General features: G+C 48.0%; 1 long non-coding RNA gene across 1 annotated transcript; it reads right to left on the reverse strand.

Annotated features, from left to right (window-relative positions):
• Positions 1–8,410: 8,410 nt before the first annotated feature.
• LOC132658488 (uncharacterized) lies at positions 8,411–47,136 on the reverse strand. The gene is made up of 4 exons (XR_009598181.1): positions 47,061–47,136; positions 46,339–46,413; positions 22,794–37,920; positions 8,411–22,560 (listed from the first exon to the last, which is right to left on the reverse strand). It is a non-coding gene; the product is annotated as an uncharacterized LOC132658488 (long non-coding RNA).
• Between the last annotated feature and the right edge of the window lie 24,800 nt (positions 47,137–71,936).

A 71,936-nucleotide genomic window follows, 5' to 3' on the forward strand; every position in this document is an offset into this window, starting at 1 on the left:
TTCTAAAAATGGATTTACACAGAATTCTGGAAGTAGAAAGTTCTGTCTACACCAATCCTGGTGCCCCAGTTCTGAGTTTGAGTTGGTTACTACACGTTTTCTTCTCTTTGCCTCTCATCCAAGTGAATAAGCAGCCCCCGCCACTGATACTTGGTTACTTTTATCTTCCAAAAATGAGAACGCTGAACAACCTTCCAAAAGAAAACAGAAGCCCCTCATCTGCCCTTGCTATGAAAGGTCTATTTAAGCATGTAAGAACATTCCAACAGCGTTCTGTTTCTCTCCTCCTTGTTTCCTCAGTGTCAGGCACTCTCCACACCGCTTCACTGCCAGGAGCAACGCTGACATCAAGTGTTAGAAAGGCTTCCAGACGCTAGTTAAGAATTCTACTTAAATGTGGCAGACAGAAAACATGTATCTCTGTCTCCTCCTGAAACACCATCAATATATAAGCAAAGATATTACAAGAAGAATGAAGTCAGAAGGACACGAAGAGCAGGAGCAGGGAGGAAAGCCAACGGTAGACGCCGCTAAGTTTGGGAGGATTAGAAACGAGCCGAGGGAGGAAATCCATTTAGCCAAACGGAGGGAGCATAAATCCACCTGCCCCAAGTGAAGGCAGTGATGAGAAACGAGACAGTTTGCTTTGCAAAACTCAGGAAAGATCCGGGCTTGGGTGCACAGGGAGCCTCAGACAGCTGTGTGTAGCTGAAGCCACTGAGGTTTATTCCAGGTTTACACATGTGTTCATCGCAAGTAAGCCAAGGGCTCACGTCTCCTCACTCAGGAGGCAGGCTGGTGGAAGAGCCACGACCTTCACCACTGCTAGGTAGAAAGGAAGACAGCTCTGATGTGCCTCACAGTAGCAGCCCATAAGACACTCTTCCCCAGGAGCAGGAGAGGCTGAAGTCCCCCTCCATGGAACCACATGGCTAGGGAAATCCAGTTTCTCCCTTAACATGCATGTGGGAGATACTTCACAGCAACGTTTTAAAAATTGTGTGTGTAAACAATGGCAGTTGGAAGTGACGTTTTTTGTTTGTAACTAGTGAAATCAGACACTTATTTGACATTCACTGTTCTAAGGAACATGCCCACCACTATAGAGGAAAAGGATAAATAACTACCATTAAGATGAGCACGTGTTGCTCTATAAAAGATCAGCTGGAATTTCAAAAACCCCCCGTAAGAGAACAAAGTGATTAAAATATCAGGAGGTAGTTTTATGCATTTGAATTCAAAAGCATGTTTTCCTGTTTCTGTCCCAGGGTGACATTTTTTGCCAGGAACTCCCTGGAATCAAGTCCTAATTTGCATCTGTGCCCAAAACCACCGAGCACAGCAAGCTTAGTAAAGCTGGAAAAAGACAGTACGGCCTGTCTTAAACGGACTCAACTTTTGTAGTTAGTCATGTCTCTGGATTAACTTTTTAAAAGTAGAGCGTAAAGCCAACCCCGCTGAAGCCCATCTCAAGTGGCCCGCTGTTCCCCCTCCTCTCCCTCCTAACGCACTCGGTTTGAGTTCAGCTGGTGAAACTTACACTGCTGCTGCTAAGTCGCTTCAGTCGTGTCCGACTCTGTGCGACCCCATAGACGGCAGCCCACCAGGCTCCCCCGTCCCTGGGATTCTCCAGGCAAGAATGCTGGAGTGGGTTGCCATTTCCTTCTCCAATGCATGAAAGTGAAAGGTGAAAGTGAAGTCGCTCAGTCGTGTCCGACCCTTAGCGCCCCCATGGACTGCGGCCCACCAGGCTCCTCTGTCCATGGGATTTTCCAGGCGAGAGCACTGGAGTGGGGTGCCATTGCCTTCTCCTTACACTTACACTGAAGGTGTGAAAACAGGAATGCTGCTCCTGGGAGAAACAAAGGAAAGAAATAAAAGTAACATTGAAGGGATATAGAAGAAAATTACTTCCTGCTTCAAATTAGAAAAAAAAAGAAAGTGTGTTCAGACATGAAATAGTGTTTCCATTTCCAGCCCAGGTGGTTTAACTTGGGTTGATTAATGTACTGGGAGTGATATCTTTGGTTTATCGTCCATGGAGAGGTAATTTTAAAAATCTTTGACCTTGTCAGTTTGGGGGTCACTTCAAGTTGGAAGTGTTGCTTCTGCTATGTCACCTCCAATGTTCAGGAATCTTTCTTGCCCTGCCCGGTATATTGGCCTTGCAGATTTTCAGTATTTACTGCAGGTCGTTTTCTTCCAACTACAATTCCGCCATCCATTTGAATCTTTCACCCATTTCCCCACTTGTAAATACATCCTCTTTTTCACTAAAGGGACTCTACCTTTTAGATAATAGCGTAAAGCGCATGGGAAGAGAACCAACATCAATTACATTTAATGTGCTCTCAACAACACCCTAGGCGCTTAATGCAGGAGCTCGCTTAACACTTATCACAATCAAACATGCAGTACAAACCAGCCAGGTTACCATAAAGATACACAGGACATCACGCACTAATGCATATATATGGGATCTAGAAAAGTGAAATTGACGCACCTGTTTGTAGGGAAAATTGGAGACGGAGACGAGGGTGGGACGAATTGAGGAACTAGCGTCGCCACATACGCACTCCCACGTGGGAAACAGACAACCAGGGGGAAGCTGCCACACCGCCGCGGAGCCCCGCCCTGTGCTCCGTGACGTCCTAGAGGGGCGGGAGGCTCAGGGCGGAGGGGTATGCATACGTATACGTAGCTATGGCTGATTTCCGGTGCCTTATGCCAGAAACCAAGACATTGTAAAGCAATTATCTTACGATTGAAAAAGAAAAAGATACATAGAGCAGTGACTTAAGCCCAGGTTCAACTTCAAAGACTTTCATTAGAAAAAACTTTTTTAAAAACACCTATATACCACACTTGTCCTATGAATATTCCTAACCCTAACATCCTTGAGAAAACATAGAGCTGTGCTGAAAATATTTCGCATTCACAACAAGGTATCTTCCCTTCATAGATTATTTTTCCAGCAGCATTTGTTGAAAAGCTACCCTTCTCCCACGGATCTGCCTTTTCATCTTTGTCAAAAATCCGTTGATTACATGTATGTGTATTCCTGGGTTATCTATTTTATCCATTGATCTAAATGCTTCGTCCCTTACCAATACCACACTCTTGATGTCTGCAGCTATATAATAAGTCTTGAAACTGACAAAGTGATTCCTCTAAATTTATCCTTCTCTTTCGACATTGTTTTCCATACATATTTTAAAATAATCTTGTCTGCATATCTACAAAAAAATCTTGCTGGATTTTTGACAAGAAAAGTATTAAAACTGTATGTCAACTTGGGAAGAACTGACATCTTTCTTATATTATACCTTCCGATCCATAAACACAAGAATATCTCTTTCTTTGGTGTTTTGTAGTTTTCAGCAGACAAGTCCACAGGACCTCTACATATTTTGTTAGATATAAACCTAAATATTTCACTTATTCTTGCTTCTTTAATAATAAATTATTGTTAGTATAACTTTATCATCGTTAATTTAGCTGTGGTTTACTTAGTTACTCCTTAAGCAAAAATCATAAATTGGCCTCCCTCTGGGAAAAATTCAGCCCATAGAAAATTTTAATGAGGAGAGATTTTCCATTTTAAAAGGCCATATTTCTATCTTCTCTTGAGAAATGTGGAAATTTGTTAACACTGGGCCTCGTTTTCCTGCTCAGCAACAATTAGCTGGAGCTGTGTCATGTCCCAACTGGTGCAGTGGTAAAGAAGCTGCCTGCCAGTGCGGGAGACGTAAGAGGTGAGGGTTTGATCCCTGGGTCAGGAAGATCCCCTGGAGGAGGGCAAGGCGACCCTCTCCAGTATTCTTGCCTGGAGGAGGGCGTGGCGACCCTCTCCGGTATTTTTGCCTGGAGGAGGGCGTGGCGACCCTCTCCGGTATTCTTGCCTGGAGGAGGGAGTGGCAACCCTCTCCGGTGTTCTTGCCTGGAGGAGGGCATGGCGACCCTCTCCGGTATTCTTGCAGGAGCCTGTGGGGACAGAAGAACCTGTGGCCCATGGGGTCACAACGCGTCAGATGCTACTGAAGTGACTGAGCAGGGGGCCCATCCCTACGAGAGGCAGGCTTTCCAGTTAACCACAATCTCCACCAAGGCCAAGGAATGTGTGTGCACTTACGCTTGGCCTGCTCTCCTTGTTACTGCTCCGGCTCTGGTAGCCTCCTGAGATTCCACTTCTGCATTAAATTGAGTGGTGATACATATTGGCATCAACAATACCTTTGGTTTATTAATTGGCTTTCATAGGTTACTTACAGGGCACAGAATGTGTTAATCATCCATACTCTTACATATTTACTAAGCTACTGTGTCTATATTTATTCTCCTCACCCCCAAATCTCCTTATTTCATGACACTTCATCATCATCAACTATTTCTCCCAACGGGGAAAGCAGAGTCAGTGTGGTTTCAGAACAGATAAAAGACTAGAGTGGAGGGACTTTCCTGGTGGCCCAGTGGTTAAGAATCTGCTTTGCAACACAAAGGACGCGGGGTCAGTCCCTGGCCGGTGGACTAAGAGCCCGCATGTCCAGGGGCCACTGAACCTGAGAGCGGCAGCTGCTGAGCCTGCGCACTCCAGAACCCGAGTGCGCAGGGAGGGCCAGCACAAGAAAAAAAGACTAGGCGGAGACGGAGGAACCCGGCCTAGGAGTCTGCCCTGTGAGAGCGCTTCTCCTTGGGCTGATGTTTTGTGAGAGAGACTTGCCTGGCAGAGGTGAGCCCTGGTAAACGAAGGCCATTTTTCTCAGAGTGCTTTTTCAGCTCTGAACTCCTACTTGTGAATGTACTTGTGAATTTCCCAAGAATTTATCTTGAGATAATGGGGTTACCCTTCAAAGTTCCATTAACAAGATTCTCAATTGTTCTCCCAGAAGTGAGAAAAGTATGTTCCCTCCACTCACCTAGACTGTTCATTCGAGCAAGTGACAGGGCTAACCTAGTCCCCATTTAACCTCTCAGCACCATCGTCGCACAGCCAGGGAGGGGAGTTCAGCTTTAATATCCCACTTTTCCTAATCCGTTATCCATGATAATCCATTGCGTCCCCTGGGTACTTAATCATCAAAGCACCGTAAACCTCTTTTTGAAGATCAAATGGTTGTTTAATCCATTTACTTACAGTACCCTCAGTTATAGAAAATTAATCCGAAGGGTAAGTGGGCCACTATTCCAAGTTTCTTATGGCGCCTGTTAACAAGGCAACAGCTCGGTAATGGCCTTTGTGCCAGGCGAGGCAGAATGAGGCGCAAATCAGCTTGGCGGTCGCTTGTCCCCGCGCTCTTCAGGCTGACTTAGCTCTTGCTGCCTCCTTGGCCTTGCCTGCCGTCCCAGAATCCCATCGATGAATTAACGAGACTCAGCCCGCCGGAGAGCTAATTGGACTTTCAACCTTTCAGTGAGGGTGCCGTTAATTCTCATCTTCCCTTCTGCATCAGGTTAGCGGAAACCGTTTAGAGATATCACTCTAGGTCTTTGAACTCTTAAAGAAGTAAGAGAGCAGTAATTTTCATTAAGCAAAAGCACCGCGTTCCAGGCTAATTTCCTCATGTCCTCTTCCCTCGGTACCGAGGAACTGCATCAGACGACCCCCAAATGGCCCCAGACACCCACTACTGGGAAGCCTCTCACCCTCAAGAACACCCCAAGGTCATTACTGTTGCTCCCTCTACATGTTTTTAGTTGCTCGGTTTAAGAGAAAAAATAATCATTTTTGAGCCACTCAATAATAGAAATTGAGATTTCATATTAACCAGAAATTCAATGTTCATATCATCCTTTATAAGGCATTTTCTTTGCCAGAGGAGCTGGTTTAACCTGAACATTAAAAAAAAAAAAAAAAAAACAAACAACTCCTGACTCTGATCACGGGAAGAGGCCTTTTAATTATTCATTATGCAGTAACTAAGTGTTCTTTAGTTATGAAAAAATGCCTTCTAAATAAAAACCCATTCACAGGATGGATAAAACCACCACATTTCCCCTGCCCCTTCGGAGTGTCTACTCAGCACAAGGCGTCTTCGTGTGAATTACATACATAAGCACATTTACAGGCTCCCCGGGCGGCACTAGTGGTAAAGAGCCCGCCTGCCAATGCAGAGATGAAAAGACGTGGGCTCCATCCCTGGGCCAGGAAGATCCCCTGGAGAAGGAAATGGCAACCCACTCCAGTATGCCTGTCTGGGAAATCCCACGGGCAGAGGAACCAGCAGGCTAGAGTCCATGGGGTTGCAAAGAGTTGGACATGACTGAAGCGACTGAGCACGCAAGCACATCTGCATGTATATATTATAAATTCATATATACATACATATGTATAAGACACTCATACTCACATAATACATATGTATAAGTGCATGTGTATAAATGGGAGAAAGACAAAGCATGATAAACTCAGGGTCCCAAGAAGAAGGGATATGTGTGAGAGTAAGGCAGCCCATGGGCAAAGTGCTGTGGATCGAGCGATGAGTCTGGTGGGTGATGGGAGTGGGCAGGGGGCGGGGTGCTTATCAAGATGGACTGACTTCTGTGGACTGAAACGCAGGCAGTTAATCTTTCAGCAACTGTGTTTCCTGCCAGAGATGGGCTCAGTCTAGCTCAAGATGCAAGCAGGACACAGAGAAAGGAGAAATGATGCTTTTTCAGTGAGAAAGACAGTTGTCAACTCTCCTTGGAGCTAAGAGGAGAATCAGGAGAAACCAGATGCAAACACAAAGACGTACGAGCTGAGTGTTTGTGTCCTTTGGACATCCACGCGTTGAAATCCTTTCCCTCAGCGTGATGGTATTTGGAGACGGGGACTTCGGGAGGCCACTGGGATTCGATGGGGTCACGAGGATGAAGGCTCCAAGATGGAATTAGTGCCCTTATAATAAGAGACATCAGAGCGCTTGCTCCTTCTCTGCCGCGAGAAGAGAAAGTGAGAAATCCACCGTCTTCAAGCCAGGAAGAAGGACCTCACCAGGAACTGAACCCTGCCAGAACCTTGATCGTGAACTCTGACCTCCAGAATTGCAAGAAACTTAGTTCCCACTGGTTAGGTCCCTCGTCTAGGGCGTCCTGTTACGGCCGCCAGCGGGGACAGAGACAATGGCTTATTTCTGAGGAGGGGTCATGACATAGGAGGCACCTGTGGGCAGAGCCAAGGAAGCCGCCTGGGATACAGGGCTGATGAACGCACATTCTGGCCAAGATGCAAACCTCTGTCTGGGACCTGCTCTTCTCAAGTTTAAACTCCACTCCGGGGAGCCAGACTCAGTGAGAACTTCTGTAAGGGAAGTATCAGAGAGATGATGGAGGAGGAGCGCAAGCCCACGTATATTTCCTGGTGGGCCCACTGCCCTCTGTCTCTGCATGACCTTTGTTTCTGCGCTGCTGATGCCAGTGTGAAATCAGCAGTCACGTTGGTAGCCTTCACACAAGTCCCTCTTCACTCTTGCACGGGGATTCTAACCACTTCTTGCCTTTTTTTTTCTTTTTTTGACAGAGTGTTTCTCTGTTACTCTGTGACTTACAAGGATCTGGTTCAGATCATACTTTCACAGTTTACTAGCAATATAACATTGGATGATGCGTAATGACATCAGTTTAGGAAATGAGTCATGACACCTTCCTCTTTTGATCTGTGCTTTCGAACTGCGGTGCTGGAGAAGACTCTTGAGAATCCCTTGGACAGCAAGATCCAACCAGTCCATCCTAAAGGAAATCAGTCCTGAATATTCATTGGAAGGGCTGATGCTGAAGCTCCAATACTTTGACCACCTGATGTGAAGAACTGACTCACTGGAAAAGACCCTGATGCTGGGAAAGATTGAGGGCAGGAGGAGGAGGGAACGACAGAGGATGAGATGGTTTGATAGCATCACTGACTCAATGGACTTGAGTTTGAGCAAACTCCAGGAGATGGTGATGGACAGGGAGGCCTGCTGCAGTCCATGAGGTCACAACAGCAACAATCTTCCACTTAGGCTTGCAGTGAGAATTCAATGAAATGATGTGCAGAAAAGATCTGGGCAAAATGCTTATGTGATGTCCCCCCAAAAGGCAAGGGAATAGGAGTGCTGGGTGTGCCTGGGGGGTTCAGCCTTCCCAGGGTGGAGCAGAAGCCCTGGAGGTCGGTTAGAAGAGCTGCATGGTGCCTCCCCTTTTATGAGAGAGATTCTGGCGCAGTCATCATGGCTGTTTTTTGCGGACCCCAATAGCATCTCCAGCTGCTTAGAGCACATCGGCTTCTACTCTTGAAGAAACAGTCAAGAGAGGATATTCACAACAAGCATCTTCTAGTTTTTACCTAAAAGCAACAGTTTTTTATTATTGCTCCTTCCCTTCCAATCGCTCGTGCTGTTAATGGAATTGCAGCAGTGATGCTGTCCCCGGGAGATGAGCCACTATGACTGAATAATATTCTATTCCTTTTATTAAAAAACAAGTGGGACACAGACTCATCTCATGAATGTTAATGTGATCAAGATCGTTGCCCACTGGAAAACTGTGTTCTAATTGAGTCGTGTGGAAGCGTGCCTTGCTACATCAACCAAAAGGAAATCAATAGTCTTCAAAGGATTAGAGTTCTCAGAGGCTGAGGGGACAAGAGAAGTCACACAATTTTGACAAAACAGTGTTTTTGAAAAAAGGTTGTTGGTTTTTGTTTGTTTTTTTTTGTTTGTTTTCGTTTTTTTTTTTTTTTTTTTTTTCCCAAAAATCTCTCCTTCCATTTACAGGATGATGCAGTTAAGCATTTTATTTTTCTTATCAGTGAAGTGTCAAAGCGATTTGACCAAATGCTGAGTAACAGTTCGGTTTCAGTCTCATTACGCACACTCTGCAAGCTTGCTTTTTTCCCTTTTAAAAATATTTATTTATTTGGCTTCACTGGGTCTTAGTTGCGGCAAGTGGGATTTATCTTCCTGACCAGGAATGGAACCTGCGCCTCCTGCACTGGGGGCATGGCGTCTTAGTCACTGGACCACCAGGGAAGGTCTTCTGGAAGCCTGCTGAATTGTCAAGCTAGGTATTTTGCTCAAAGACTTGGCATCTTCTCGGGTGGAGACTCAGGGCATTTCTTTCATCTTTGCAGGACGAGCTCTCACCCCCGACCGCGCACGCCCTCTTTCTCCCTCCGTCACCACCGCTTTGGCAGGCTTGGGTGCCCTTGCCCCGTGTCCTGGGCCCACCCAAAGGGAAAATCACGTCCCTGCCTCTGTTCTCTGCCCTTCCACCTGAGCCTCAAGAGGAGATCCCTACAATCTACCTGGATTGTGCAAAATGGGAACAGCTCTGGTCAAAGCAAGTCAGCCAGCAGTCCCCATGTTAAGACAGACAGTTCAGGGGCACACACAACAAGGCAAGCGCTTTACCAGGATCCAAAGGGAGGTATTTACACTGGATGTATCGACAACACAGTCCTTCCAGTGGAAACAAAACAGCAGCATTGCAGCCTGAGGGGTCCTCCCGTCACATGCAAGTGACTGCGTTTAGCCCTGGCCTGTGACCCCCGGAGAGAAGCGAGTCAGAGGGGAGGGGACTGTGCCCTCGCCCAGTCACGCGCTCACTGAACGCTGCCCTGTGCCAGCTGGTCGCCGCTGGGCTTTCCGTTAATGTTTGCGTTTCAGCATAAGAATAAAGCCAAGCCATGTCTTCCATTCTAGAGGACAGGCTCTTGTGGGCAAGACCGTGTTCAAGTTCATTCCTCTTGACCTCTAGGCAGTAAGGCAAGAAGTACAAACTGTGGCATCGCTCAAATGATTACACCTGGGTTTAGAGGTAGGGAGTTTTCTGCGGCCTTTGAGATGGATGTGACCAGATACGAGGTCTTTTTTTTTAATTTCACACGTTTCCGTTGATTATTAGCATCAAATTACCCAGTTCCCTGATACTCTGTAAAAACATTTCCAACTGGTTTCCTGCATATAGACAAAGGAAATAGTTTAAAAATCCAGCCAGAGATATGCAAACAAGCGTGACAAGGAGCTCGTGGAATTCCAGAAATTACTAGGGCAGGTTCTGTGGATTGGAAATTCAAAAATCTTTCACAGCTCTTTGTCCCTTGCTTCTCCTACTCTAGAGGCTGGAAAGAGGAAATGTTTCTTTCCTAGGCTTATGTGTGGCTAGGTCACAGAGTTCAAGCCAGTGAATAAAGAAAAGCTGTTGGACCGCGTTCAGGAAAGTTTCTGTTTGTTTGTTTTGTTTTGGGCTGCACCGCGTAGCTTGCGGGATCTTAGTTTCCTGGGCAGAGACTGGGCCCGGGCCGCGGCAGGGAAGCACTGAGGCCTAGCCGCGGCCCCAGCAGGGAGCTCCCTCAGGAGGGTTTCTGGAGAGGCCAGGCTCTGCTAGCGCTGTCCTCAGCTCCCTGTCCTTCAGCCTGGCTTCTTCCCGCCTTTCCCCCTGAAACAGTGTGAGAGCTGCGGGTGGAGCCGCCCGCTGGAGGCTGTGAAAATGAGCACTACTTGCTGAGAAGGATGGAGAGGAGGAGGATACACAGGATGGGTCGCTGATGACACCTGGAACTGCGCTCCTTGTCCAGGGTCATCTACCCCCCGACCTTCTGTTGCGTGTGGCAAGCGTGGTAAACAAACCCCTTGCTTGTCTAAGTCTTGTCACTTTGACGTTCTGTTACCTGCAGCTCAATGCAGTCCTGATGGATCTGCTCAGAGCATGCAAGGCGTGCTAGCTCAGCTCTGTCCTTCTGCCATCTATGCTGGTGACGCTGCTTGCATCTGTCTTGGCTGACACCACCTAAACCAGCGCTACTACTGTCGTAATAGGAAAAAGAATCTGCGTTGTGCCAAACTTCTTGAAAACAGTGAATTGCAATGGTTATTCCAATTGATTTAAAGTCTTAGTTCAGTTCTCTAAATTCTGAAATCTTCATCTCTGTCATTCCTTAATTTAGTTAGATTTGTGGGGGTGGTATTTGAAACCCCTTTCTTTCCTAATACTCCGCATTACTTTTGGAAAATGAAGTTCTTACAGTTTCCCCCTGAAGACTGCCTCAGGGGCCAATTCCATCTGCTCTTTCAGTCATAAAGCTGAAACATCTTTAAAGACTGTCTTCTGCACAGAACCTTTTCAGAGGTGACAGTTTTCATCCAGAACTCTTCCAATGGACTCCAGAAGGCAGCTGAAAGACAGCAGTCCCTGTTAAAGGCCCATAAATATTTGATGGCCCCATCTTCATGGTTTCCAAAGATGAACTACTTTATACAGTATCAAATTGTCCCTAAAGACTCTTTGGTCTGAATAGTTGGCTCCAGACACTACTTGTCATTTGTGGCATCCCACTTTCCCCTTGGGAACCCAACACAAATCAATAGGAAGCAATTTGTCAAATGTAGAACATGCTGCTTATTTGTAATTGTCTTAAAGCCGCCTGCGCACGTGCTGTGCATGTGGGAACGACTGCGAAGCACCACTGTGCTCTCGGAGAGAAGGATAAACCTTGCGCAGCCCCGACCTCTAGAAATAGCATCACCGAAGGGGGGGAGCAAAGAGAGCTAACAGTTCCGTGGCCCTGTTACAAGCCAGGCAGTTCTGAACACTTTAAATATGGTAACCCATCTTACTCTCACAACAAATCTGTAAGCTAGGTACTATTATTATCCTGGCTATGCAAACGTAGAAACGGAGGCCCTGAGAAGCTCCAGTGCTAAATGGTGGCTTCTTAGTCACTCATTTGTGTCTGACTCTCTGCAGCTTCATGGACTGTAGCCCGCCAGGCTCCTCTGTCCTTGGGATTTCCCAGGTAAGAATACTGGAGAGGTTTGCCGTTTCCTCCTCCAGGGGATCTTCCTGACCCAGGGATCGAACACATATTCCTTGCATCTCCTGCATTGGCAGGCGGGTTCTTTACAGCTAGGGCTACCTGGGAAGCCCACTAAATGGGGGAGCATTTAGTAAGCAGAAAGGTGGAGATCTGAAAGCAGGCAGGCAGCTCTACAATTCAAGTCCAGACCCCTCTCTTTCACTGCCTGTGATGACAGATTCTGAGCTGGCCCCATGACCCATGCACCCCCCCACGCGCAGGTGCGTGTACAATCCCCTCCTCTTGAGCATTAGCTGCACTAGGACTCGCTTCTTCAAGGACCGCCTGGTTGATCTGGCTGCGCCTGGTTCCTTGTTGCGGCACAAGGGCTCTTTCGCAGCTGCAGCGTGCGAACTCTGTAGTCATGGCGTGTGGGAGCTAGTTCCCTGACCAGGGATCAAATAAGGGACCGAGGCGCTGGCAGCCTGGAATCTTAGCTGCTGGCCCACCAGGGCAGCCCCTTGCTTTAACCCACAGAATACAGCAAAGGTGAAAGGATGCTGCTTCCGCGACTGCGCCATGCAAGGAACCGAGAAGTGAGCCCTGCCAACATCACAGGAGCTTGGAGGTGGATCCTTTCCCAGGCAAGTTTCCAGAGGAGACTGAAGCCCTGGTCCACATACCGTGTGAGTGTTCCTGAAGCAGAGGACCCAGCTAATCCAGGCCTGGACTCCTGACCCACATAAGCTGTGGGACAATGAATATGTGCTGTGTGTTGCTATAGTAAGTTTGTGATAATTTGTTACACAGCAATGCGTGTGCACGCATAGTCACGTCTGACTGTGTGACCCCACGGACTGTAGCCTTCCAGGCTCCTCTGTCCATGGGATTCTACAGGTTGCCATGCCCTTCTCCAAGGGCTCTTTCTGACCCAGAGATTAAACTCATGTCTTTTGCTTTCTCCTGCACTACCGGCAGATTCTGAACCATTTAGAAGCCCTACACAGCAATAGATAACTTATAGACTACTCCCTAGGTAACTCATACTTTGGAAAATCGATCTGACCCGTTAGGAGTTGTTGCTAAATGAGAAATGATTACTGCTGTTTGGTAAAAGCCTGGGGACAGGACTTTCCTGGTGGTCCAGTGGTTAAGAATCTGCCTTTCAGTGCAGGGGACACGGGTTGGATCCCTGGTTGGGGGGGTAAGACGCCACACGCCATGTAGCAACCGTGCCTGCCCCAGTCACTGAGCCTGTGCACGCTGGAGCCTACATGCCTCAGCAGAAAAAAACCCATGTGAGTGGGGAAAAAAACAGACTCTGTATGATTTCAATAACTTAAGACCATGAAATTCTTGCACACTGCTTTATATCCCTGGATGTGTCCCAGCGACTCCTAGTCTATCGTCTATGGAGCTTGAGTAGCATGTGGTCCCGCTGCTGTGCGGGAACTGCGTAAGCCCTAACTGTGCTGAGCTGGCTCATGGTGTTCTTCAGGGCTGCTATATCCTCCTACTTTCCTGAATATTCATTCTATTAACTCTTGAGACTTTGATACTGAAACTCCAACTAAAAATCTAAATTTACCCACTTACAAAAATAATTGTGACATCAGTTCAGTTCAGTTTAGTCTCTCAGTCGCGTCTGACTCTTTGCAACCCCATGAATCGCTGCACGCCAGGCCTCCCTGTCCATCACCAACTCCCAGAGTTCACCCAAACTCATGGGCATCAAGTCGGTGATGCCATCCAGCCATCTAATCCTCAGTCGTCCCCTTCTGCTCCTGCCCCCAATCCCTCCCAGCATTAGGGTCTTTTCTAAAGAGTCAACTCTTCGCATGAGGTGGCCAAAGTATTGGAGTTTCAGCCTCAGCATCAGTCTTTCCAATGAACACCCAGGACTGATCTTCTTTAGGATAGACTGGTTGGATCTCCTTGCAGTCCAAGGGACTCTCAAGAGTCTTCTCCAGCACCACAGTTCAAAAGCATCAATTCTTCAGTGCTCAGCTTTCTTCACAGTCCAACTCTCACATCCATACATGACCACTGGAAAAACCACAGCCTTGACTAGACAGACCTTTGTTGGCAAAGTAATATCTCTGCTTTTTGATATGCTATCTAGGTTGGTCATAACTTTCCTTCCAAGCAGTAAGCATCTTTTAATTTCATGGCTGCAGTCACCACCTGCAGTGATTTTGGAGCCCCCCAGAATAAAGTCTGACATACAGTGGAACTGAAGCTGAAGTTGAATAGTTCTATGAAGACCTACAAGACCTTCTAGAACTAACACCAAAAAAAGATGTTCTTTTCATTATAGGGGACTGGAATGCAAAAGTAGGAAGTCAAGAGATACCTGGAGTAACAGGCAAATTTGGCCTTGGAGTACAGAATGAAACAGGGCAAAGGCTAACAGAGTTTTGCCAAGAGAACGCACTGGTCAGAGCAAACACCCTTTTCCAACAACTCAAGAGAAGACTCTACACATGGACATCACCAGATGGTCAAGACTGAAATCAGATTGATTACATTTTTTGCAGCCAAAGATGGAGAAACTCGATACAGTCAGCAAAAACAAGACTGGGAGCTGGCTGTGGCTCAGATCATGAACTCCTTATTGCCAAATTCAGACTGAAATTGAAGAAAGTAGGGAAAACCACTAGACCATTCAGGTATGACCTAAATCAAATCCCTTACAATTATACAATGGAAGTGAGAAATAGATTCAAGGCATTAGATCTGAAAGACAGAGTGCCTGAAGAACTATGGATGGAGATTCATGACATTGTACAGGAGGCGGTGATCAATACCATCCCCAAGAAAAAGAATTGCAAGAAGGCAAAACGGCTGTCTGAAGAGGACTTACAAGTTGTTGAGAAAAGAAAAGACGTGAAAGGCAAAGGAGAAAAGGAAAGATACACCCATTTGAATGCAGAGTTCCAAAGAATAGCAAGAAGAGATAAGAAAGCCTTCCTCGGTGATCAGTGCAAAGAAATAGAGGAAAACAATAGATTGGAAAAGACTAGAGATCTCTTCGGGAAAATTAGAGATACCAAGGGAACATTTCATGCAAAGATGGGCTTGATAAAAGACAGAAATGGTACGGACCTAACAGAAGCAGAAAATATTAAGAAGAAGTGGCAAGAATACACAGAAGAACTGTAAAAAAAAAGATCTTCATGACCCAGATAATCATGATGATGTGATCACTCACCTAGAGCCAGACATCCTGGAAGGTGAAGTCAAGTGGGCCTTAGGCAGCATCACTACAGAGCTAGTGGAGGTGATGGAATTCCAGTTGAGCTATTTCAAATCCTGAAAGATGATTCTGTGAAAGTGCTGCACTCAATATGCCAACAAATTTGGAAAACTCAGCAGTGGCTACAGGACTGGAAAAGGTTAGTTTTCATTCCAATCCCAAAGAAAGACAATACCAAAGAATGTTCAAACTACCACACAATCGCACTCATCTCACTCGCTAGCAAAGTATGGCTCAAAATTCTCCAAGCCAGGCTTCAATAGTAGGTGAACCGAGAATTTCCAGATGTTCAAGCTGGATTTAGAAAAGGCAGAGGAACCAGAGATCAAATTGCCAACATCCGCTGGATCATCAAAAAAACATTTGAGTTCCAGAAAAGCATCTACTTCTGATTTATTGACTATGCCAAAGCCTTTAACTGTGTGGTCACAACAAACTGTGGAAAACTCTTCAAGACATGGGCATACCAGACCACCTGACCTGCCTCCTGAGAAATCTGCATGCAGGTCAGGAAGCTACAGTTAGAACTGGACATGGAACAACAGACTGGTTCCAAATTGGGAAAGGAGTACATCAAGGCTGTATATTGTCACTGTGCTTATTCAACTTCTATGCAGAGTGCATCGTGCCAAATGCTAGGCAGGATGAAGCACAAGCTGGAATCAAGATTGCTTGGAGAAATATCAATAACCTCAGATATGCAGATGACACCACCCTTATGGCAGAAAGCAAAGGAAAACTAAACAGCCTCTTGATGAAAGTGAAAGAAGAGAGTGAAAAAGTTGGCTTAAAACTCAACATTCAGAAATCCAAGATCATGGCATCCAGTCCCATCACTTCATGGCAAATAGATGAGGAAACAATGGAAACAGTGAGAGACTTTATTTTTTTGGTCTCCAAAATCACTGCAGCCATGAAATTAAAAGACATATGCTCCTTGGAAGAAAAGCTATGACCAACCTAGACAGCATATTAAAAAGCAGAGACATTACTTTGCCAACAAAGGTCTGTCTAGTCAAAGCTATGGTTTTTCCAGTGGTCATGTATGGAGGTGAGAGTTGGACTGCAAATAAAGTTGAGCACCGAAGAATTGATGCTTTTGAACTGTGGTATTGGAAGACTCTTGAGAGTCCCTTGGATTGCAAGGCAATCAAACCAGTCAATCCTAAAGAAAATTAGTCCTGAATATTCATTGGAAGGACTGATGCTAAGCTGAAACTCCAATACTTTGGCCACCTAATTTGAAGAAATGAGTCATTAGAAAAGACCCTGATGCTGGGCAAGATGGAGGGTGGGAGAAGGGGATGACAGAGGATGAGACGATTGGATGGCATCACCTACTCGATGGACGAGTTTGAGCAGGCTGTGGGAGTTGGTGATGGACAGGGAGGCCTGGCACGCTGCAGTCGGTGGTTCACAAAGAGTCAGACACGACTGAGTGACTGAACTGAACGGAATAGTGGAACTATATATAACTTAGTTCTGGACTTTCCAAGTCTTCTGCAAACGTGTTATCATACTTTCATAATTTTTTAAAAAAGAGAGAAAAAACAGATCCCGTGTGCCACAACTAAGACCCAATGCAGCCAAATTATTTAATTGACTGAGAAAAAAAAAAGGTATAGAGGGAAAACCAGCAGAGAGAGGGCGCCCAGGAGGAGGTGCTGGGACGCTTGTGAGAAGAGGGTTGGCTGCTCTCGACCACAGCACCGCCTCCGACCTTGTTAATGCCTGACCTTGCTTCTGCGGAGAGAACCGCAGGAAGGGAGCAGAGGCGTGAAGAGCAGCGCCTTGTGTGCTTCCCAGACATCTGCAACGCCCCAGGTTCTGAAGCCATTACTTTCAGGAATCCACGATTTTCGCGGCTAGGTTGTATTACGTACAGTGAGTGAGCATTTGGGATCTAAGAACTAAGGAAAGGCTGAGTCCCAGGCTGAGGGAGAAACGCGGGGGTCAGGCACCCAGACTCCGCGGCTGTCACGTGGGCGGAGGTGAGCGGCTGAAAGCAGGACCCCGCGCAGACACGTGGGACGCGGGCTGGCTCCGGAGGGTCAGGAGGTAGCAAAGGCTGGACTAAGTCCTCGGTTTGGAATCCAGGAGGAAAGTCTACGAGTGAGGACCGGAAGACAAAGGAAACGATAAAGCAAGGAGCTGGCCGGAGCGCTGAATAGTAAGTCCAGAGCACCGCAAGCAGAGGCCTCAGCCTTGGTGACTGAACGAACTCCTCGTCCTCGGGCCAGGCAAGGGTATGCAGTTCAGGCCACATCCAGGAGTGCTCCAGAAGGCTGGCTGGAAGGACTCCCTGCCGGTCCAGTGGTGAAGACGCTACGCTTCCGTCCACGGCAAGGGGCACAGGTTCGATCCCTGGTCAGAGAACTGAGATCCCTCAAGCCACAAGGCACGGACGAAAATAAGAAGAAGAATAAAGGCTGGCTGAGAGTCCAAGGAGGAAGCAGCGATTCTAGCTGGGGAAGAGGCGACGGACGGTGGTATTTTGCCCACTGGCCGTGCCCTGGCATTGACTTTCGCAGCCAGCCCTCTGGACAGTTCTTGAGGACCAGGTCACAGAGGAAAGGCATGGGAGGACCAGTCGCAACTCGCTGTGCTGGAATGCATCGCAGGGGTCATCCCAGCCCGTCAGCCCGTTGGACAGACTAAGAGGAAACTGCAGCTGGAGAGCTTAGGAGCGGGTCCGGCTCACTAAGCCGGCGGGCGGCGGCCAGAACAGGGCTCCGGCGGGCGCTTTCGCCATCCTCCCTGCTCGTCCGGGGATCTGAGCGCCCGCCCCGACTCAAGCTGAGGCTCTGTGCGAGGCCAGGGGACTCGGAAGGCGCCCTGCTTTCCCGAGCCTCGCAGCCAGGAAGGGCGAAGGTCAGACCGAGTGCGGAGTGAGACGTGATGACGCAGGGTCGGATTTACAAACGCCTTAGAAGCCTCATAAGAGGCTTGATTTGACTTCCTAAAAATGTCGAGCAGCAGGATTTGGGGGCAGCATATGGATTACATACTGGAAGCCATGTTTAAGAAAGAGAGCTTGGGACTTCCCTGGTGGGCCAGTGGTTAAGACTCCAAGTTCCCGATGCAGGGGGCCCAAGTTCAATTCCTGGTCAGGGAACTAGATCCCACATGCCGCCATAACTAAGACTCCGTGCAGCCAAACAAATACATATAAATAAAATTCTTTTTAAGAAAGTGAATTTGATCATGGAAACCTAGAGGTGAGGCATCAGCCAGGAGCCAATGACGTAATTCTCGATATGCCTTGGAAAGTACAGATTCTTGTGTCTTGTCCTGCTATCATTATTTTGTAGTATTGCTTTTCACTTTCAGAGTGTCCTGTTTGGGTGATCGATGACCAGTTTACCCAGCTAGAAGGCTGAGAATGTGAGCTTGTTGCGGGTAGGGCCTATGGTCTCTTTGTCTTTGGACTTCAAACACCCAGTGGCTGACACATAGCAAACATTTCACTGTCTGACAAAAAATTGAATGATTCTAACACTGGGATCAGAAAGCGCAGTTATGAAAGTAGCGAGAGACTGAAGCTAATGAAGTATTTATGAAACCAGAACTTCAGGTTGGAGGCCGTGTGGAACGAAATCTAGCTTTCCAGGGAAAGCTAGGAGAGGACAAGGAAGGAAACGAACGTGGGCTTCTTGCCCACGGGACTAGTCCCAGGTTCCAAAAAGTACAGGAGCAGCCTGAAGCATCTCGGGCCAGAAAGCAGGAGCGTGCTGAGGGACTAAGCGGGCCTGGGTCAAAGGACGCACACGGGCGCTGGCTCAGCGGGGCTCCCACTGGCCACAGTTGTGTCGATCTGAGCATCAACAAGAATAGTGGCAGCCATGGGTTATGCAACAGAAGAAAAGGAAGGAAACCTTCGGTCTGTAATGGCCCTGAACAAAGAGGAGTGGGGGAGGCTCTCTCAGCTAAGCGACCAGCCAGGGACAGGAGAAGGAGCCAGCCAAGTGCCCAGCCAGTGCAGCTGTTGATGAAGGCAGGGGTAACCCTGAATGTGAAAACTGCTGAGGGGAAGGTTGCTGGAAACCTGATAGTCACCAGGTCTCAAAATTTGTAATTTGCTAATTACAAATGGGAAGAAGCACTGTTACAATGGACAAACTTTGGCAGACAGCACGGTCACCAAGCAAACGATGGGACAAAACGACACACACCTCCTGAGGTGACGCATCTGAAAGTGCACAACGTCGTTTAGGGGTCTTCTTGCCAAAACACAGAACAGAACCATGCTTCATCTGGAGCTGAACCTGAGGAAACAATCAGACAAGCCCAGGAGGAGGGACCGTCCGCAAGACAACTGGCCTGAACTCTTCAAAAATGTCAACTGTTGTCGAATTTCACAAAAGAGTGTGGGACTTTCTAAAATCTAGATTAAGGGAGCTTGAAGAAACAAAACAAAGAAAGATGCAGGAAATTTATTTGGGTCCTAGATTTAAAGACAATAACACTTCAAAAGACATTAACAATGTTAAATCCCTTGCAAATAATGGCAGATTACTAGAGAAGGAAATGGCAATCCACTCCAGTATTCTTGACTGGGAAATCCCACGACAAAGGAGCCTGGTGGGCTGAAGTCCATGGGGTCACAAAAGAGTCAGACATGACCTAGCCTCGAAGCAACAACAATAGTGTATTGTAATGACTTAGAAAAAAATTAGGCAGTATATGCTTAAGTATTCAGGCTGAAATATTTGGATGAAATGTCCTGATAAACACAACAGAAGAGCCAGCATGGCAAAATGTTAGCAATTTGGTGAAGCAAAATGAAGCATATGTGGGTATTCATTGTGTTATTCTTTAAACTTCTATACGGGTTGGAAATTTCAAAAAAAAAGGGAAATAGGAAAGTTAAAAAAAAAAAAAGAAAGGGAGGGAGGAAGAAAGCCTAGAGGAAAAGTCCTGGGAGACTTTTCAATGAAGAGGGCATCTACCAAGCTCCAATGGGGCAGTGATTTGGAGTGGGCGAGAGAAATTGATTGCCGCTGGTCAAGAAGGTGACAGAGAGCAAAGACCCAAAGTAAAGACTGTCGGTAAGAATGAGGGTGGAGAAGCAGGACAGTAGCGAAAGGAGGAAACAGGATCAGAGGAGCGTCTTTTCAGTTTTGTTTTCCGGTTTTGGGCTATTTTCTTTTTAAACGGGAGAGTTGAGTAACAGCTTGAAAGTAGAGGCACCAAGTGGCAGTGACGTGGCTGCTGACAACGACAAGCGATGAGCCACCCTGGGGAAACCTTATCTCGGTGCCTCCACCAGGACTGCTTTGCAGGGCTGTCCTCCTCCCCAGCCCCGCTCCTCAAAACCCACACTGGCGTTTCCTCCACGGATGTGGAGGGGCCACTTCTTACCCCTCTGCAGCCACCCTCCCCTCCATCTTCTGAAGACTTCTACAGGAATGGATGAGAGAGACCTCTATAGACTTTCACCTGATGTTCAGTTCAGTTCAGTTCAGTCGCTCAGTCGTATCCACCTCTTTGCGACCCCATGGACCGCAGCACACCAGGCCTCCCTGTCCATCACCAATGCCCGGAGTTTACTCACACTCATGTCCATGGAGTTGGTGATGCCATCCAACCATCTCATCCTCTGTCGTCCCTTTCTCCTCCCGCCTTCAATCTTTCCCAGAATCAGGGTCTTTTCCTATGAGTCAGCTCTTCACATCAGGTGGCCAAAGTATTGGAGTTTCAGCTTCAACATCAGTCCTTCCAGTGAACACCCAGGACTGATCTTCTTTAGAATGGACTGGTTGGATATCCTTGCAGTCCAAGGGACTCTCAAGAGTCTTCTCCAACACCACAGTTCAAAAGCATCAATTCTTCAGTGCTCAGCTTTCTTTATACTCCAACTCTCACATCCATACATGACTATTGGAAAAACCATAGCCTCGACTAGATGGACCTTTGTTGGGAAAGTAATGTCTCTGCTTTTTAATATGCTGTCTAGTTTGGTCATAACTTTCCTTCCAAGGAGTAAATACCATCAATCCTTACTTTTAATTTTATGGCTGCAGTCACCATCTGCAGTGATTTTGGAGCCCCCCAAAATAAAGTCTGCCACTATTTCCACAGTTTCCCCATCTATTTCCCATGAAGTGATGGGGCTGGATGCCATGATCTTCATTTTCTGAATGTTGAGCTTTTAGCCAACATTTTCACTCTCCTCTTTCACTTTCATCAAGAGGCTCACCTGATGATCATTTCATAATAATTCCCTAAAGAGGTCACTTACACCAGAGATTCACAGAGGGGTCCTAGACACTGTTCCCCTGGACCCTATTTTAGCTCACCTGTTCTTTATCTTTCCAAGGTAGCCGTCACCCTCAGCAGGGTGGCCCCAATGCTAAACCCTAAAATCCATTCTTTCGGTTCTGCAGCTGTGAGGCGTGATGGAAAGCCGGAAACACTGGGCATGAGGGCAGGTTGCAAAGGAGGCAGCCCGTCTCTGGAAATGAGCGGCCCATTGTCATCTCCAGCAAGACTGTCAGAGGCCTCGGATGCCGTGATTGATCAAATGAGATTTAACTTGAGTAAAGGCTTAAGGTAGCAGTAGCAGGATATTTTTATTCTTATCTTTAAATTTTTTATTCATGTATTATTTTTGGCTGCACCTGGTCCTCATTCTTTGCATGGGCTTTCTCTAGCAGCAGGGGCTGCGCCCTTGTGCAGAGCGCCGGCTCTAGGCGCGGGCTCAGTTGCTGTAGCCTGAGGGCTTAGCTGCTCCTCAGTATGGGGAATCTTCCCCGACCAGGGACTGAACCCGTGTCCTCTGCTTGGGCAGGCAGATCCTTAACCACTGGACCTCCAGGGAAGTTCAGGAGCAGGATATTTTTAAATTAAATGTTTACCCCTTACCCAACGTAATGTATGTAATGATACATGGACATTGTGAAGGTCACATTATCACCCACAGTGCTGGTCAGCACACCTTGAGTGACACCATAAACCTGGGTAGACGGCAATATTAGACAGTAAACTTCAACAGTATGGAATTATCGGCCATATTCTTGGCAACAATGGACAATTTTCAATGTTTCTAATTGCTATGGAAACAGAACCAGAATATCAGTAATTGTCAATAATTTCTCACCCTGAAACCCAAACCCAGCTCTGATTTCCGTAATAACAGAGAACTGTTTTCAACAAATGCTCAATATCCAAGGATTTTGTTACACCAAAGGCAAAGTCAAACCTGAATGCCTCTGGTGCCTGCCTGCCTGCGGTGCCTCGGCTTGGTCTTAGGACTCCCACCCAGGAGAGGAAAAAGCGCTCATTGTGCGGCAAACAGTGCTGGGCAAAGAGGAAGTGTTGCATCACGCGTCAGAGCCGAGGGGCGCCTTCCCCTCCCAGACAGACCTGGTGATGAGCAAGACTGGTTCTTAAATGAAGCGGGTGGAAAGCCATCTTTCAGAATAAGGGTCCTGTGCTGCTTAGCCCTGTGCTCCTTCACTTAAGGCTAAAGACAGAAGGAAAACATGCCCTCAGGACTCCGTTCCTCCAGATCCACCAGGTTTGCCTCTGGAGTTAGCGTCTCCCTGGATTCCTGTAACAGAGAATTCCGTATTGTTCTCTGTCAGACACTAACTGCACATCCAGGCTCGAAACACTGCTGTGGTCTCGAAACACTGCTCGCCCTGTTTCTCTCGCTGACTTGTTGAGGCTTCCATATGGCTCTCTGCCCTCTACGGTCACGCGTCCTCGGGTTTTTGCCCCCAGTAGTGACAACCACCCTCCTGCGACCCCCACGGCATCCTTTCTAAGTTCTCATCCTCTCACCTTCTCGTCTGCACGATCAAGCATCTGGAAGCCGTGGTCAGCGCTTCCTGCCCGCCTCCTCGCGCCCACGCACTCCTGGACCACAGGATCGTCCCTCCTCATCGCTGCCCTAAAATCCCTGAGATCACACGACCACTTAGTCATCAGAGACCGGGCCGAGGGCTTTCCCCTCGTCTTCTGCTTCCCCGTTGTGTAGTGACACGGATGCCCTGTTCCCTCAGCCTTCGTTGCCAGGTAGCTTTCACACTCCATGCCTCCTTCTGCCTCTTGCCCTTCTTTCTGCTTTGCCTGCAGACTCTTCCCTTCCACTTGCCTCCCACACAGGCTCGCGTCTTCTGGTTTATATTGCCACCACAATTTTAATTGCAAAATGCACATTGCTTTATATCACTACAGGCTCTAAACCACTCAGGGACTCGCCTCTGCATTCAGTACAGAGTTCGAAGACAATCAAGTCCTTCATGACTTGACCCTTACTACAGATCTGATCTCGTATCTCAACCCAGGGCACGCCTGCGCCCTAACCAAAGAGCAGCTGCCCACAGCTTCGTGTTTTCCCATGGCTTCTGCCTAGAATTCCCATGACCAGTTCGTCCTGGCTGATGACTACCATCCTGCAAGACAGCCTAAGTGTCTCCTCCTCCTAGAAGCCTTCCCTTTGACCTACTCCCAGGATGAGGTGGTAGCCTTTTTTTCTTTTTTCTTCCCCAGCTTTATGGAGATATAATTGACATATAACATTATGTGCTCTTAAGATTTACAACATGTTGATATGATTCACTTAGCCATTGCAAAATGCTTACCACCATAGAGTTGGCTAAAACCCAGTCACATTGCCATCTGTGTGTGTGTGTGTGGTCAGAGAACATTTAAGGTCTACTCTCTTAGCAACTTTCAGGAATATTCGTTATTAGCTACAGTCACCACCCTGTGCACTAGATCCGCGGGTATATGCTCATCTTGTAACTGGAAGTTGAGCTCTTTGACCAACATCTGCCCATTTCTCCCACCTCCCAGCCCCTGGTAAGCACCATCCTAATCTCTGTTTCTCAGAACTTGACTTTCTTATATTTCACATATAAGTGAGATCATATAGCAGTTGTCTTTCTGCACCTGACTTGTTTCATCAGCAGCAGCCTTGTGAGCCATCAGGCATCCTGACCCACCTCCGTGGAATATTCACCCTAAGCTGCATTCACCGTTTGTCCTGACTTTCCTCTCCCACTAGATTAAGCAGCTGGAGCGCAGGTTTGCCCATCTGTCCACTACTGCCTAGCCCAGTGCTTGACACAGAGAGGTGCTGAATAGATCTTTATTGAATACATGAGCAGAATAAAAAAGTAAATATGGAGAGTGTCAAAAGGCCATGGTTCCAAAGACTGTAAGAAAAACAAGTAGAAGTTCCCACAGAAGGCTGTGTTTAGGCAGGAGTTTAAAGTTCAAGCTGCTAGACCCAGTGGTTACGTAAAGTCCATTACGTAAACAGACTTATAAGATTGCGGTAACTAGGTTCATTGGCTTTCATCCTACACATATTTAAACCTCAGCATAAAAATTAGGCAGTCCCTGGGCTAGCAGAGTAAACAGAACAGAGGATTCTGCCCCTCCCCAGCCCTCACACCTTGTACACGCAACTTACGGTTGCTTATTTCAGCACCGCCTCCCTATATTCCAGGGACTAGCCTTAGTGCTTTATAGGCATTTGCATTTAATCCGCATAAAAGCCTTGTAAAGCTGATGTTATTCCCATTGTACAGAGAAAACCCAGTCTCAAGGAGGTTAGGTAAATTGCTAAAGGTCACACAGGAACTGGCAGAGCACAGATTTAATCCCAAGTATATCTGATTAGTTTTCCTGCACGCAATCACACTGACAACACCACAAATTTAACTTGAAAACCATTCATCCTCTATTCAGATATTTGGTTATTGGAGTTTCCACATAATTCTTAAAATACTGTAGAAAGTTTATTTCAACGTTCTTAGTACAGATATACGATTAGTGTGGGGAGAAAGATTTGTTATAGAAGTTGATCCAAGCAGATATAGTTTTGCGAGTGAGCTTTTATGTTCCAAAACCATGAAACTACGCCTATTAGTGTGATTTCTCACCCTTGGAGCCTGGAGACTGGGGCAGAAGAGGAGAGAATGACTTGAAGGTGTACGAATTTGGGATTTCCCTGGCAGTGCGGTGGCTAAGATTTCACGTTCCAGTGCAGGGGCTGCTGGTTTGACCCCTGGTTGAAGAGCTAAGGTCCCACACGACTGGTGGCCAAAAAACCAAAACACGAAACAGAAGCAGACTCAACTCAGATTTTTTAAAAAGCCCACATCAAAAATATACAGCCTTTAAAATCGGCCCGCATCAAAAATATCTGAGACAACTCCACTCCCCAAATGCAACTATTCCTATGAATTAACAGAAAAAAATACTTACAAGCTGTTTCCCTTAACTCTCTGTTTTCAAAATAGGTTGCGTACTTTTACACATCTGGAAAGGCCAGACGCCTCACACATGGACTTCAGCTCACCCTCCAGGCGCGCGTGCGGTGGCCCTGACTGCACCGTTCACCACACACAGAGGCTGGTCTCACACACACACACGGGGCCCGAGGGACGCGCCGCACAGTGAACCGCCTGTGACTGTGCAGCTTTTTGCTTCTTGTTCGCTTTCCCATCATGCACACGTCAGGCTTCCCTGGTGGCTCAGGGGATAAAGCGTCCGCCTGCAGCGCAGGAGACGCGGGTTCGATCCCTGGGTTGGGAAGATCCCCTGGAGGAGGGAATGGCACCCCACTTCAGTACTCTTGCTGGAAAATCTCATGGACGGAGGAGCCTGGTGGGCTACAGTCCATGGTGTCTTGAAGAGTCCGACCCGACTGAGCGACTTCACTTTCACTTTTCACTTTCGTGCATTGGATTAGGAAATGGCACCCACTCCAGTGTTCTTGCCTGGAGAGTCCCAGGGACGGAGCCTGGCGGGCTGCCTTCCACGGGGTCACACAGAGCTGGACACGACTGAGCGACTAACACACTCCACACACATGTTAGCTTTTAAGAGATGTATATTATTTTTAAAACCTTTAAAAAAATTCTTAAAAAGAAAAAAAAAGGTAAGAACTTGACCTTGAGCACATGCTGTGCATTGAGCGGGCTCTTCCCTCTTCATTCTCACAAAGGCGATGCCATTCGGAAGCAGCAGCGTGAAGACAATTATATGAGTGGGACCCAGAGGCCACCTGATCCTCAGGGCAGCAAAGTTATCCAAGGCGTTCAGAAAAGTAAATCTCTGTTCCACCGAAGTGTTCTTTAGCAGTGAGTTCTGCAGGGGAAAAGGCATCTGACTGCAGCAGAGACAGAGGCTGAGGAGAGACAGAGAGGCAGCCACGAAAATCCACAACTGAAAGGCAGCTGCCTCTCCCTATGGTTCCAGGAGGCCTTTCCAGAAAGCCGGGGAAGGAAAAGTGTGCGTTTCAACAGCAAACTAGGTATTGTCTCTAGCATACCCTTCCTCCGAGATCTGAAAGCTGAACCTGTGGGAAATACTCGACAGCTGTGACATGTGTGGGTAACCGAAGCAGCTCTCACATGCAAAGGAATTCTGCCTAATGGGCGAGTGACCCTCCTCCTTGTGGAAAAGCCAATTTGCCTCTCTTAGCACCTGCATGTCAACATTCTTTAGCTTTGAAGTTTTTTTCTTTATCTTATTCCTTACCACTTATAGCCGGTGAGCTGCCTGGTTTTCCTATTATAAGAAAAAGAAAATCTTTAATTTAGTTCAGGCTTATACCCTTCTGAGGATATATCCTTTATATATCCTTTGGAATTTATCTTTATGACCAAGAATTCACCAGGGAGGCCCTGCCTCCAATGCCCTTTTCTCCTTGACCCAGCTCAGTGCTTACTTCCAAGATGTGGGAGTTTCCGAGCACCAAGCCTCAGCTTGTAATTCTTGTGCTTGGGAGCAGACAGTGTCCACCCTCTGCCAGGCTGAGGGTCCCCAGAGGATGACAAGTATCTCCCCTTTGATGTCCTATCCAAAAGTTGTCAAGTCTCTTTGTTCAGAAAGCTACATTTTAATCAGCTTTATTAAAGCATGATTTATACACAATAAAATTCGTCATTTAATCGTGCTGTTTCTTGAGTGTTCACAGCTGATCACAGTTGCCTACTGTTACAATCAGGACATGGAGCATTTCCACCCCCCGAGTCCCCTCGCATCCCTGACAGTCAATCCCCTTCCCCTCCTGAAGGCCCTGGCATTCAGCGATCTGTTCTCTTACCATCCGGTTTGTCTTTTCTAGAATTTCATACAAAGAGGGTCACGCAAGGCCTTCCCTGGTGGCTCAGCTGCAAAGGATCTGCCTGCAGTACAAGAGACACGGGTTGGATCCCTGGGTCGGGAAGATTCCCTGGAGAGGGAAATGGCAACCCACTCCAGTATTCTTGCCTGGCATAGCCCATGGACAGAAGAGCCTGGCGGGTCACAAAGAGTCGGACACAACAGAGCAACCAAACAATGACAACAACAACAGGATCTCACAACATGTAGACTTTCGTGTCTGGCTTCTTTCACTTGGCATAACGCTCGTGAGACGCATCCACACTATCCTGTGTGTGACTTGTTCATGCTTTGTCATTGCTGAGTGATGGTCCAATGTATGTATTTGCCACAAAGCAGTTAACCATTCACCAGCTGATGGACATCTGGATTGGTTCCCATTTGGAGTTGTTACGAATAACAATAAAAAGTGGGATTACTGGGTCATATAGTGAGTATATGTTTAACTTTAGCAGAAACTTTCAAACTTTCCCAAAGCGGCTACCACTCTCCATCCCCAGCGATGGTATGTGGGGTTCCGCTGGCCCCTCACCGACACATTGCCACCCTTTCTAGCTCTGGCTCTTCTGGTGGGTGTGAAGTGTTGGTTCAGTGTAGTTTTAATTGGCATTTCCTTAATAATCAACGGCACTGAACATCTTTGTGTGCATTTATTTGCCACCTGTACTTCTTCTATGGTGAAGTTTTTATTCAGATGTTCTGCCCGCTTTTTAATCAAGTTGTTCATCTTCTAATAAGGGAGTTTTTAAAATGCTTTATATATTCTGAATACAAGTCCTCTGTGAGACATGCATTTTGCAGTTATTCTGTCTCAGTCTGTGTCATGAGGAAGCCATTACATTTTGACAAATAAGGATTTTCTCATTCTGAATCCCTGGAAATGCAAACCAGCATGCCATGTCTATTGATGTCTGCAGGGCAGTGGCCAGCCTGTGGGGGGGGGAGGGGAAAAAAAGCATATAGCTCCAGAATTCGCCCTTAAAGGAAGCTGCTCTCTGCTTTCAGCCCCATCTCTTGATTTTCTTGCATTTTACTGATTTCAATTATTTTCTCTCCTATGTTACTTGCTTTCTGTAGCTGCTGCAATTTTAGGCAAAAATGTACTTGGAAGATTCATCTGTTTCTTTCCTGCTGCAAATGAACACCGCAGCTTCCACATTTCATGAGCCCCAAGTAGCAAGAAATGCGACGAAGCTGCTCAATGAAGCTTTTCAATTAGGAAAGTGTTCCTAATTGCCTCCAGTTCCATCTCTGGATGCTACACCGCTCTCTCTAACTTCTAGGGACCAGCTTCTCCGACTTCCTCAGTCTTTGGGGAGGAGATGAGAAGGAGGAGATTCCCACCGGAGGGAATCTGCGTGTCCATAACCCTGACCCCATAGAAAAGAATTCTTGCTGGGTAGAAAGGCAAGGCCCAATGCTTAACAGTGCAAGAAGGACACGCTGACCTCCCCTGTGTCCCCTGAAGAAGCTCGTGAGACCCTCATGGGAGAGATGCCCTCCGTATACCCAGAGGAAGAGAGCACCCGCATTTCTGAGGCTGAAGGAGGAAGCGCAGAGCTGCACCAGAGCTCCCACTGCTCCCCACGCCCTGAGGCACAGCCTCTCACCCTGCTTTCCCACGACACTCTGCTCTTCAGCAGGATTCCTCCTGGCCTCCCCGCGCCCCGGGCATCGCGATGGGGACCAGGTCCACTCTGCTCGGCCCAGCTCCCCGTGGACATGGCTCAGGGAAGCCTCATCCTCAGCCTTGTCCCCTCAGCTCCTGCTTCCAGCCCTGGGGCTCCCCCGATGGGGCTGCTCGACGCTCACCAGGCACCCAGAGCGGGCTGGGGGGAGTGAGGCCCCGTGGGCAGTGGCAGCTGGACTCTGGGAGAAGTCCGTCCCTCCTGGCCGCTTGGGCAGCCAGTTCTAAGAGGGTCACAGGAGGCTTCTCAGAAGGTTCCAGCAGGAGGGAGCACCAGATGCTTGAAGCCTGGCTGGCGGGGCCACATGTCTCTGTTCTGACGTTCCCCGCGCTGTCTCCTTGCCCTGTCTCACATTTGCTCCGTGGTGTTGGGGACGCTCCCAAGTAATGACTAGCAGGCAAGCAAGCCCCTTTTAGGCTCTTCTTTCAAGAAATTCAAGCTAAGACAGATGTTAAATAGCTAAGCAAGCAAACAGACACATATGTGTGCATGTGTTTATGTAGGATTTTTTCCTACCCTTCCAGTTCTGGGTTCAGTCACTGATACATTCAATCCCAGTCAACCACCCAGAAGCTGAACACTGTAACATCCTAGCTTATGCAATTGCCCCACCCAGACAGGTTTGCACAACTCAGATTTTGCGGAAGTCAAAACAACTGCTAAACGAGCATCCTGGATGTTAAAGGCACAGAACCTGTACCACAAAAATGTATGGGAATAATAGACTCCCAAATAGCTTTTACTGTGGAAGTCACCAAAATGGTTCCACGTGGGACGGAAGAAGGATGCTCGCCCTCCTACAGGCTCTTGTTTTATTTTTCGCTCTAGATCAGTCGTCTTAGGCTTACAGCCCTCCACTCTCGTTCTCGCCTGGTGGCTTTGGGGGCAGAGTTGGAAGGAGAGGAGAGTAAAGACACAGACAACCCTGGGAATAAGCCCACAGGAGCCCCATAAGCCTGAAAACAAAAGGCCTTTCTCCTGGGAGCTGTCGGCTCCCCCGCGGCCTTGCTGCCTGGCATTAGCTGCTTAGCTGTGTTTTCGTGCATAATAGGACCTCTAACACAATCTCGGCCAGGTCGCTAATGCTGCTATCAGCACCCCGGGACAATCTGTACGGGTCAGATCTGCGTTAGTCACGGCTTGGGGCACCTGGGGAGCAGCTGGGCCTGATCAGGAAGGGAGCCTAGGAGCCTTGCTCTGCGTCTCTGCTCAGCCTCTCTCCGTGATACCAGAAACGACTGTAATGTTTTACTCCTCAGACTTTTTCCGAGATTTATCAGCGGACTTATGAAAAGTACCTGTTCTCCTGTTTATTTTTAGCTATCATATTAAACATTCCAGCCGAAAATTACAAGATCAGAACTCCCAAAGGTCAGATGCCTGCTTCCTAGCTCGCTTTTGAGAACTGCTTAGAAGCTGCGAGCCGCCAAGTCCCACGGCATGAATATCCTGGGAAAGCGCTGGAGGCCGCCGTCCCTGGGGGAGCCTCCCCCGGGTTTGGAGGCGCTGTGCGCTCTGTCAGGCGAGAGGAAACGCGCATTAGCCAAATCCAGGCAGGCCGCTCAGATGCTGTAAAAGATTCCCGGTAGACCTGCTTAACGCTTTTCTGACTGATCTTCGGCTTCAAGGTTATTATACCCAAGCCGACTGCACATTACTAAAGTACATTACTAAATTACTTAGTAAAGCTGGTATATTCCAACAACGCTGGCTGCACACCAGAATCAAACCAGTCTGGACCTTGGACAGATCTGACCACCTGGCCGAGAGACGAAGCCTGCGGCTGGAGCTCAAAGTGTCTAAACTCAGCCCAGGTACTCCTGGGACTCCTGGCTGGGTCAGAGGCTCGGGATGGGAGGGGAGACGTACCTGGGACTCATTTCTCCGGTGCTGACTGTCAGACTGCCATTCCTGCTATTTTCTGAACTCTGCAAGCTGCAGCTTAAGTAAACATCAGCGTTAAACCAGAAGGATGAGATTCTGTTCACATGCCTGGCAAGGTCATTGCCAAAGCAGATGCAACGAGCTGACACTGACTCATTTCTGTGTCCGTGGCTCCTGATACCTTATACATATTCTCGCCTCTTAAATCCCTGAAAATTCAGTGGGGTCTGGGCTCACAGATTTGCTGGATTTACTGAGAAAGAGGACCTGGGAACAGGCTTTCAGGTGGCCTAAGGAAAGTCCCCCCATCCCTTCCACACCAGATTAAGATGGAGTTGTTGTTATTGTTATTTAGTAGCTAAATCATGTCCGACTCTTTGTGACCTGGTGAACTGCAGCCCGCCAGGCTCCTCTGTCCATGGGCTTGTCCAGGCAAGAATATTGGAGTGGGTTGCCATGCCCTCCTCCAGGGGACCTTCCCAACCCAGGGATTGAACCCGGGTCTCCTGCATCGCAGGGATTCTTGACCACTGGGCCACAGGGGAAGCGCTTGAGACGGAGAGGTGTCAGCAGTTCCTGAAAACCCCGCCCTGAAGGGCTGCAGCTCGGAACAGAAGAAGTAAGAGGACTTTGGGCAGCTGCTACTAGGGAAGTCTGGGAAATGACCAGGTCAGGTATTTGCTGAGCTATTTAATGAGGCTGCATAAGCAATAAGAAGAGGTTGATAGGGTTTTAGTGTCACCGAGGTTTCCAGGCGAATTAAAGAAAGCAGTGAAGTAAGAGGAGAGTGGATTTAAAAATTAACCCATGTGTGAATGTACTATGTTCGGAACAGGAATTAAAAAGCAAACAAGGATTAATTGACCCCCCTCCTTCCCCAGAGCAGGGCCAGGCATTTCAGGAGCAAAATTGATTGGTTGAGAATATGCTTGGCTAGGTAATTAAACCAGGAAGCCGATCAATTACACAGTAGCTAGGATTTAGATACCCATTGACAAGCTATAGAAGAATCCAGAAGGGAAGGAGAGAATGGCTGAGTTAGACACAACTGGATCTCAAAGGTTTCTGAGTTGAAAAAAAAAAAAAAAAAGCAGTGCGTTGCTCTCCCCTCTTGCTTTAAACACCCCTTTGGTTCAGTATTAACCCCAAATAAGGATCCTCAGTCAGAGCAGTCCTCCTGGTGAGGACGGCAGATGGAAAGGGCCCAATTACACGGTTCGCTTATGCAACTGCAGTTAAGCTGCCTGTGAAGTTCACAGAGCTAAACAAAAACTACAACCAAGCTATTTATTAGCTACCTTGAACCTGCCTCCCTGAGAGATGGCAGGCTGGTCAGAGAGCCAGTTTCCGAGCCAGCTGGGGTGGTCTGCCTTGCTGTCTGTTGTGGTTTTTAGAGCAAGTAGGTCCTGAGCATGCGGTGTGTGGCTGAACGCCTGGAGCCGCCCAGCGATATCTTAAGACTGATCGGATTAGCAGACCCACCAGTCACCTGCCAGCGCTGTTACTGTTGAGTCGCCAAGTCACGTTCAACTCTTTTGCAGCCCCATGGACTGCAGCCCACCAGGTTCCCCTGTCCACGGGACTCTCCAAGCAAGAGTACTGGAATGCGTTGCCCTGCCCTCCTCCAGGGGATCCTCCAGACCCAGCGACCTAACCTGGGTCTCCCGTGGCTTCTGCGCTGCAGGCGGATTCTTTACCTCTGAGACACCAGGGGAGCGCAGGAGGAAGGTGGCCCTGCAGTAAAAGGGCTCTTGGAGACACAAATGGTCAAAACACAGGAAAACCCACCAGAGCAGGCAACTCGTTTTATCCAAGGAGAGAGAGACACTCTTAGGGTATAAGCTTGTGAGCTGTATCCTAGAGGATCCATATTATAAAATCCTGGCATCATTCATAGACACAGAAAGAACAGTGGTTACCAGGGGCTGGAGGGGCGATGGGCAGTCAGTGTTCAACGGACACAAAGTTTCAGCTCGGGAAGATGAAAAAGCTCTGGAGATGGATGCTGGTGATGCTTACACAGCAAGGTGAACTGATTTAACAGCCCTGAACTGTGCACTTAAAAATGGCTCAGTGGCAGATGCTATGTTGGGTCTGTTTTACCCTAATAACAACACACTTGCATTTCCTATTTAATTCTGTTCATAAACATATAGTCTACGGCTAAGTCTTTTCCACGTTTTTTGATTAAAAAAAAAAAATCATTGCTAAATCAGGGGGACGGACACATCAGGAGTTTTGTATTAGCAGAGTGTATTAGCTAGTGACTTTATAAGGTAGACGGGCCACAAGGTCCTACTGTACAGCACAGGGAGCTATACGCAATACATTGGCATCAGTTATAATGGAAAATAAACAACAAAAACATCACTGACGGGGACTTCTCTGACAGTCCAGTGGGTAAGATTTCAGTTTCCAGTGCACGGGATACGGTTCGATCCCTGGTCGGGGAACTAAGATCCCTCATGCCTCACGGCCAAGGAACCAAGACACAGAGTAGGAAGAATAGTGAAACAAATTCAATAAAGACTAAAAATGGTCCTCATTAAAAAAAAAAATCTTTAAAGAAAAACACTACTGGGGGACACGAGAAAGATAAGGACTTCAAGGTGTTGGAGACGTTTCTGTATCCATTCAAGTTCAGGGCTTTCGTGTGAAATGTTTCCAAAGAACGCGTGAGCCCGGGTCCCTGCGCCCTTAGCCTGCTGTGAGTGCGCCTGCCTGTACAGCCCGCACCCTCCCCGTATCAGGCAGGGCTGCCAATGAGCCAGAGTTGGTCTTCGGGGCCCCTCGTCCCCCTCGCCCTTCCTGCTTTTCATGTCCAACCATCATTCTCTTTTCTTTCCTGATTCCAGGAAAGGACCCAATGCTAATACATTCATTCACACTGAGGTTTAAGGGCCTAAGAAGATGTATACAGACGCACCCACGAACGGCCACGTTTCACCTAGGCCAAGCTTTGAGCAGGCAGAGTTAAAGTACAGGGACAGGAACAGAGCTGGCAACCTCCCCGACTCTTCCCCGTTCAACCTCTCCAACCTTCTCCAGCAGGCTGCCAGCTCCGTTCCCCTTCCTGTATTTTAACTCTGCCTGTGTTTTTATGCCTCAAAATCAGATTCTGCCTGCGTGTCTCTGAAAACCTTAGAAATGTCTTCTCCGAAGTCTCCTCCCCCGGTCAGTCTCTCTGTCACACGCTGCATCCGGAAGCCTAGACCGTGCTCTCCCCATCAGCCCTCTTGGCCAGAGCCCTGTGCCAAGTCAAGTTGCTCACTGGGCACAGAAATGTCTCCAAGGCACCTTCTAAACCTGCCAAGGCCGATTCAGAAACAGAAGGCTGAAGCCAAATGGAGAAGCTGGGGGAGCGCTCGTGGAGAACAGAGCTGGCCCGGGCCCGAAGGCAGTTTATTACTAATGCAGTGAGAAGCTGCCACCAAACAAGACCACATGGACACTGGCACAGAACACACGGAAAGTTCCACCTTCACTCAGCCTGTAGCCTGTCCTAGAACAAAGGAGCAAAGGTTCCTTAAACAAAAACACAGCTGGCTCTCTGGTGGGAAAGACAGTCTCTCTTTCATAGCTGCAAAACCAGAGCCTGGGAGGGGGGCTGGGCCCAGGAATCTGCATTTTTACAAGGCTCCCTGGGAGAGCTGATGGTCTCAATTAAAGTGATGGCAAATAAAAAGCCAAAATACAGTGGTTTGTGTTCTCTTTCGTTTGATGATGTTGTGGATATCAACAATAAAGAATGTGATGTTCATCTTTATTTGTTGACTTATTTCTTAAAACAGCAGGAAGATGCTGAGATAGGAGGTTCTGCTCAACCAGGGAGCTTCAAAGGATCACAAAGGACCTGTTGTTTCACAGTCGAGGAGTCCCCAAGTGTCAACGGTGACATGCCCAACAAAAATATGTTCTACGGCTGTGCTTTCCCTTTACATCCCCTGATGCATAGAAAACCCTTTTTCCAAAGCCATGTTATAGGGCAGAAGATATATTTGTTTCTAAATTGGGATGTTGGGGATGGGTTTCTGGGTAAAACAGAAGGCTGCAAATAGAAGGTAAGCTCCCAGGAAACGTATGACCTGGAGAGTAAGCTATGGGGACACCTTGGACCTCTACACAAACTCGCCCTCAGATTTAGGGGAGTCTGCCTCTAGGACAAAGAAGCCAAGCCTCTTCTGTGTGCAAGGTCAGCATCAGCGCCCGTCTCCATCTCCTGGTGCTGCTCATATAACAATGTCACAAACCAGGCGACTTTCTGTAAAACACAGAAATGTGTTTCACGTGGCTCTGGAGGCTGGCGATCTGAGATCACGGTGCCAGCATGGTTGGGTGACAGCCCTCTTGTAGGTCACAAACTTCATGTACCCCACAGGGTAGAAAGGGAGAAAAAGCTCTCTGGGGTCTCTTGTATAAGGGCACTGGGACTTCCCTGATGGTCCTGTGGCTAAGACTCCACACTCCCAATGCAGGGGACCCAGGTTCGATCCCCAGTCAGGGAACTGGAGCTCACACGCCAAACCTAAGGGTCAAACGCCGAAACTAAATATCCTGCGTGCCTCAACAAAGGTCGGAGATGCCACGTGCAGCAACAGCCCCACCACAGCCAGATAATAGATATTTCAGAAAAGATTCGCCTTGTTCAAGGGCATGGATCCTGTTCTTGGGGGCTCCACCATGCAATCAGCTCCCAAAGGCCTCAGCGCCTAAGGCCATCACCTTCTTGGGTTAGGATTGCAATATGAATTCGGGGGGAAGATAAACATCCAGACTGTAGTACCCATCGAACCACAGCCACCAGGTCCTGCTGGTTCTGCTCTCTTCTGGGTCCCGCCCACACTTTTTCCTCCTTTTCCATTTTCATTGCTGCCACCGCCTCCTAGCCTGCTTGTCCACGACGACCTGAACCAGTGGCTGCTCACCATCAGAGTATCACCTTTATCACTCCGCAGGCTTCAGTGGTGGGGGGCAGCGAGGGCCATGAGTGTCCTCCCCTCTGCCTCTGAGCCTGTCACAGAAAATGCAAGTCTCGAGCTGGATTCTGACACCCGGAGATGCTCATCAGCCAGCAGGAACAGGCATCAGACCGCCTGGTTTGTAAGCTCTCAAAGCCCCGGTTCTCTGTCCTTTCACTCGAGAAAGCAGATGTGACAAGACGCTAGCGGCAAGATTCAGTTAATTGGTCAGATGACAGACTTCTCTTTAAGCGATAGACTCGGGACCTAGTGGAATTCTAAGACCTGGAGGCCGTTCCAAAGGACACGAATTGCTTATGCTCTCCTCATGTGAAGGCAAGGATTCTGAACAACTTGTCTACCAATCCAACAAGCACGACTCACTCCACCAACAAAAAAATAAAATCTGATACCCAGTACACTAATACACCTTCTGATGTTCGCTGGAAATAAATATAACCAATGTATCAATGTCAACCTCTGGAATATAATAGTGTGTTTGTGTGCTAAGTCAATTCACTTGTGTTCAACTCTTTGCAACCATATGGACTGTAGCCCATCAGGTTCCTCTGTCCATGGGATTCTCCAGGCAAGAATACTGGAGTGGGTTGCCATGCCCTCCTCCAGGGGATCTTCCCCACCCAGGGATTGAACCTGAGTCTCTTTTGTAGCCTGTACTGGCAGGCAGATTCTCTACCACTAGAGCCCAGCCAGGAACCCCTGGAATATGATAGAACTACCCTTAAACAATCCAAGAATGCTAGAAAACTTCAAATGTTAAATAACTATGCTGAGGGCAGCAATTAAACTCAAAAACACATGATCATCACCCGGTTTAAACAGAGTTCTTTAAAAAAATATAGATAATGTATCAAAACCTTCACTTCTTTTTATCAAATTGTCCTTCCTTCTTTGAACACAGTCCACAAGTATTAGTCCCTTTTGCCTCTTCCTCAGGCCTGAGATAAGCCCTGGCTATCTGTAACGATCGTTTATCCCTTAAACTATGCGACATTGCCTTTCGTTTAACCAGCAAATGCTTAAACCCCTAACATGACCCAAAGCCATGCAAGCTGGGAGGGGAAGGGTTAAGTAACACAGCGCCCTGACTTCAGGGAGCTCTCATTCTGGCCAAGAGACAGGTACCGGAGCTGACCATGAAAATAAAGGCAGTGAATCCAAGGACGAAGTGTTCACAGGTTACAACGAAAGCACAAAGAGACGTTTATGAGTGGGAAATGTCCGTGGAAGCTTCCTCCCAGGGGAATGTCATACTGGTGAGCCTTAGAGAAAGAGTGGAGGGTTATGTTGTGTTCTAGGCAGAGAAGACAAAAAAAAAAAGTCCTATAGTAATGTTAAAACTCTATTAAACTTCTGCTGTGTTCCTGGTACCCTTCTAGATGCACCACCTCCACTGTTTCATTCACTCCTCATACTCAGAGATGGATACTATGTTATCTCCATTGCATAGATGAAAACTCAGGCTTAGACTAAATCGCTTACCTGACTCAGGTCATACAGCAGGTTGTGGCAAGGCTGGGATTGGAACCCGGGGCTTTCTGACTCCTAAGACATGAGCTTATTCTCCATTCAGGAAACGCATGCGTGCTCAATCACATCTGACTCTTTGTGACCCGCCATGGACTGTAGCCAGCCAGGCTCCTCTGCGGAATTTTCCAAGCAAGTATAGTGGAGTGGGCTGCCATTTCCTCCTTCAAAGGATCTTCTCAACTCAGGAATCAAACCTGCATCTCCTGAACTGGCAGGCAGATTCTTTACCACTGAGCCACCTGGCCTTTCCTCCACTCAGGAAATATGTGAAGGCAATGACTGGGCTCGAAACTGAAGCTGCAGACAGCGCGGCACAGTGAGGCTGGTCAGGAAAGTCAGCCGCAAGTTGGTTCCTTTTCTCATCTCGAGTTAAGAACCTGAGTCCCTCCCATCTTTCTGTTTCCACCAGAGTTACACACACATTAGGAGCTCAAAGAAGTGACTGGGTTTGGAAGGAAAGAATTTCTGGAATAGCTTGCTGCACCAAACCCTGCCTGGGTAGCGATTCGCCTCTTCTTTATAAAATGAGCTGGCTTCCCTTTAAAAATAGAGCTTCCAACATGCCCAGCATCAACGGATATTTGTGTGTCTTCCAGGAGGCATGCTCTGTTACGAGCAGGAGGATTCTGCAGGGAATACAGCAAACAGGACCCCTTCTGTCCGGGAGCTTGAAACAACCGTCTCCTAATTGGACTTCTCTGGTTCCTGAAAAATGCCCAAGAAATACCAACCAGCAGTCAGACGCGGGCACAGCCGGGGCGGGCGGCGAGGTTCCAGCACCAGGAGCCGCTGCTCAGGCCGCCCGAGCTCCCAGGCCCGCAGCCTCCGTCATTGCAGCTGGGCCCCCACCCCACGGGGCCCAGACCCTGTGTGGCCACCAGGGCTTGTCCGGGGCACATCCTCTGACTCTCTCAGGTGGCCCCTGTGATTCCACACCGTCATCCAGATGCTTTGGCCTAAGAGCCTGGCCTTGGGTGATGCAGTGGGATTTGTTCCCTGAGAAGAATGCGCCTTTATTCAGACTCCACTCTGCAGGAATGCCTGCAGCACCAAAACCCAAACAAACAAACAAGATTCAAAACAGAACGCACGGATGTGAAGTCTAGTTGTCAGATTACATTGTCTTTCTTTTTTAAAAAAACAACTATTTATCTGGCTGCATTGGGTCCTAGTCGCAGCAAGCGAGACCGTCACTGTGTCTGGGAGGTTTCTCGTTGCGGAACGTGCGGCATGCAGGACCTTAGTTCCCTGACCAGGAATCGAACCCGTGTCTCTGGATTTACAAGGGGATTCTTAACCAGTGGACCACCAGGGAGGTCCCTCTATTGTCTTTCTTACTCCAAACCCCAGATGTGCCGCCGTTGGAGATGGGAAACCTCCCCCAGGTTGTGTGTGGATGAAGGTGGGTTTGGGGAAGCCTGGAGCCTGGCTGTCCTCTCTTTTCCCAGCAGAGTGGTGGAGAAACATGAGCAGAGGCTGCAAACGAAGAGCTCAGACACAGGAGGGGCAGAGGCAGGCCGCTTACAGACGGCGGAGGCAGGATCTCAGCGTCCCCAGTGGCTCAGAGGTAGACAATCTGCCTGCAGTAAAGGGGAATCCTCCCTCAAGAGACGTGGGTTCGATCCCTGGGTCAGGAAGATCCCTTGGAGGAGGGCATGGCAACCCACTCCAGTATCCTTGCCTGGAGGGTCCCAAGGACGGAGGAGCCTGGCGGGCAGCAGTCCATGGTTTTGCAGAATCGAACACGACTGAAGTGATTGAGCACGCAGGCACGCACACACGCGGTAGGATCATACCAACCCGGAGCGCTGGTTTCTGGAGGAGGCGGACCATCTCCCCACTCACCCGGGGCTCAGCCCCCAGGTCAGGCTACCCGCTGAGCCTCCTCCCCTCCCCAGGCCTACATCCCACCTCCCACCATCCCCACGGGGCCCACTCCAGCGCCTCCCGTGGCGGAGCCAGCCGCTCCTGCCAGAGCCTCCCTCCCGGCGTCCTGGGACAGCGGGTGGGGTTCCTGCCATGCCAGCATCTGCCCAGGCCCCCAGTCAGCCCTGGCCTCTCTGTGGGGCCCTGGGGGGGTGGGGGGACTCGATCCCGAGCCCTCTGTCTAGACCAGACTGAGTGCCAGGTGCATCCCTGGACTTGGAGCCGCCCAGAGTGTCTGCGACACCCTCTATCGGGGAACCCCCCTCCTCCTCCGGGCTGGGGGTCTGCGGCCAGCATGGCCTTAACCCTTGGGGCTGCAAACTTCCTGTGAAAGGTCGAGTGGCCAACATTTGGGGGCTTTTTGGTCTCAGATGATCTCCGTCTCACATTCCTTGTTTGTTTTCCTGGAGGGGCTTCTGCTTTTTCAATCCTTCAAATCTTGCGTGTGTGTGTGTGTGTGTGTGTGTGTATCAGTCCCTCAGTCATGTCCGACACTTTGCGACCCCATGGACTATAGCTTTCCATGGAGTTCTCCAGGCAGGCATACTAGAGTGGGTAGCCATTCCCTTCTCCAGGGGATCTTCCTGACCGAGAGATCGAACTCGGGTCTCCTGCATTGCAGGCAGATTCCTTACTGGCTGAGCCTCTGGGGAAGCCCCCTTTAAATCTTATCAGGCCCGCGAACCAGATTTGGCCAGTGGTTGGCCAACGCCTTTGCAAGATTACCTTGGCCTTTGTCAAGTCCAGGGCAAGCAGGAGGACTACCTCCTTGGGAGCCGTCCTGACATCCAGACAAGCTCCTCCCAGGTGGTGGCCCTACCTGGGCCATGATGATGTCATAATCCAACAAGCAAACATCTGTGATCATAATTAACCAAGAGGGAGCAGGATTTTAATAGAATTCCTTATCATAGTAGACAAGCTTGGCAATTCAAAAATCAGAGTCTTCAGTAATAACCACCCCTTTAATCTTGGTTTCCAATCACTGAGGACCTACTAAGTGTCGTGTCCTATGTGCTGTGACTCACCTGTGCTTTCTGCTTTGATTGCTGCAGCTGCTGGGGTCCCTGTGTCATTTGGGATTGAAGTTAAGTTGGCGTAATGCCTTGATCTTAAATTCTGTGGAAAGGTCAAGACACTGGCAAGTCCTCAGGCAAGTCCAGCGACTCCTCAAAGCTCTTCGGGCTGTGTCTCCCTCTGCCCCCTTGCAGAGCGATCCTCTTGCCCTAAGACCTGGGACTCAGCTCTTTTCCGTGATTTTCTTCCAAATACATTCACGCAGTAGTTTTTTGTTGAAGCTGACTTCACTAAAGGTCTGAGACAGTGAAAAGGCCCGCCTTGAAGCAGCACAGGCTCAAAATTACTTGTATCCATAAAACCAAGCATGAGATTCCCTCGTGGCTCAGACTGTAAAGAATCTGCCTGCAATGCAGGACACCTGAGTTCAGTCCTTGGGTCGGGAAGATCCCCTGGAGGAGGGCACGGCAACCCACTCCAGGATTCTTGCCTGGAGAGTCCCATGGACAGAGGAGCCTAGAGGTCTACAGTCCATGGGGTCACAAAGAGTCAGACACAAATGAGTGACTAACACTTTCGTTTTCATAAAACTAAGCTTGAGACTCCTCGTTTTCCCAGCCTTTTGGCCATTCCATCAAATATCAGGGATTTCCACTGGTCACATTCTTCCCAGCCTCTCTCCCTCACAGAATGCTCTATGCTTTGCTGTGATTCCCCTGGTAAAGTGAAAGGGAAAGTTGCTCAGTCATGTCTGACTCTTTGCGACCCCATGGACTGCAACATGCCAGGCTTCCCTGTCTTTCACCGACTCCCAGGGCTTACTCAGACTCATGTCCATTGAGGCGGTGATGCCATCCAACCATCTCATCCTGTCATCCCCTTCTCCTTCTGCCTTCAATTTTTCCCAGCATCAGGGTGTTTTCCAATGAGTCAGCTCTTTGCATCACATGGCCAAGGCATTAGAGTTTCTGCTTTAGCATCAGTCCTTCCAATGAACACCCAGGACTGATCTCCTTCAGAATGGACTGGTTGGATCTCCTTGCAGTCCAAGGGACTCTCAAGGGTCTTCTCCAACACCACAGTTCAAAAGCACCAATTCTTCGGCACTCAGCTTTCTATATAGTCCAACTCTCACATCCATACATGACTGCTGGAAAAACCATAGCCTTGACAAGACAGACCTTTGTTGGCAAAGCAATGTCTGCTTTTTAATGTCCCTGGTAGGGAAAACCTAATTCTCCAGGTTTTCATACAGTCACATGACTCTGGATTTTTCTACTTCACTTCCACCCTTTAGAGCAGCTGCTTGGCTGTCCTCTGGCCATGGTGGGACATGGTTATTTATTGATGCTGAAATGTCTCCAGCAGGGGCTCAGGTGCACTCACCTTCTCCTCAGTCAGAAGGTGCCCTCAGCACATACAACTTTGGGAAGCAGACCTTTCAGTCTCCTGAGGAAGTTCTTGTTTGAACTGAAACTGAATACAACCATCCTCTCGGCAGCTAGGAACTGTCAACACAGAGCCTACAGCTGGAAACAATCTCCTCAAAGTACCTGTATCTCTTCCTGTACAAAGCATTTTAACCTTCAAACTCAAACACACACACACACTCACACACACACACACTCGAACACTCACACACACACACACACACACTCGAACAGTCCAGCGTCTCCTAACAGAGGCTGAGGGTGCCTTTCAGATGGCTCATACTTCTCCGTCTGCAGCAGAGCGTAGCACAGTTTCCACACAGCAGAGCAAAACTTTCCAGGAAGCTTGAATGCAGACTTCCTGCCCTTCCAGCCTCTACCCATGAGAGCGGGTCCATCTGCCTGGGGCTCACTCAAGAACGTGCTGGGCTCCCTCCAGAAAGCGGGAAGCTCCTTTGGCCTTCTGGGCAGGCTGTCCCATGGTCTTTATTAGAGCTCTTTAACAACCAGTGCGGAACTTCCCCGGTGGTCCCATGGTTAAGAATCCGTCTTCCAATGCAGGGAACGTGGGTTTGATTCCCTGGTCAGGGAACTAAGATCCCACTCACTGAGGGGAAACTAAGGCCTCCAGCCGCAACGAGGAAGATCCCACAGCTGCAACCAAGACCCAAGACAGCCAAATAAATAGTAAATAGCAGCAGCCAGCACAGAGGCGCAGACCTCAACAATAACCAGTCATTTTGCTTCTGAATAGAGGACAGATTTCGAAGGCAACAGCACCCCACTCCAGCACTCCTGCCTGAAAAACCCCATGGATGGAGGAGCCTGGTGGGCTACAGTCCATGGGGTCTCTGTCGGACACAACTGAGCAATTTCACTTTACTTTTCACTTTCATGCATTGGAGAAGGAAATGGCCACCCACTCCCGTGCTCTTGCCTGGAGAGTCCCAGGGACGGGGGAGCCTGGTGGGCTCCCATCTATGGGGTCGCACAGAGTCGGACACGACTGAAGAGACTCAGCATGCAGAGCACGCATTCCTGGCCTGGGTAGTCATTTTCTAGCTCCCACGTGAGAGTGTTAGGTTCAGAGAGTCGCCACGGTTTTGGCACCAGAGAAGGAAAGCCATCTGGCCCATCGTGTGAGCCTTGGCTTGAATTTCTGGGGCCATCGTGAGTGTCCTTCGGGAGGCCTAATGCAAAGGCATGCCCTAGAGAATGAGAACAAGAGGAGACAGCGAATAAGTTGGAGCTCGTAAAGAGAGGACACAGGTCAGCGTTCAGAATGCTGAGCCCAGGGCCCGCATGTGTAGGGGGCTGGGCCGTAAGAACTCTGGTCATTGTCTAGCGAAGGGGAGCCTCAGTGTTTACATAGATTTTTCTGATTTTCTTGCTCTCTCAGCAGGTGATTCAAGGCCCATGCCAAAGTCCTTAAAGGGGCAACTGTTTTCCCCATAGGGAGGGAAGAGAATACATTTCATTTCTGTGACAAAGCAAGGGGCAGAAAGGACAGCTTTGGAGAAGTTAGATCCTCAGGGGCAGGGGTCTGCACACAATTGGTTTAGTACATCGGCAATTAGCCAGTGCAGAAAAGCTGCTACAAAGGATGGCATTGCCTGGCACACATAAGTGGTATTGTTTTAGGTGACGGTTCCCTGAAAACCCACTGTATTTCTTGATCGCCAGGGTCCCTGCAGTGGAGAAAGGAAGTTATCTCCCTTCAGCAGCCCCCACCAGGGGTTCTTAGAAACCAGCGCGGATTTGTTTCTCATTTCCTTTGATGAGCTTTCTTTCTGTGCTTCCCAGACGTAGCCAGGGTTGGTTCTGGAGTGAACTCTTGGTTACAGGCAAGTAAAAATAAGCTGATCCCCTCTGCTGTGACCCTGAGCTACAAGAGGGCCCTCCTGATTCAAACACCAGGCGGGTATCAGGCATCATGATGAAGAGCCACCCCGCTCACCCAGAGCAGCGAATTTCTCAATCAAAGACAAATTTGCAGAGAAAATGCATCGTTCAAGGATATGGTTCTACCAAATCAGTGCATCTTTGCTCAGTGACCGAGGGGCTACCTTTGTTTGTGAGGTCATCATTCGTGCTTCTTTTCTCCTCGCTCACTAGATTGAACATGCAGAACCACAGTCCACACGTGGGCATCATCAGCACGGGGTGGGGCCAGGGGAGTCTGGCTACGGCTGTAGTAATAGTTCAGACTGGTAAACAAGTCGGAAGAGCAGAGAATGGGAGCAAGTCTTTACAGGGTGTCCACAACATGCCGGGCTGGTGTCTGATGAGCAGTATGTCTCTGGGGCTTCAGCACAGAGAAAGTCGTAGTGAAAGCGCAGTCGCTCAGTCATGCCCAACTCTTTGCAATTCCGTGGATTGTAGCCCTCCAGGCTCCTCTGTCCATGGGATTCTCCAGGCAGGAACACTGAAGTGGATAGCCATTCCCTTCTCCAGGGGATCTTCCTGACCCAGGGATCGAATCCGGGTCTCTTGCATTGCAGGCAGATTCTTTACCATCTGAGCCACCAGGGAAGCCCCTCCTTAGCATAACCACTGCCCCTAAACCCAGGCACCAGTTCAAGGACACCCAGGAATAAGGAAAGACTGCACATACAGAATTCCAGCTGCTTTTTACAAAAAGTAAGAAGATGCACCTCTACCAAACTGACTGTAAAAACAGTTATCAGTCTCTCCACCTTCAGAAAGGATATAATGGAGTTGGAGGTACTTTGGAGAAAGAACAAATATTTTGCAGACTTTCACAGAAAGAGTTTCCTAAGTGATGTTTTGTGAGAGAGAGAGAGAGGGCTGCAGAAGCTTTATACCCTGTCAATAATGGCTTCTCTGCCACCTGCCAACAGTGGCTTTAAAAGCAGGAAACGACGGCAAGTACTCAAAGAGCACGAACTGAAATAAACCCAACTCACCTGAAGGCCCATGAGGCACTCTGCATTACTTCAAGTGCTTTATGTCATTAACTCATACGGCCATGCTAAGCCACTTCAGTCCTAATTCTTTGCAACCCGATGGACTGTATCTCTCCAGGCTCCTCTGTCTGTGGAATTTTCCAAGTGAGAAGACTGGAGTGGGTTGCCATGCCCTTCTCCAGGGGATCTTCCCAACCCAGGGATTGAACCCAGGTCTCCCGTATCTCCTGCATTGCAGGCAGATTCCTTATCGCTGAGCCATCTGGGAAGACACTGACTCATATAACCTTCACAAAAACCCTATGAGACAAGCACCATTAGCAGCCCTAAGTTATAGATGAGGAAACTGAGGCACAGGAAGGGCTCACCAGCTGCCGAAATCATAAGCAGAGCAGCAGAGCCCAGACTTACACGCCAGGACTTACACTGTGTAACTGCTCTGCTTTGCCCCCCTGCCTAACTGACTGAGCAGTTTCACCACAAAGAAATACAAAGCTCACTTGACAGGCCAGACTGAATGAGAAAAGGCAGCTTCTGCCTCATTCACCTTCTCTTGTCAGGACCAAGAAAACCTAGAGTGACTGCTGTCAGCGCCAGGCGACATGGGAGACATATGTCTAATTAAAACAGCTGATCTTTTCAACCCAGCGCAACACTCTCCGCATCTGTGATGGCAATTACACAAGGAAGGCCACCGGACGAAGTGGCCTCACAGGGGGGTGTGCTGTGGGTCCTGCGGCGGGGGGCTGGCCACTCCTTGCAGAGAGGGTCCACGGGGCTAGGCAGTGTGCGGGGTGCGGGGCTGGGTGCGGGCCGCAGGTTGGGGGCAGGGTGCAAGGTGGGGTGCGGGGTGCAGGGCAGCGAGGACCCTGGCAGGGGCTGGCTGGGACCTGAGTGTGGCGGGGCTGCCTCAGGGATGCAGGGAGGAAGATGAGGGCCCGGTGGACGTGGACTTGATCCCCTGCAGTTCATCAGGCAAGGACACCAGGTGGCGTCCCCGGGCTTAAGCCCCTTTAATTCGATTCAGAACACAGCACCCCAGGAGGCTGTTTCTCTTTCTGACCTCCGGCCTCCAGGCTCGTGAGACAGTGAATTCCTCTTGCTTTGAGCCACCTAGCTTGTGACCCTTTCTTACGGGCACCCTAGGAATCACTGTTGGCTCATCCCCCAACATCCAAGAGCAGCGCAGGTCAAGATGGCCCTTAGCACAGCCGAGCCTTGCTAAGTCACTTCAGTCGTGCCCAGCTCTGTGCGAGCCTATGGACTGGAGTCCACCAGGCTCCTCTGCCCACGGGATTCTCTAGGAAACAGTACTGCAGAGGGTTGCCAGGCCCTCCTCCAGGGGATCTTCCTGATCCAGGGATCGAACTTGAGTCTCCTAAGTCCCCTGCATTGACAGGTGGGGTTTTTTTTTACCACTTGCGCCATCTGGGAAGCCTTAACACAGCTGTAGAATCTAAAAACCGGACAGTTACAACCCCTGTCTTGGTCCTGGCTCTCTCTGCCCGTCCTCTGTTCCCTCTCACCTGTCTCTGCTTGCTAAGGCTTTATAGTTAACCTAGAGCGTGTGGAAGGTGTATCCAGACTCTGTGGAAAGCCATCACATGTTGCCATGTACTGGGCTATATGCCTGAGGAAATTCCATGCTTCACACACGTGCGATTTCCTTAGCCTGGTGGTTCCTAGGGTGGCCATAGGAAAGGGTCACAAACTGCGTGGCTCAAAGCAAGAGGAATTCATGTCCCACAGTCCTGGAGGCCAGAGGTCAGGAAAACAGACTGGTTTCTTCCGGAGGGCCCTGAGGGAGGGTCCGCTTTACGCACCTCTTCCAGCTTCCGGTGGTTGCTGACAATTCACGGCATTTCGTGGCTGGAAAGTGCAGCACTTCAATCTCTGCCCTGTGTGAGAAGGAAGCATGTGCTTTTTGTGTAAAAGAAATGTCTAAGTCCTAACCTTTGGTATCTGCAAAAGTGACCTTGTTTGGAGAGAGGATATAATATTTATCCAGGGTAACCAATACTTGAATAATGAAGACCCGGATCCAGAGTGATTTCTACACACTGACCCAGCGACCTGCTCTGAGGCTGTTTAACCTTCCTGTCCTGCAGTTTTCTCACTTGTAAAGGAAGGAATAAAATTAGATCATTTCTTCTGAGCCTAAAGGTCTTAGAATCTCTTTTCTTTTTAATTGAGTTATAATTAACATCCAATATTATATGTTTTAGGTGAACACCACAGTGACTGGGTATTTTTATATACTATGAAGTGACCCACGACACCCTCCTCTGATACTTCCTCTGCTTCCTTCCTGGATTTGGCCCCATGCTTGCCCTCCCTCCCTATTCATGTGCTTGGAGTCTTACAGCCGGCAAAGGCTTTTTGTCCAGTATTTCCCGTCTGACCCTCAATTTCTGGTGTAAGAGCAGCATAAGCGGCCCCCACGTGCCCCCGAACCTCCTCAGCTCTCTCCCGCCGGCGGCCACGACCCTGAGCACTGGGTCTCCCTGCTCCCTTGACTCATTTCTCGCCCTTTCTCTTGTCTCACCTACACCAGGCTTCCGGGTTCTCTTTCCATCCACTGTCTGGTTGCCAGTTGGCCTAACCAGTCTAGTTTCCGCTTTTCTCCCCACAAACACCCTTGTTTATATAGGACACATGGGTTTGGCATCTTGTCTGCAGACAAACACTCCATGGCTGCAGACGGGGTGGAGCAAGCTCCAGGCTGAGGCGGGAGACCCGCGTGCAGTGCGCTGCCTGCGTGCGATGTCCCAGAACCGGCTTGCTCCATGGATGATGAAAGGGCGGGACTCGAGGGGGTCACAGGCTCCAAGCGAGCCACCAAGGGTGAGCAGAGGATGTTAGATGCACTTTCTGCCCAGGTGGCTCAGACGGTAGAGTCTGCCTGCAGAGCAAGAGACCCCAGTTTGCTCCCTGGGTTGGGAAGATCCCCTGGAGGAGGGCATGGCAACCCACCCGAGTACTCTTGCCTGGAGAATCCCACGGACAGAGGAGCCCGGTGGGCTACAGTCCATGGGGTCCCAAGGAGCTGGACACGACTGAGCGACTAACACTTTCTTTCCTTCACTTCTTTTCTGCCCACCTCACGTGCCCCGCTCGCTCCAGAACATCCAGAGCGACCAGAACAAATCGGGGGCTCCTCCGGCCTGTGAGGATGCGGCCAGGGCTCGCTGCCATTAATACAGCGCGTCCCCTGAGCGTTCACGGAAATAAAAGCGACTCAGTCCGCCCCGCGCCCCAGCCCCAGGGGTCTGCAGAGCTCTGCGGACCCCTCCCCAAGGCTGCGGGCGCTGAGGAAGCACAGGCAGACCCCGCCCTGCCCCCAAACTGGAGGAGGCGTTCTCGGCGCTGCTGTGTAAACAGCAAGAGATTCTGCTGCGTCATGGAAACCGGCGCCGGCAGGATTCCGAGGCGGGGGCAGTGTTTATCCTTGTCACACGGCAGAAGGTCAACAGACACCCGCTCCCTGCGGGGCCCGCGGCCGGCGGGCGTGAGGGCGGGGCTCGCGGTCCCGGCCGTGATGGGGGCCTCGGGCTCCTTGCTGCGCGCTTGCAGGCCCGCCCTCGCTCAGCTCCCTAATTCTGGCGGGCGTTGCGACCACCGCTTTGCGCTGCCGTTTTTGCTGAGGGGACAGAGGGGAGACGATGTCCCCGGTGCACGCATAGAGACAGAGGCGAGGTGCGAGCCTGAGCGCCAGCCCCCGCTTTTCCGGACACGTCTTCCTCCTCCGCCGTGAGGGGATGGACGCAGCACACTCGTGCTGGAAGGGGTGCCGGGGTCCCTTTGCGTGATTGCCCTTTTCTGTTGGAGAAGAGCCGTGCGCGTTTGTCAGCGAGGGGAGGGGATCTGCCGCAAGGGGAAGAGCGGCCTTCAAGACCAAGAGGAGGAGTTGCGGGGGAGGGGAGAGGAGGGCAGACCCAGGATCAGAGCCCTCTTCCCACTTAGAATGGTTTGCCAACAAGCCTCGCCCGGGACCTTCCCACAGCCTGAGACTGGCCTCTTCTCTAACAGGCGTCAAGCCATGAGGTTCCTCTCGGGCTTTCTTGCTGGGTCCTGGCCAAGTTTACCCGGAAAAGCCAGCTACTCTGACTCTGGGTTCTTTCTTTTCTCCCCATTAAGACCCACCTCTGATACCCCAGGTGAAGGGCCCATAAGAACAGAGGGTGATCCGTGGCTTGGAAGCCGACAGAGGGCACAACCTGGACGAGTTCTGGTCGGAAACACTTGGGAAATGTCTCATTTGTGTGTCTGGTTTCTCTGCCGTCAGAGTCTCGGTCATCCTTACAAAGTCCTCGAGCCCCCGAGATGGCGCCTCTTATTCCTGAGTCTCCTGCACGCCCAGGCTACCACCTGGTGGATATTGATGGCTAGCTTCACTTCAGGGATGGAGAGACTGAGTCAGGGAGGGAGAGAGCGCCAGCCCTGTCTGAGCTCCCTAGGGATAAGTAGGCAGAAAAAAGCTGAAGCTCAGCCTTGCAGTAACCGGCTAAGGTGTATGCTTTTGTCTAGAATAATAAAAACCAGAATTTTAAAGGCTATTGCCTTACTTACCCCAGAGGGCTGAGGAAGTCTTTCTTCTTGCTTTTTATGACTCCGGTTTTGCCTCGAGAAGTAAGTGGCACTATAAATCCCAAATAGCTTCCTACCTGCTGTTCTTCCCCAGTGAGACTTGAAGTGATTACTAGACACGGTTTCAGGCTCTGCCAAATGATAGGAAACTTAGAGTTTGCTTTCTGCTCAGATTTACCAGGGGGAGAGGGTAATTTAAACGGCATTTCATTATCTCAAAAGAGGTGGCAGTAAACATTCTGTTACCGAGAACAGACCCTTAACTAATTTCTATTATTGGAAATCTTTCTATTGGAATTAGAGTAAAACTTTGGAGCTCAAACGCTCTGCCTTTCCTGGTTAGACAGTCTTCTACCGAAGTGTCCCTCTGGAAGACCAGTTGCAGTGGGAAATTGTCATCCCTGTGAACAATGAGCGGCGGTAGAGAAGAAAAAATCAAGCACCTTATCTGCCCCAGTTCTTCTGCGGCCCCACTCGGGCTTGGACCAAGGAGGGCCGTTGCCTCCTTTCCAAAATGGGGAGAAACTGGTTGACAGTCTGAGAGCTGTCTTTTCAAGAGGACAACACCTGCTCCGGGGCCCACGTTGCTGAGAAGTACACGTTAAGCCAGAATCTTACTACAGCTGTCAGAGTCACAGTGATTGACAGCGGGGAAATCTCATTATGCATTTCCGCAGGACCATGGCAAAGCTTTGATTAGCATTTAGACATTCCCATTTGCAGGAGCAGCATTTTTCTTTGCTAGTAAAGAATATTTGTTAATGCTCGGGCCCGGCATCAAATCTCTATAATGTGCTCAGGATGAGGCCGGTACCACCCAAAACTAAAGATGCGCTTTGGTTTGTTTCTCCTCACTTTCTTCTTGGCCACATCAGCTCCACTCTTCCTTCTCATCGACAAAGAAGAAACAGAACAGAAGTTGTTCAGCCTGCAATTTGTTTCCAGGATATGACACGTATTTGCCCTGGACCTCTGAAGAACATTTTCAAATTCTTACATGTGGTAGGAATGAATGGTAAAACGGGTAGTTTTAAGGTATATAAATCTAAAAAGTATGAAAGCGTTAGTCGCTCAGTCATGTCTGACTCTTTGCAGCATCATGAACCATAGCCCACCAGGCTTCTGGGTCCATGGACTTCTCCAGGAAACAATACTGGGGTGGGTTGCCATTCCCTTCTTCAGGAGAGCTTTCCAACCCAGGGATCGAACCCAGTTCTCCTGCACTGCAGGCAGATTCCTTACCATCTGAGCCACGAGGGAAGCACAGATAAATCTAAGTGCTCCCTTTATTTGCAACCAAGCCAAAGTCACACGTACACATTTGGTTAAATAAGACTCAATGATGATACGAAAATTTGCATGTGGTCAGGAGGGATATTTCCAGAGAATCTTAATGGTCAAAGTCATAGGTGACTAATGGTAAAAAGTGAGATTTTTTACTTTTTTCCAAAACGACTCCTTGCAGTATAGCATATGGTGTCTTTGTATCAGAAAGACTATGGATCCCACTCATTGGAATAGGTTTTGAGAATAGTGGTTGGGCTGGTTTTTGAACTATCGCGTCTCTGCTCTGTGCCCACTATCCTGTATACTGCTTTGTGATTCTGGGGTTGGGTTGCTATAATCCCCATTTTCCCTTTTTTTTTTCCTACTCTTCTAAAATAGCCTTGAACTGCCACAGAGAGTTTCATTTTACTAATACCTATTCCAAATTAAAAAAGGATTTTTAAAGCCATTATTTGGAGCATTTCATTCCCATCAAAATTCTTCCAAATGGGGTGCTTTATGGAATGAAAGGTTTATGAAGCCTCTAGGGTCAGAGATTGTACCCTGGTTAGACTCCTGCCAGCAGTCAGGAGTCTGCAGCAGACACAGATGTAGTGGGTCGATCTGAGACAGACCTGCTCATTCTACTAACTTCACGACAGACAGAAAGTACGAAAATTCCACGAGGCTGCATAGAACTGTCTATTCCCTGCAGTACCACCTGCTATGGTCTGAATATTTGTGTCCTTCAAAATTCGTATGTTGACACTTAACCCCCAAAGATGAGGGAGTTATGGAGCAGGCCTTCGGGAATCCTGAAGAGAGGGTAGATCTCTCCTGAATGGAATGAGTGCCCTTTCATAAAAGTAGTTCCAGACAGATCTGCAGCCCTTGGACGCAGAGAGCAGTTGCCAACTATGAACCAGGAAGAAGGTTGCTCACCAGTAAACTGTCGCACCGTGATCTCGGACTTAGCGCTTCCCGAGCTGAGAAATAAGCTTCTGTTGTCTATATCTATCCCATCTGCGGTATTTTGTTATAGGAGCTTCAGTGGCCACTGCTTCAGCTAACCATGCAGAGTAACACCGGGAGCTGTGGAAGCCTGCAGGGTCCAAGAGGGACCTCTCTGCAGGTTCCACACAAAGAGCATGACTGCTCAAGTTCCAATAAAAAGTGACCCAAGCCACAGCCCTGTGCCCCTTTCCTCGAGTGAGTGAGTGGTGGTCTCTCAGGCGTGTCCAGCTCTTTGCGTCCCCATGGACTGTGGCCCGCCAGACCCCTCTGTCCATAGAATTCTCCGAGCAAGAATACTGGAGTGGGTTGCCATTTCAGAGGCCAGTAGAAGAGGCTCTGGGGAGTCAAATGGCTGAGAAGATGTGAACCTTAATGAGATCAAATTCTCAAACTGAAGCTGTTCATTTCCAAGTTAGTAAATTTTATTATATTGACATTTATGATGGACAACGCCTGAGATATTTTCATGAGTTCCAATATTCATAAATACTATTAATAATGGGTAGGCTACTGTAGCATTTTCCCTACAAAATGTATAAATGAAAACATAGAGCCACGCTGAGATGCGGCCACTTGGTAAGACACTCTGAACATAAGGGACTAGCCCCCTACCCTCACCTCATATGGGAGCGAGGCAGTAGATTCTGTATCAACAACTTAAACCCCTAAGATATGGCTCTTCCCTGGCATTTGCTGGTGCCCAAGAATAGTCTAGCAAATATTCAAAGCCGGGAAAGTTAAGTCCTCCAATGCCGAGGGTCTATATATTGACCTTGGTTGGTCTCGTTTGGTTAAAATCTAGTAACTAAAGGTCACACAAAGTGCAAATACCACTTCCCTGGCGGCCCAGCGGCTGAGGCTCCTCTGTCCATGGGATTCTCCAGGCCAGAATACTGGGATGGGTTGCCATTCCCTTCTCCAGGGGATCTTCCCAACCCAGGGATTGGACCCAGGTCTCCTGCATGGCAGGCCGATTCGTTACCATCTGAGCCACCACCAACGTTAGCCAGAGCCACTAACACACAGCCGAAGTTCACAGAAAGTGTGAATACAGCTTCCCTGGCGGTACAGTGGCTGCGACTGTGCACTCCCAGGGCAGGAGGCCTGGGTTCAATCTGTGATCACGGAGCTAGATCTCACATGTCACAACCAAGAGTCCCACACTGCGACGAAAGATCCCTCATGCCACAACTGAGACCCGGGCACAACGAAATAAATGAACATTAAAATGTAAAAGGCAAGTCATAGGTCCAGCTGATGTTCAAGAGAAAGGGATACAATGGCATGAATACCAGACAGCAAGGGTCTTGGGGGCAGGTTTTACGTATAGGTCCTTGGGCAGAGCATTTGAGCTCCTTGAGCCTGTTTCCTCACCAGTAAAACAGAGCCAATAACTATATTTACTTCCCCACATCGTTGTGAAGGCAAATGCAGCGTTTCATACCAAAACACTCGACCACGGGGGCAGCATCTGATCTCAGGAACCACTTTAGAGCTCTTCATAACCCCTGTGGCTAACGCAGAGCCTGGCATGTAACGGGTGTTCAAGAAATGTCCACTGGCAACTGAATGAATGAACGCATTCCGTAACTTACTGAAATGTCCTGATATCACCTTCATGCAATGCACACATTTATATGGTCTTAAAAGAGTCTGTGTCACGGAGACGTGACCCAGACATTGGAAGGATCTGTACCATCTGTTGTAATTCATTCAAATGTGATCCCTCTCCTGCAGAGCTTTAAGAACTTTCAAGGAAGTACATCATTACTCACAAATCCGTCTGATAAGAAAAACTGCAAGAAAATATAAAAAGGCATGCCGTCTATAGCAGCCCTAGAAACTGAAGCACAAGCTGTTTCCATGGTCAGGTCCCCCGGGCCCTGGGCCTTCTGGTACTCAGAGACAGGCTATTTCCAGAAATCAGGGATAAAGAATGGCAAAAATCTGTTGTCTATATGTAACCTAATCACATCTCTGCTGGCAGGCCATATTCTTGTTTCTGCTTCCCTCTTCTGAAAAGGAGAAGCATTAACTGATGCTCTCTTCTGATTCCTACCATGCATAGCCTGGCCGTGAAATTTACTTGCTAAATATAGTTGGAGGTTCTGGATTTTCTAAAAAAACAGCCTCGATATTCAGATAAAGTAGGGCATAGAGATCATTTGAGCAATAGCCACTAAATTCTCTTAGTAACATCTATTCATCAGAAGCGATGTGGATTTTTTTTTTTTAATATTTATTTGGCTACACCGGGTCTTAGTTGACCTTTGGCTGCAGCCCATGAAGTCTTGGCTTTGGCACGTGGGGTCTAGTTCCCTGACCAGGGACCCAACCTGGGCCCCCTGCATCTGGAGTGTGGAGTCCCAGCCCCTGGGCCACTGGGGAAGTCCTGGAAGTGCTGTGCTTCCAGTGAAAGCCAGACAGCCCGGCTCAGAGCCTCAGGGCACAAGCGCTGCGGAGGGCGTGCTTGCGGCGTCTCCCCACCATCTCGGCCCGTGCTCCGTCTGACGGTCTGACGCTGATACATACAAGCATTTCCCAAAGTCCATCGCTGAAAATGTCCAGGAATCCAAAGATGCTTGTTATAGTGCTTAATGCACTGGGGATCACATCTAAATGTTAGGCACGGGCTATAAGCAACGCTCAAGCATTATTTATACGCAGCATTATTCTAAAACACCAGAAGAGACAGCCCTGCAAGGCCCTCGCAGCCCCAGGAAAGGATACTTCAGTCTCATGGCACCAGAGGCTCTTCTGGAACGTGCGAGGCCGTATCAAGATGACTCGCTGCTGGAAACAGAAAGTAGTAAGCAAGCTGTGATAGCGGAAGTTCAGAAAAGGGTTTTTTTCTGACTAACCAGGATGCAACCGAGGAGGTTGAAGATGAGTTTGAGGGTCGTCTCCCATAATCACTGGAGATTGCCCCGTGTCCGGGGGCTCTTCTCTATGTGACTTTGTTCATTCACTTACTCTGGCTGTGCTGAGGCTCTGTAGCCGTGCGGGCTCTCCTCTAGCGGCGGTGTGAGGCTCCGCCCTGCGGTGGCTTCTCTTGTTGCCGAGCGTGGGCTCCGGGGCGCACGGGCTCCGGGGCGCACGGGCTCCGGGGCGCACGGGCTCCGGGGCGCACGGGCTCCGGGGCGCACGGGCTCCGGGGCGCACGGGCTCCAGAGCACAGGTCTAATAGCCTTGGAGCACGGCGCAGTTGTTCCCCGGCAGGCGGGGTCTTCCTGGATCAGGGACTGAACCCGTGTCCCCGACGGCAGGCAGACTCTTCACCACTGAGCCCGCAGGGAAGCCCCAGCGGCTCTCGCTAGTGCACGAGGTCTGTGGCTGCATCCACTTTCATGAGGCGCAGCATCACACCAAATGGTCTGGACGTCTGTCACTGCCCTTGGCCATGAGCTTCTTGAGGACCCGACGTGTAGTAGGTGCAGGGAGAATGAAGGGGACGTTTGAGGATTTGCCAGAAGGAGCTCTCCATGGGAGTCCTCTGCTGAGGCTGCGGAGGGCCATCGGACAGGTGGGAAGAGCGGCTGGGAGGGCCCGTGAGGGCAGCGGGGACACTCCGTCAGGTCCGGCCCTCGGAAGAGGGGCTCGGCAGCCGGCTCGGGACCAGGCAATAAACGACAGGGAGATACATTTACGTTAAACCAGCATCTATCACTAACCCCAACAGACCGTTAGTCCTTTCAGGCTGGTGTCTTAAACATTTGTGACAGATCTGGAGCCTGCTGCTAAGTCACTTCAGTCGTGTCCGACTCTGTGCGACCCCATAGATGGCAGCCCACCAGGCTCCCCCATCTCCAGGATTCTCCAGGCAAGAACACTGGAGTGGGTTCCCATTTCCTTTCCCAGTGTGTGAAAGTGAAAGGTGAAAGTGAAGTCGCTCAGTCGTGTCTGACTCTTAGCGACCCCATGGACTGCAGCCTACCAGGCTCCTCCATCCATGGGATGTTCCAGGCAAGAGTACTGGAGTGGGGTGCCACTGCCTTCTCTGGAGCCTGAGAAACCCCAAATCAAAGAGCCAGCACACTGGCTGTCCAGTAAGGCCCGCTTCCTGACTCATAGACCATCCCCTCTCGCTGTGTCCTCGGTGACAGAGGGGGAAAGTCATCTGGGGTCTCCTTTCCTAGGGCACTAACCCTACTCACGAGGATTTCACCCTCCTGATCTGACCACCTTCCAAAGGCTCCACCCCTAAAACCATCACATTAGGCGTTAGGATTCCAACATATAAATGTGGGATCCACAACAACCATCCTTTTCAGGTCTTGCCCACTGATAACCAGCTCCCCCAGGACTTCAAGACCTGGATGCTTCTTTTGCCTATACTCAGGCACAGCCAAGTGAATCCCCACAGGGTGCCCTGGAGTCCCGGCTCTGCCGTTTGTTAGCCATGAGAACGTGAAGAAGTATATTCATCTTCCTGAACTTCATTTCCTCACCTGGAAATTAGGATACTAACAGCTACCTGGGGGTTGGCAAAGGCTAAGTGTCCAAGGGGGTCACTACCATACTTGTGGCATTCAGATGCTCAATCAAAAAAAACCACTAATGGATATATGCTGTATTCTAGCAACTTCACACTGCTCCAGGGCTGACAGCTGTCAGATTCTGCAACACACTTGGGATGAGTGGGAAGAAGGGTGGCTCACAAGTGTTAAAAACCAGGGATCATTGCAGTGGAGCATATATCATCTAAATACCCAGACAGAGCCACAGTTCTCACTCAGCGAGTATCCGTTTTTTCCTTCCTCAATGACAATAAGTGATTATTGTCAACTGTGACTTTTTAGGGTCACAGAGTGTGATTCATCAGAGTGGAAGACTCATGGGCACACAACAGCCGCGTCTCTCCTGCAATAATTCAGATTAAAATCTGGCCAGTGTCATCTAGTATAGACAAATAAAAGAATTATGCATGAGAAGCTTCTCTACTATATAGGCTCATCACTTCTTTAAATAATCTCAGTGGTCTGTTGGAAGCAGTGGGGAAGTACAGCAAGGCTCTGAGGGGTTCATGGGAAAATCCTTCATTTGGAAGCAGGAGGAGCAGCGTGGTACAGGGGGAAACGCCAGGACCCTGGAGACAAGGTGCCCCAGCCAGCCCGCTTCCTGCCGGTTGTGTGCGTGTAGGCGAGTTCCTTAATTTTGCCTCAGTTTCTACCTCTGTAAAGTGGGGCCATTAACGTGTACTTTCAAAGTCGCAGGGAGAACTCAATGAAATGAGGCTCATCAAGCCGCTGGCCCATAATCATTCGTTTTTCTTCCTCTTGAATTCCTATTAAAATAGTATATCAGCTTTATGCCATATCATCACAATCAGCTTATTTCATTCATTATAATATAGGCTGACGATATGCATCTCTACTCATGGACAGTAAGCAATTTGTCCAAAAGAATTCATGAGATCTACAGTGATCGCAAATGCTTGCTATGAGATAAGTTTCTGACAGTGAAAGGGTTAGTCGCTCAGTCACGTCACTCTTTGCGACCCCATGGACTGCAGCCCATGAGGCTCTTCTGTCTGTGGGATTCTCCAGGCAAAAATACTGGAGAAGACTGCCTTTCCCTTTTCCAGGGGATCTTGCCAATCCAGGGATTGAACCCTGGTCTCAGGCATTGCAAGCTGATTCCTTACCATCTGAGCCACCAAGGAAGCCAAGCTCCTGAGGGGCACAGTCAGTGCCATACTTACCCACAGACCTCCCAGAGTGTCACGCCCAGCGCTGGTCATGTGGCAGTGCTCAGCGTGTTTGCGGAAACTGGCCAGTTTGTCTTAAAACATGGAGATGCTTCATTTTATTGGTTCCCCACGGCATCTCCCCAACAAATCAATACTTATCAGGCACACATTCTTCAGTGGTTTCCACCATGAAGTTTTCAACTCTTGGGTTTCCAAAGGGAAACCTTCTGGAAGCAAGAAACCTGGTAATCACGGTGTCATTTGTCGGTTCCTCTTATGCGCCCTTTCCCCCGCGGCGGGCAAGTCAGGGAGTAGAATCAGCGGAGGGGATCATGGGACCCCACATCTGCCATTTTCTTTCTGCAGAACTGAGTGCATGCATCTCCTCAAACCTAGATTACTAGTCTGCTGCTATCCAGACTTCTTATTAATTAAAAGAAAAAGGCTGGATCTGTTATTTCAGGGGTAATTACAGTTTCTGCTCTGGTTGTGCTTAGCCTGGCAGAACCATTTTAAGTATAGGTTAAAAAGCCTGGTGTGCTACAGTCCATGGTGTCGCAAAGAGTCAGACAGGACTGAGCGACTGAGCTGAACTGGAAAACGCAGTGACTACAGGTCTTTGGAGTATTCTCTCCAACCCAACACACGAAGGAGCCATTCCTCATTCTCACTAACCTGCCTGGGTGCCTACATTCCCTGCACAAAGGGGAGAGTCACGCTCTGAGGTTCAGGCATCGCCCATCTCCCATCCTCAGTCAGGGTCCACCCTTGGTCTCCAGACTGTGCGTTTCCATGGCGAAGCAACAGGGTTCTTCCTTCAGGTCTTTGAAGGCACCAGGCACTTTGCGGTCTATAATATTCACCCCCATTCAGCTTCCATTTTGAAAGACAAACTGCAAATATTAAATGAAAACTTATTTTGTTTTTTTTTGTATGTATTAATCACTGACATGTAGCCCGCCAGGCTCCTCTGTCCATAGGGATTCTCCAGGCAAGAATACTGGAGTGGGTTGCCGTGCCCTCCTCCAGAGGATCTTCCCGACCCAGGGATCGAACCCTGGTATCTGCATAAATAAATATTTGTCAGCCTCCAATAAGTGGGCTTTCCTGGTGGCTCAGATGGTAAAGAATCCTCCTGCAGTGCAGGAGACCCAGGTTCAACCCCTGGATCAGAAGATCCCCTGGAGAAGGAAATGGCAATCCATTCCAGTGTTCTTGCCTGGAGAATCCCCATGGACTGTAGCCCGCCAGGCTCCTCTGTGCATGGGGTTGTAAAGAGTCCAACACGACTAACCTCCAATAAGTACAAATTAGATTCTTTTGGTTCTGAGTTATAGAATCCATGATTGCAGCGGTCTATTGGCAGGATATGTGGTGGCTCAGATACAAAGAACTAAGTCTAGAAACCCGGATCTGGGCAAGAGGGTGGGTCAGAGAGCTTAGGTCGTTACTTACAGCCTTCTCAGAGTGCCACCTCTATTGTGTGTGTGTGTAAGTCACTTCACTTGTGTCCAACTTTTTGCAACCCCACGGACCACAGCCTTCCAGGCTCCTCTGTCCATGGGATTTTCCTGGCAAGAATACTGGAGTGGGTTGCCATTTCCTCCTCCAGGGGATCTTTCCCATCCAGGGATCAAACCAGCCTCTCCTGCTCGTCTCCTACAGTGCAGGCAGATTCTCTCTATGGCTGAGCCACTGGGGAGGCCTGCTACCCCTATTAATTGTATTTTTCTTCATTCTGCTTGAAATTTAAATTCTAGAGTCGGGACTTCCCTGGTGGTCCAGTGGTTAAGCCTCCACTGATTCGGTGTCTGGTCAGGGAACTAAGATCCCGCATGCCACAGGACCAAAAAGTTTTCAAATGTATATATAAACAGTCCAGGGTAGCGTGCATCACTATTCCATTTTTTGGCTAGGGGAAGACTAGACTTCTCGAGTAGCAGTCTTACCAAAGTTTCTTAAATGAAAGAGAAACAATTTCCCACAAGGCATGTGAAATACTAGTACTAAAATAGATACTGAATGTTAGAATGGATAAAATATGCAGTGTTACCACATACCGCCAATTAAGCTATAAACAGAAGCAAATACATTTAACATTTTTGTTAGCCTGGATAAGCTTATGATGGATGATTTTCTCAAAACAAAACTCTGTTTTAACTCACTTTAAATTTAGCCTTGAGAAAGAGAAACTCAACAGTAGGAACGCAGGAAACACGTGTATTTTTCCTGCTCACCTTCTGAGTGCTTGCTGCCCACGCCTTCTGGATGAACCCTTGGCAGATCTTGTCTTTGTCAGGCACTGTGATAAGAAAAAGCTCCCCAGTCACTTTCAGGACCAAGGGCAGTCTCCACTCAGCAATTAAAATTCCCTCTTCAGTTTAACAAATAAAACGACAAACTTCACAGGAAGTTCCCACCGCGCGCTTTGTTTCCGGCGGGGTGTCTGCCTGGGGCGGGGGGCCAGGTGAATCACATTCTCGTTTCTCTCTTTCTGTTCCTCTCTCTAGCTGGGCAGCCTAGATTTCGGAATCCTTCAGGACTGCACTTGAAAATGGGATTCGTGGGCCAGCTCTTGGGGAGATAAAGGAGCACTGAATTACTTGGCTGTGACCGTCAGGGCCTGCCAACATGTTCTGTGATTGTGCGGATTCCTTTCTTGACCATCTCATGGGGCACCTACCGGAAATGTCCATCTGTAGCTCTCTTGACTGAAAGGATAAGGTCTCTCCTTGGGCCATCTGCTTAAGACATCCCTATCAGCTTTTGCATCCCTACGTTCTTGGCAGGATGTCGTCTCTGAGTGACCTATATTCACATGTGGTCTACAGGGTACCCTGCCTTGCCGTCAGCAGAAGTCCAGTCTTCTCCCAACAGCACCCTTGGTGAAGGGAAAATGCTGGAGCGTGTTCACCACCACATTCAGGGAAATTCTCTTGACTTCTTCAACCTCAATCTTTTTCAGGGCTTAAGGTCACAAGATAGGCTTATCAGTTCAGTTCAGTTCAGTCGCTCAGTCATGTCTGACTCTTTGCGACCCCATGAATCGCAGCACACCAGGCCTCCCTGTCCATCACCAACTCCCCGAGTTTACTCAGACTCACGTCCATCGAGTCCATGATGCCATCCAGCCATCTCATCCTCTGTCGTCCCCTTCTCTTCCTGCCCACAATCCCTCCCAGCATCAGAGTCTTTTCCAATGAATCAACTCTTCGCATGAGGTGGTCAAAGTACTGGAGTTTCAGCTTTCGCATCATCCCTTCCAAAGAAATCCCAGGGTTGATCTCCTTCAGAATGGACTGATTGGATCTCCTTGCAGTCCAGGGGACTCTCAAGAGTCTTCTCCAACACCACAGTTCAAAAGCATCAATTCTTTGGCGCTCAGCCTTCTTCACAGTCCAACTCTCACATCCACACATGACCACAGGAAAAACCATAGCCTCGACTAGACGGACCTTAGTCGGCAAAGTAATGTCCCTGCTTTTGAATATGCTATCTAGGTTGGTCATAACTTTTCTTCCAAGGAGTAAGCGTCTTTTAATTTCATGGCTGCAATCACCATCTGCAGTGATTTTAGAGCCCCCCAAAATAAAGTCTGACCCTGTTTCCACTGTTTCCCCATCTATTTTCCATGAAGTGATGGGACCAGATGCCATGATCTTAGTTTTCTGAATGTTGAGCTTTAAGCCAACTTTTTCCCTCTCCTCTTTCACTTTCATCAAGAGGCTTTTTAGCTCCTCTTCACTTTCTGCCATAAGGGTGGTGTCATCTGCGTATCTGAGGTTATTGATATTTCTCCCAGCAATCTTGATTCTAGCTTGTGTTTCTTCCAGCCCAGCGTTTCTCATGATGTACTCTGCATAGAACTTAAATAAGCAGGGTGACAATATACAGCCTTGACGCACTCCTTTTCCTCTTTGGAACCAGTCTGTTGTTCTACGTCCAGTTATAACTGTTGCTTCCTGACCTGCATATAGGTTTCTCAAGAGGCAGGTCAGGTGGTCTGGTATTCCCATCTCTCAGAATCTTCCACAGTTTGTTGTGATCCACACAGTCAAAGGCTTTGGCATAGTCAATAAAGCAGAAAAAGATGTTTTTCTGGAACTCTCTTGCTTTTTCCATGATCCAGCAGATGTTGGCAATTTGATCTCTGGTTCCTCTGCCTTTTCTAAAACCAGCTTGAACATCAGTGAGTTCACGGTTCACGTATTGCTGAAGCCTGGCTTGGAGAATTTTGAGCCTTACTTTGCTAGCATGTGAGATGAGTGCAATTGTGCGGTAGTTTGAGCATTCTTTGGCATTGCCTTTCTTTGGGATTGGAATGAAAACTGACCTTTTCCAGTCCTGTGGCCACTGCTGAGTTTTCCGAATTTGCTGGCATATTGAGTGCAGCACTTTCACAGCACCATCTTTCAGGATTTGAAATAGCTCAACTGGAATTCCATCACTTCCAGTAGCTTTGTTCGTAGTGATGCTTTCTAAGGCCGACTTGACTTCACATTCCAGGATGTCTGGCTCTAGGTGAGTGATCACATCATCATGATTATCTGGGTCGTGAAGATCTTTTGTGTACAGTACTTCTGTTTATTCTTGCCCCCTCTTCTTAATATCTTCTGCTTCTTTTAGGTCCAGATCATTTCTGTCCTTTATCGAGCCCATCTTTGCATGAAATGTTCCCTTGATATCTCTAATTTTCTTGAAGAGATCTCTAGTCTTTCCCATTCTGTTGTTTTCCTCTATTTCTTTGCATTGATCGCTGAGGAAGGCTTTCTTATCTCTTCTTGCTGTTCTTTGGAACTCTGCATTCAGATGCTTATATCTTTCCTTTTCTCCTTTGCGTTTCGCTTCTCTTCTTTGCACAGCTATTTGTAAGGCCTCCCCAGACAGCCATTCTGCTTTTTTGCATTTCTTTTCCATGGGGATGGTCTTGATCCCTGTCTCCTGTACAGTGTCACGAACTTCATTCCATAGTTCATCAGGCACTCCATCTATCAGATCTAGGCCCTTAAATCTATTTCTCACTTCCACTGTATAATCATAAGGGATTTGATTTAGGTCATACCTGGATGGTCTAGTGGTTTTCCCTACTTTCTTCAATTTCAGTCTGAATTTGGCAATAAGGAGTTCATGATCTGAGCCACAGTCAGCTCCTGGTCTTGTTTTTGCTGACTGTAGAGAGCTTCTCCATCTTTGGCTGCAAAGAATATAATCAGTCTGATTTTGGTGTTGACCATCTGGTGATGTCCATGTGTAGAGTCTTCTCTTGTGTTGTTGGAAGAGGGTGTTTGCTATGACCAGTGCATTTTCTTGGCAAAACTCTATTAGTCGTTGCCCTGCTTCATTCCGCATTCCAAGGCCAAATTTGCCTGTTACTCCAGGTGTTCCTTGACTTCCTACTTTTTGCATTCTGAAGTGTGGTGTTAGACCACTTATAGAAGAGGCTTACAGATTTTCAAGTCCTCTATAAGTGGTCTAACACCACACTTAAGAACGTGAGGGTTAACTCGCCATCTCATTTGGCTCTGAGTCTTTGAAAGAGCCCCATTTCAAAATGTTGATGTGTAAAAACCTAATATATTTTCTGCAAGTTAATCATGCACCAGACACTGTTAAACACTGGAAATTCAAACAAATTAAGCTTCCTTCCCTCTGGAAGTTCATAAGAAACATTTTAAGGTAGGAAGAAGCATGTTTTTAAAAATGTCCATCAGCAGATGAATGGATAAGAAGGCTGTGGTACATATATACAATGGAGTATTACTCAGCAATTAAAAAGAATTCATTTGAATCAGTTCTAATGAGGTGGATGAAACTGGAGCCGACTATACAGAGTGAAGTAAGCCAGAAAGAAAAACACCAATACAATATACTAACACATATATATGAAATTAAGAAAGATGGTAATGATAACCCTGTATGTGAGACAGCAAAAGAGACACAGATGTATAGAACAGTCTTTTGGACTCTGTGGGAGAGGGAGAGGGGGGGATGATTTGGGAGAATGGCATTGAAACATGTATAATATCATATATGAAATGAATCGCCAGTCCAGGTTCAATGCATGATACAGGATGCTCGGGGCTGGTGCACTGGGATGACCCAGAGGGATGGTATGGGGAGGGAGGTGGAAGGGGGGTTCAGGATGGGGAACATATGTATACCTGTAGTGGATTCATGTTGATGTATGGCAAAACCAATACAATATTATAAAATAATTAACCTACAATTAAAATAAATAAATTTTAAAAAATTAAAATGTATGGTCATCAAACATTCTTAGTACGAGTGCTCTTGAAAAATAATTGATCCTTTTGATCCTTAGTTCCCTTACCTTAAAAAATAAGAGCGTTGATATATGGCAGACACCAACACAATATTGTAATTATCCTTCAGTTAAAAATAAATTAGGAAGAAAACTAAGAGGCTGATTCCTCAAAAGGTTAAACACAGAATCACCGTAGGATCTAGCAGGTCTAACCCTAAGTACATACCTCAGATAATTGAAAGCAGACTCTGATACCAGTGCAGAGCATTCATAACATACAAGAGTCAAACAAAAAGGAGGGTCTTTGGCCTTTGTAAATAATGTGTCCATCAACAGATGGATAAACGTGTACAATGGAATATTATTTATCTGTAAAAAGGAATGAAGTTCTGATGCCTGTTACAACGTGGATGAACCTGGAAAACACGCTGAGTGAACTAAGTCAGGCATGGAAGGACTGCCTTTCCTATGATTACACTCATGACATGCCTGGAACAGTCAAGTTCATGGCAACAGAAGATAGAATGGTGGCCACTGGGGACTGAGGTGCGCCAGGAAATGGAGAATTATTGCTTACTGAATACAGAGTCTCTGCATGGAATGATAAAACATTTCTAGAACTAGTTATTGGTGATAGTTGAAAATGTTGTAAATATATTTAATGCCACATTATTTACTCTTCAAGTGGCTGAGAAACAAAATTTTGTTATGTGTATTTTATCACAATTTAAACAAAAATGATCTGGGCATGAGAAATCCTCATAAGTTCATTGGATTCTAACTCTCTCATTTCTCTGAGTATGGAAATGCCTGCTAGAAAAACTTATTTGGGGTTGACTAACTATAAATATTAATTGTCAAATTCTAATGGAAAATAAAAAGGAAACTGTATCCACCTACCAAGTTCATCTCCGCCTAAAAGGGAAGAATGGGAAATAGAGTCAGATGATGAGGAAAAATGTTTCTTCTTCTCAGAAACCACAGCTGGCAGGGAGCACTTTAATTTATTCATTTATTGACTGTGAAAACCATGGCTAAATGTCTGAGGCGCAACTTCTCATCCAGAAAGTACAATTATATGATGTGAAGTAAAGTGAAGAAATGCTGTTTTTTGGTGGGGGGGTGGGGGTGATGGTGGGGGAGCCAAGTTTTAAATGGATTTGGGGAAGTCAGCAGATCTCAGAGGGTGAGACCTAGAGACTGAGAAACCAAGAATGCCACCAAACTGCCACCTCGGATCTAGGGAGTGGAGTGGCTGTTTCATTTTGAAGGAAATTTCAGCAGACAGTAGCAATGAGAGCCCAGGAATTCAGCTCACCATGGAACCTGGAATTTTTACCACCCTGATAATGCAGGCAACCAGCTCCTTGGAAGATTTGACACTGAATATTTAGCAAGTCTCATTTCAAAACCTAAGTGTGTCAAGGCCATGATTTGGGCAAATGTCACACCTCCCCTCCTCCGTGCAAAGCAAGTTCAGAAGAGGCGGCTATTGAGAGCAAAATGAGCCACAGAGGGAAAAGAAAGTGGAAAATACAGACTTCTGACAACATTCCCTACAGAGTAAGGCCTGCCCAACGGGAAAAGCATTTGCAATGTTTGTAGTAAACACACCACAGCAGAAATCTCTGCTTCTTGCCCAATTCTTAGGCCCTAAATCACCTCTGCTAAATTATTTTGATCCCAGCTCACCACTGAAAGATTAAGTTCGAGAAGAGCTTTTCTCCTAAATGAGTCACATTAATTGGCCGGGTCTGACAGGAAGGGGTAGGCTGGGGGCGCCTGCACTAGCCGCCTTCCCTGCGCAGAGCAGCCTCTCAGGACAGCAGGCAGATCTGTCGTCCGTCTGCCTGCAGCATCCGCTGGGTCTGGCCCAGGACTGGCTCTGGGAGCAGCGTTACTCACCTTGGAAGTTCCACGCGGCCCGTTTATTTTGTTTGCTTGCTTGTCTGTTTCTATCTCCACTTCCTCCCTTGCAGACTGAGCTCTGCTCTGTTTGTTTTGCCCATAGGTTATCTCCTTTGGGGGCTGCACACATCTTTTGGTTTTTAGTTTATTTTTAATTAATTAATTTATTTTTATTTTAAAAAGATTTTAGCCACACCCCTCAGAATACGGGACCTTGGGTCCCTGATCAGGGACCAGGTGTGCAGCCCTGCTTTGGAAGGTGGAGTCTTAGCCACTGGCCTGCCAGGGGAGTCCCTGCAGGCGTCTTCTGGGACTGAAATTGGCCTCCGTTTTCCTTAAGGCTGCTTTCTTCTCCTGGGATTCTGCCCTTTGCAGCAGCTGCAGGGCCTTGCTCTATCTATGTCTGGCTTCTCTGCTGATTAGAAAGGGGTCCGGGGTCCTCGATGGCCTAGAGGAGATGCCGGTCTCAGCTTTCGTTTTTAACTTGATAAGCTGATTTGAAATTTTAAATCAAAGAACAAGGTTTCAGAACACAGGTTTTTGCCAGTTTTGGAACATGAGATAGTTGGAATTGAGTTCCCGTCCTGTCATTTACTGCTTTTTACCATCAAGCCACTTAAACTTTCTAAGCTTCAGTGTTCCTTTTCTATAAAACAGGGTAATCAGACATATCCTCAAAAGATACTGGAAAGAATGTAATAAAATGATCTATGTCAAATGTCAACAACAATGCAATATATAAATGGTGGGTCAGTCTTGGTCAAGGCCTGTCACTCTATTGCCTGCTTTGGCAATTGTTTGAAACTTTTATTTCTGTTGTTTGGTACCTGGTTTTTTTGTCATTATTCTTTTTTAATTGCTAGATTAGATGCCTGTATATACACCAAACTATTTCTATGCATAAGGTATAAGTAATAACAATATAATAATTCACAAATCAGTTTAAGAAAAAGAAAGCCACCGTTACAGGGAAGCGTATTAAATCCCCACCCATCTCATCCTCTCCTCCAGATAAAGGATTATTTTTAATTTGGAGATCACTCTCTTGCTTGCTTTTGGGTTTATGCTTTTAAATTCTTATTTGTATTCTTATGCAATAGGCCTAAGTTAGTATTTTAAAATTTTATATAAATCTAATTGTACTGAGGGTATTCTGAGATTTGCTTTCTTCATTCAGTATTTCACGCCATCCATATTATTGTGTGGGTTTCCCAGATGGCACTAGAGGTGAAGAACCAGCCAGCCAATGCAGGAGACACAAAAGGCGTGGGTTCAGACCCTGGGGTGGGAAGATCCCCTGGAGGAGGGCATGGCAGCTCACTCCAGTGTTCTTGCCTTAAGAATCTCATGGACAGAGGAATCTGGCAGGCTACAGTCCAGAGGGTCGCAAAGAGTCAGACCCAGCTGAAGGGACTGAGCACGCACGCATATTTCTGAGTGCAGCTGTAATTCAGATGTGCTCACGGCTTTATGGCATTCTATTATGTGAATATATCACAATGTACTTAACCATTCCACTGGCATTGGATACGCCGATTGCTTCCAGCTATTACAGGGCTACTATAAACAATGTCACAAGAGCTCCTGTTCCCCTATGAGTAGAATGACTAGGTTACTGGATATACACATTTTAAGAAAGAAAGTGAAGTTGCTCAGTCGTGTTCGACTCTTTGTGAGCCCATGGACTGTAGCCTACCAGGATTCTCTGTCCATGGGATTTTCCAGGCAAGAATACTGGAGTGGGTTGCCATTTCCTTCTCCAGGGAATCTTCCCAACCCAGGGATCGAACTCAGGCCTCCTGCATTGTAGGCAGACACTTTATTGTCTGAGCTACCAGGGAAGACCTTTTTACCAAATGCCAGTTACCCTCTAGTGTAGTTACAAGAATTTACATACCCAGAAGCAATATAAGTTCTCTGATGGCTCAGCGGGGTAAAGAACCCACCTGCAATGCAGGGGACACAGGAGACATACATTTGATCCCTGGGCAGGAAGATCCCCTGGAGGAGGGCATGACAACCCACTCCAGTATTCTTGCCTGGAGAATCCCATGGACAGAGGAGCCTGGCGGGCCACAGTCCATGGGCTTGCAAGGGTTGGACAGGACTGAACGACTAAACCAACACCAAGCGTATATAAGTGCCCCAGCTGTTTCATGCCCTCATCAACACCTGATCTTTATCTTGTTGAAGAAATGCTTCCTTATATCAAGGTCATAAAAATATTCTCCTACTTTGTCTTTGAACGTTTTATGGTTTGGTCTTTCATATGTAAAACTTTAAGCCACCTGGAACGAACAGTCATGTAGTGTGAGGTAGGGATTCAGTTTCATTATTTTTCAAGTGAATTACCAACTGCCTTAGCACCACTGAAGAGAGTCAGTCCTTTCCCCGCCAACCAGCAGTGCCTAAAGTTTCTGTATGTCACTGGGTCTGTCTCTGGGCACTTGATTCAGTTCTGTTGCTCACTTTGTCTTTCCAAAGCGTGCCAATCCCCGCAATAGTTTGTGATATGCTTCTGGTAAAGCAAGGCACCAGCTGTTTCCTCAGGAGTGTCTTGGATGTTCCTGGTCTATTGCTCTTTGATATAAATTTTCAAGTCATCTCATCAAATTAAAAAAAAATCCATTGGTGTTTAATGTGGAATTCCACTGGGCTTCCCTGGTGGCTCAGTGGTAAAGAGTCCACCTGCCGCAGGGGACTCAAGAAATGCGGTTTCTGTCCCTGGGTCAGGAAGGTCCCCTGGAGGAGGAAATGGCAGCCCACTCCAGTATTCTTGCCTGGGAAATCCCATGGACAGAGGAGCCTGGTGGGCTGCAGTCCACGGGGGCGCAAAGAGCCGGACACGGCTGAGTGCGCATACACAGATATAAACTTGGGAAGAACTGCCTTCTTTGCTAATTTACCCCCATCCATCAATGCAGCATGTCCTTCATTTGCTGGCATCTTGGTAGACATGTTTCAATAAAGTTAAACAAATTCGTTCATTAAGATCTTGCTCTTCAAGAGTTTCCTTCCTGGGTACTTGATAATATATTTTCAGTGTTTTAATATTGATATCTCTTATTAAATCACATTCTTTGAATGTTTACAGCTGACATATACAAATTTAACTTTTGCACACTCATTCTGTATTAGGTAGTCTTTCTAAATTCTGATTAACTCTAATGATTATTATGGGTTGGGGGGGTTCTATGTACATAGTCGTATCATCTGCATATCTTCTCCAGATCTCACAAGAATCACATCATCTTCATAAAAAGAAAATCGTGTCTTCTCCAAATCTGACTAGGATCCTCAACATCATCTTCTTTCTACTGTTAAAGGGAATAGAATCAAACCTCATTATTCATGACATCCGTGTCTGCAAATTCACTTGCTTGCGAAAACTTATCCGTAAGGCCAAAATCAACACAGTGCTTTTGCAGTCCTTTGCAGACAGGCGCAGGTGCAGAGTGGAGGAAACGTTGAGTCACCCTACCTGCAGGTCCAGAGCAAGGGCAAACCAGACGACCTCTGGCCTTCTTGTGTCAGCTTTCATACCGTAAACAAGCATTGTTTCCGTGGCGGTCTATTCAGTGTTATGCTTGTCACATTTCTGTGATCTTTGTTAATGATTCCACTGCTTAAAACGGCCCCCAAAGCATGAAGCTGACGTGCTATCCAGTGTCCCCTAAGCGAAAGCAGGCTGGCATGTGCTATAGGGAGAAACCACGTGGAACACAATCCTTCAGACTTGCATTGTATTTCGAGTAAATTACATTTTCCTCGGAACACGTCTCTCTTAGGTTTTCAAATAGAGTTGAATTTTTTTACTGTATTTCCTTACATTTTCAGTCTGTGAGGGACCCACGGTTATGTTCCCTTTCGTGCTTTGAGTACTGTACTTGCGCCTTCTGTCTTATCCTCCGTCAGTGTGATGAGTACCAGGCAATTCAGCAAAGAATCCTCCTGCAATGCAGGAGATGCAAGTTCATCCCTGGGTTGGGAAGATCCCTTGGAGCAGGAAATGGCAACCCACGCCAGTATTCTTGCCTGGAGAGTTCCACGGACAGAGGAGCCTGGAGGGTTACAGCCCGTGGGGTCGCAAAGAGTCAGACTGAGTAACTCCCACTGCACTTCCCTTCAAGGACCCAGGCACACAGGATGCACCAGAGAAAGAGCCCTTTCTGCTTCCGTGGTGTCTGTGTGTAGCCACCTCAGCGCCTCTGGGGACCGAGGCCCCTTTCCCGGGGGGGGAGGCCAGCTTCTCAGAAGGCCACAGATGCCAGCGCTGTCGATCTCTGACTCCTCCCCAGCCCGGGCCGGCCATGCAGACTTCAGGTCCTAAGTCCTCCGCTGACTGCTCACTCCACACTGCTCACAGCTGCTGTTACAAAACGGAAGACTAGCAGGTGCAGCGTGTCCCCACCTGGTGACCGCTGCCTCCATTCACCCAGCCCTACGCTACAGAATTACAGGAGACCAGCAACAGGCCGGGGACCCGAGGAAGCCTCGAGCAGCGACAGCAGGAGCCTCCACGAGGACCACAGCCCCGCCCGTGGCGTGCCGGCGCGCAGGCTCAGTCGCTCAGCTCTGCCCAGCTCTTTGCGCCCGCGTGGGCTGTAGCCCATCAGGCGCCTCTGTCCCGGAGGTTTCCCAGGCAAGAATACTGGAGTGGGTTGCCATTTCCTCCTCCGGTGGATTTTCCTGACCCAGGGATCAAACTCGTGTTTCCTGCGTCTCCTGTAGGTGGATTCTTTACTGCTGAGCCACCGGGAATGCCCGCCAATAGCTTGATTTTAGCCCATTTTGGACTGGGAGCTCCAGATAATAAATGCGTGCTCTTTGAAGTCACTAAGTTTGTGGTACTGTCTCGTTAGAAAGCTAATACAACATCTTACTGCTGCTATTTTGCCCACTTTTGTAATGTTTCTTCTCTATTTACTTGCTTATGATTTTGTTTTAATTGTTCCATTTTTCTCTTTATTGGTTTGGAAGTTCTATATTTATATTATTTTATGGGCTTAAATTTATCTAAAGATTAGATTATTCACTCACCTTACACTCTTAATGAATAATGTAAGGAGCTTGAAATGACCATGTACCTACCACCTCTCTCCCGAATTGTGTGCCACCGTCAATTCCCAAAATTAAATAATATGATTCTTTTCTTTATTCAATTAATGATTGTTTAATTTATCCAATATTAACCACCAGCTTATTGTTTGTTAATGCACCTCATGCCTTTCCTATAAAATCACTCTCCTAGCCAAAATAAAATTTTTAGAGCTTTCTTTAGTTAAGTTTAGCTTTTTTTGTCTTAAAATAATTTTTTGGCTTTGTTATTTGTTTTCTACTTGCTACTTTACTGGGATATAATATAAGTATAGTAAATTACACACATTTAAAATGTACAATTCAGTGAGCCTAACAAAAGTAAAAACCTGCGAAACCCCCACCCACCATCAGGATGCAGAACATTTTCATCACTCCTTCCCCTTCCCTCTCCACATCTGTCTCCTTCCATCACTGTCTCCAGGAACCACTGACCGGTTTAACTATAGATTAGCTTCCTTTTTCTGGAATTTTATATAAGTGGAACAGTATAGTAAAGAGTTGTTTGCGACCAGCTTCTTTCACTCAGCATAATTATTTTGCGATTGAGTCATGTTATTGCATTTATAACAATTGATTCTATTTTATTATTGGTTGGTATTCAACAGTATGAACATGATACAATTTGTTTATCTCATCAATTGTTGATGGACGTTGGATTATGTCTAGTTTTTGGCTGTCATGCTATGGACAATCAGTACAAGTCTCAGTGTAAACAAAGGCTTTCATTTCTCTTGGGTGCATATTTAGAAGTGGAATGACATATACTAGGTATATCTTTAACTACTTAAGAACTGCCAAACTGTTTAAACTTACTTGGTTGCACAGGTCTTAGTTGAGGCATGTGGGATCTAGTTCCCTGACCAGGGATTGAACCCAGGCCCTCTGCATTGGGAGCATGGCGTCTTAGCCACTGGACCACCAGGGAAGTTCCCTAGCCTTTTTTTTTAATTTTAGTAGATGTGCAATGATATTTCATTTTGGTTTTCATTTATCAAGTCCAGCATCCCACCAGAAACAGAAAGGCTACTTTAAGCTGTGTGGGTTTCTAATGAAGTAGAATTAACTTGACAATGTTCAACCATGTTGAACATGGTTCAACATTATCTAGCAAAATAATTCACAGGAATTTGCCTTAGTGACTTCAGACTGCTCAGCAGAACACTGTAGGCTTGACAGCTTAAAAACAGAAATTTATTTCTCATGGTTCAGGAAGCTGGGAAGGTCAAGATCAAGGCTTCAGCAGATCCCATGTCTGGTGAGGGCTTCTTCCTGGTTTGCAGGTGGCTGCTTCTTGCTGCATCTTCCTTCCCATTGCAGAAAGCAGAGAAAGATCCTCTCCCAGGCCTCTTCAGTAACGGCACTAACCCCATTCCTGGGAGCTCCACCCTCATGACCTGATCAGCTCCCAAAGGCCCCACATCTAATACCATCACACTGGCAATTAGGGCTTCAGCAGATAAACTTGGGGGAGGGGGGCATAAATATTTAGTCTGCAGCAAGCTTCTTGTTTTCTAGTGGCCTTTAGACGGTTTGATCTCAAACAGCTGCATGTGAAGCTCTACGTTAAGAAAATGCAAAAGGTGAGAGTTCAA

Source organism: Ovis aries, chromosome 23 (assembly GCF_016772045.2).
Source record: "Ovis aries strain OAR_USU_Benz2616 breed Rambouillet chromosome 23, ARS-UI_Ramb_v3.0, whole genome shotgun sequence".
In the NCBI taxonomy this organism is placed as follows: domain Eukaryota; kingdom Metazoa; phylum Chordata; class Mammalia; order Artiodactyla; family Bovidae; genus Ovis; species Ovis aries.